The 71,356-nt window shown below is 53.8% G+C and overlaps 3 long non-coding RNA genes across 4 annotated transcripts; all 3 read left to right on the forward strand.

Annotated features, from left to right (window-relative positions):
* Positions 1-22,221: 22,221 nt before the first annotated feature.
* On the forward strand, positions 22,222-28,482 carry LOC122900554. 2 transcript variants are annotated; one of them, XR_006383257.1, is made up of 3 exons: positions 22,222-22,709; positions 23,096-23,172; positions 28,408-28,482. It is a non-coding gene; the product is annotated as an uncharacterized LOC122900554 (long non-coding RNA). The 2 variants fall into 2 exon arrangements; XR_006383258.1 differs by lacking the exon at positions 28,408-28,482 and adding an exon at positions 24,356-24,743.
* Positions 28,483-38,625: 10,143 nt separating this feature from the next.
* LOC122900555 lies at positions 38,626-41,768 on the forward strand. Its single transcript, XR_006383259.1, has 3 exons — positions 38,626-38,638; positions 39,012-39,036; positions 41,707-41,768. It is a non-coding gene; the product is annotated as an uncharacterized LOC122900555 (long non-coding RNA).
* A 1,785-nt stretch (positions 41,769-43,553) lies between these two features.
* On the forward strand, positions 43,554-45,329 carry LOC122900556. The gene is made up of 3 exons (XR_006383260.1): positions 43,554-43,605; positions 43,992-44,068; positions 45,254-45,329. It is a non-coding gene; the product is annotated as an uncharacterized LOC122900556 (long non-coding RNA).
* The last annotated feature ends 26,027 nt before the right edge of the window (positions 45,330-71,356 follow it).

Genomic DNA, 71,356 nt, shown 5'->3' on the forward strand with positions numbered 1-71,356 from the left:
TACCAGGAAGACAATAGCTATTGGACCCCCCCCCCGCACTAGAGTTCTGTGACCCCTTACCTCCTTCCAGCCACTGACCACTCAAATTGTTCTGCAGGAACAAATCTAGAAGGACTCTTAACTACAGACCATGGTTGCTGCCCTTGATTTCAAAAGCACTAGAAGACATGAGATGAAAGGTCCACTAGAGCACCTGAGATTTTGTAGTAATAAGAAAATGTATAATCTAAACTTGTTTCCCCTTTTTTTTAAACCAGAACAAAAAATTCCTAGGATTTTTTTTTAATAACATAATCCCACAATGTATGTGTTAGCAATAAAATCAAATGTGGTGCAGAGATGAGGAATCTTGAAAGAAAAAACTCCATTGGATTGGACAAGAGAAAAGCTTTAGCAGAATGGGGAAAGATCATATTTATATAAGGGACAAAAGGAAACGGGAGGATAGAAAATAGAGGTTTGGCAAAGAAAAGAGGAAGCGTGAAAAAGTAGCTGGAAAAGTCCAACAAAAATTCCAAGCTGCTGAAGAGGAAGAGGACTGATGTGGCTCAGAAGGGCCCTGCACCTGGTTGAATGCTCTGTTGTCCCTGGTTGAAATTCTTATCATCTTTTAAACCAGGACCCTGAATTTTCATTTTGCACAGGCCCCTCAAATAATGAAAGTGCTCAGAAAGGTGTAACACACTGTGTGTTGGCTGATCAATGTCCCCCAAACATGTGTATACCCTAATTCCCAAAGTGTGAGTTTGTTACCCTACATGGCAAAAAGGACTTTGCAGATGTGATTAAGAATTTTGGGGTCTGGTGCCCACCTACCTACCCAATAAACAAGCTCTGTCTCCTGAAAAATTAAAAAAAATAATTTTGAGGTGGGTAGATTATCCTGGTTTATCTGAGTGGGCCCTGTGTAATCACAGGGGTCTTTATGAGAGGGAGGCAGTAGAGTCAGGGTCAGCTAGAGAAAGAATGTAACAATGGAAGCTGAGGGAATGAAGATGTGACAGTGTGGTGTACAGTTAGGAGCTGTTAGGAACGCAGGTGGCTTCTAGAACCTGGGAAAAGCAAGGAAACATAGTGTCCCCTAAAGCCTTTAGAAGATGCAGCCCTGCTGATCTAATTCGGACTTCTGATTTTCAGAACTCTAAGATAATAAATGTCTTGTTTACACCACTAAATGTGTGGTCGTTACCTAAGCAACGGGAGTCTAATACACACCGCATACGTGTAAGCCGGTGTTTTGCTAGGTTTCTAGAAAACAAGGCTATTAATAAAACGAATAGCAGCTGTCCTTAAACTTCTTTTGTTCTGGAGCCATCCTAAGCCCTTTGCGTAGGGTCTAATGCAATCCTAAAACAGGGTTTGGGTCGGGTATTATTCACAGAGGAAGACTGAGGCTCGGGGAGGTTAAAGAACCTCCATCCGTCTGAAGCCCGGTGAGAAACTGGGATATTTCGGAGGCGTGGGCCGGAGCCAGGCCGCAACCCTCCCAGGTCCTCCGAGCGCTGGTCCCCACCCCACACGTTATGATCAATTCCGGGGCTCGTCCCCTTCTTCCGCGCGCGGTCTGCTCCGCCGCAGGGAGTGCGAGCGGACCGAGGAGGGGCGGCGTCCACGCCTGCGGGCCATGAAGTCGGAAAGGAGCCGGGGTGGCCTCCCCGAGTGGCCGATGCTTGGCGGGGCCCCGCCAGGCGCCGGAGGCCGGGGCCTCCGCAGGAGACGCAGAGCGCGCCCCAGCTCGCAGTCAAAGGCCCCCTGGGACGCGTCCCGGAGTCCCCCGGCTGTGTGGCGTCGGGGACCGGCCACCCAGGCCTAACCCCTGGCCGGGATTCCAGGAGCCAACGCGGTGGAGAGGAGGCGGCGCGGCGCCCCATCGAAGGAAGCGGAGCCCCGCCCGCAGCGCCTCTTGTTTTGGAGGCTATCGTGGTTCTACCCCATTGGCCGCCGCGGGGGAGGCGGGGCTGCCGCGGCCACGGCTCCCCGGATCCCCCCGCCGCCCGCCGCGCCTCCCCGCAGGAGGGGACCACAACTCCCACAAGGCCCTGCGCTGCGAGGGGGGGGCGTGGCCGGGGCGAAGGGGAGGCCGGGGGCGGGGTAGCCTGTGAGATGGAAGTGGGCGCGCCTGGCTCTCCGGCGTCACTCGCTGCTGCAGGGAGCCGAGGAGGGCGTCCCCCGGGTCCGCACGACACGGACCTCTGACCCTGGAGCCTCCCCCGGGGGCGGGGAGCCGTCCCCTTGGATGTCGCCCGGGCCGACCGCCATTCCCCGGCCCCGAGGTGCCCGGGCGGGTCGCACTGTGGGAAGAGGTCAGCATGAGCCGGGCCCCGGCGGGCCGGCGCCGGGCGGGGGGCGGCCGCAGTGCAGCTGCTGGTCACGCTGAGCTTCCTCCCGCGCGTCCTCGAGGCCCAGGTGGGCGGAGGGCTAGCGGAGTGGGGACAGGGGCCGGACGCAGGCGCTGGCTGCGAGCGGGCCGCGGCGGGGGTGCGGGCAGGGCCAGGCCTGACCCACAGGGGCTTTGGGGACCGCACGGGAGGGGGGGGGGCTGTGATCCGAATCACCGCCTCCCGTGTCCCTAGGATCAGGTCCTGAGCTGAAGGCAGAAGCGTCAATGACTGAGCCGCTCGGTCACCTCGATAAAGTTATTTTGTGCTTCTGAGGGACAGCCAGTGTTTGATTTCTCTTTCCATGAACATCTGAGCATGGAAATGCCAGAGGGGAGAGACAATGTCCTTGGTGCTGAGAGCCTGCCGTGAGTTTATACCATTAACGGACAGCGGATTGTGACGGGCACTGAGAAAACGTCACCACCGTTGCTTAGGCAATGGATGGTCGTGAGCATTTTCCACCAGCTCATTCTGTCTATGGGAAATGGCTTTGGAATGAGTTGCTGAAGAAAATGGACGGGGGAGTTTTGACATAACAAGCAAGAGCCTTTTCGGGAGGTCATTTCCTCCTCCTCTGGATCATAGACGCAATGACGGCATCCCATCTAGCTTCCTTACGACACACACCAAGGGCACATAGATGTCTGCACACGGTGTGCACAGGGTGCTGAGATCCTCACTGGGTTTCCCTTTCTCCAACTGCAGGAGGCGGCGACCGGATATGTCCCATATGGGTATTGCCCCATCATTCCCTTTAGGGGGACAGATCTAGCTGAACAAGGTAGGGCTTTCTCTCCTCCTCTGGTCTGGAGAGCTTCTCCCCTTCTGAGTTCCTCCCGGGCACGGAGGCTGGGTCGGACTGAACAAACGGGAGTGTCCTGCAGAAAACCAGGACCCTGTGCTACAGTCCCTGCAAACCAGTAGGTCATCTGGGCGTTGTGCTTGGTGCGTCGGAGGGTTGTGGCTCGTTTTCGCGTAGGTCGATGCGACGGGACCGGGCGTGTGGCTGTGTGGACTGTGTGCGTTTCACCAGAAGACATCTCCCGCTGAATGGACTTGAGGGCACAGGTCAGAGTTTCAAAACCAAACCTCCTTCATCCCCACTACACACACCGCGCTAGGACACCGCATTGCTCGCTGACCTCAGCTCCACCTGGAGGGTTGCTCAGGATTCCCTTTCCTCAGACAGGGATGGGGAGAAAGGAAGGGGCCCACATCTGTCCTACCTCGGGACGTTTCTCAGACAGGGTCAAAACACAAAGGAATCAGAAGCTACCTTAGTCAACCCAAACAGAACCACCAGCCTTACAAAAACGGTCCCGTCTTGAACGCAGAGGGAAGGCTCACTGGCAAATGGCAATGGCCAGGAAAGCTTCATCATTAGCTCGGGGCCCGATCCGACTTCCTGACAATCTGCTACATGGCCAGGTTAGAGAGTGCCCTTCTCTCGCCTGGACTCGGCTCGCTCGTGAACTTGCCGGGTCCTGACTGGGGGAGCTGGGTCCCGGGAAACGGGTCCCGCGGACTGCAAGGACACACCCGCATGCCACGGGAAAGGAAGACTGGGAAGAATCAGCACTTTGTGGATGGGGACTCTGTTGGAAGGGTCAGATGTCAGTACGTAGAAATCCTGGGTCTTTGGTTTTCCTGACCCTGCATGAATCAGGGACAAATAGAAACCTCTAGGGTACTTGTGCTTGCATTGTATGCAACCCTGACACCCAGTGTTCTTCTGCAGAAACACAATCTCCCAGAAGAGGTGAGACATAGGTGGGAGCGGCCAAGAAACGGTCTTGACAATGACCACGACACAGTCGCTGGTTGGAGGAGCTTGCCCGACAGTACAACGGACCGTGTTTCTTAGTGTTTACCCTCTTTCGGCTTGAAGAGCTCACCCTGATTCCATTCCCTGTAGCTCGAGTTCAGAGTCAGTATTTCTCCCTCCGTTCCTGCTCCTTGCCCCGACCTCTCTCGATGCAGCGGCAGCTTGCTCAGTCCATACCCACGCACCCCAACGTCGCCATACACACCCGGGCATGCCCACCCCAAGCGAAACTCCCTGAGCTCTTCCTGCCGAGCCCCACCGGTGGACTGACCATTCTGTGGATCTCTCCCTAGCTTTGCCGGATGGACAGGCGGGGGAACATTCAAAAGCAACGACAAAGGAAGATGCCCCGTTTTTCACCAGAGTGGTACGTTGGCCTTTCTTTGGGGGAGACACAAAAGTCTTCTGGCTTTTTAAATCAAGGTTACATAAAAAAAATCTCAGCATGCACAATTGACAGGGGAGGGAGAAGTTTGAGAGAGAATCTGTTACCAAAAGCTACCTAACCCCGAAGGCATTGCAGGGGGGCGGGGACAACCACAGCAGGATCACCTACCATCTGGAGGGCAGGGAGCTTGGGTACGGGTAGCAGCTATTCCTCCTTGCCACCTATTTTGTCCAGTGGGACCCGGAACGGGGGACCTCTAGGAAGACTGGGCGCACCTGTGGAGGACTCGTTTTGCTCGTCATACTTTGGGGCTCACGGGCCTCTAGCACACTGCCCCATCTGGCTTCCTCCCATCGCCCAGGGAACAAAAGAGCCATGCAAAAAGGACAAAGCCTGATATGACGTTCATACTGTTTTCCTTTCTGAAATCACAGGTGTCCCTGCTGGACGGGGATGGCGGTAAGTATTCTGTACTCTAGAGTCACTCACTTGTTTGCAGCAACCTGGAAAAGGGCCAAGGTCTGGGCTTCCTCGCAGGCTCCGCGATGAGAACCACCCTGATTCCAGATCCGGCAGGAGTGAGAAGAAGGGTCAGAGTAACAGAAAGGGATTTTCTGGGGAAAGACCCGTGGCCTCATGGCCCTGTCCCCGGAAACTACTGCGCTGCTCTTAGGTGGTGCAGGTTTGGGGGCAGGCAGTAGGTGTGCCTTGGAGATGAACTATTTCACAGTAACTCCAGGCCGTGGAGATCCAATGGGAGGCAGAGTTTCTATTCACGTTCCTGCTCCTCCATCCAGGAAGGGCCCACTGCAGCTCAGTCCATACTGATGAGCTCCCCACCTCCACACTCTTGTCCACATGTGCACGCCAAGCAAAGCTCCCCGAGCGATTCCCGAAGAGTTCCATCGGGGTCCCGACACTCTCTGTGTGTATCCACCTAGATTCCCTGGCTAGCGTGGATGATGACCTTGACGTGGACAGCAGAGAGGGAGAGGCCCCATTGTTCACCAAGGTGGTAAGTTAGCCTTTCTTCGGGTGAGGTACAACATCCCTTGTTTCTCTGATACTCGCAATCAGATCTGAACACCGCAGCACGTACAATGTCCTTGGTGGGGAGACTCTTGAGGGAGTGACTCTTAGCCAGGGACACCCCATTCCAAAGACCCTGCAGGAAACGGCAGGTTCGGTTCCAGTCCACAGGGTCGTGAGTTTGTTCACGGGTGCTACTGACACCGCCGGGCCACCTGATGGACCCAGGGCATGTGACCTCTAGGTGGATTCCGTATCACTGCCCATGACCCTGCCTATCACCAAGAGACCAAAAGAGCTGGGCACACAGGACGAGGCAGGACTTGGTGTTCATCATGTTTTCTTTTCTGAAATCGCAGGTGGCCCTGCTGGAAAGGGAGAGTGGTAAGTATGCTGTCCTCTAGAGTCACTCACTGCTTTAGAGCAAGGTGGGGCTTGCTTGCAGGTTCCATCTTGAGAGCCACCCAGAATCCAGATCCTGTTGCAACGAGACTAAGGGTCATGTTCCGGACCGAGACCCGTGGCCTCGTGACCCTGCCCCCGGAAGCTACCGTGCTGCTCTTAGGTGCCGTAGGATCGGGTGCTGGGCACGAGGTCTGTTTCCATGGGAATCCCTGTGCTGGGATTCTCAGGGTTGGTGTATGTGTGTCAGGTGGGTGAATGCTCTGCTCTCGAATGTGTCTGGTCCTCTCAAAATGGCGATTAATGGTGTCCACGTTCTCAGGGACGTTTCCCATCCCTGTCACGTCATGAACGTCCATTCATGGGAAAACTCTTCAACACCTACAATTGAAAGAGCTGTTCTTTCCTTGCAAATACACATCAGTTCCCCCAGAAAACAAATCCCGTCGCTAACTAGGAAGGGCTAGACTGTGCCCCGAAGACACAAGTGTGTCTTTTCCACTGTTACTGAGTCAGTGTCCATGGGGCTCTCCCGCCAAGGTAGGTCTCGGGCAAGCATGGTCACATCACCTCCCTCTTCACACTGCACTCACACACACATCTCTGCATCAGAGGCCCCACGATGCGTCTTCCCAACCTCATGGGAAGCACTGAGTGCTGGGACACACTTCCTCCCTTCTGCAGGCAGCTTCCAGGGCACCTGCGTGCAACAGCCCATTCGGGGATGACCCGCACAAAGGGCCAGTGGCCAGGGAACAGATGGGGCCAATTCACTCCGTGTTTCTCCATGGAGAAACCATTTCTACCATTTCCCTGCAGATACTGTGTCTAAGAATGCAACTGGCCTTCTCCCAGGGAAATCCCACACCCACCACTGGTCCTTGCTGGGGCTCTTGGAGGTGGGTCCAAAAGGTGTCCTATCCAAGGGGGAATGAGGTGGTCTTCAGGGACTGAGCGTCACTGGGGGCACCTGGGCCCCCTCCATGCAGGAACAAAGGGTGCTCTGTGCATCGCAGGGTGGCCAAAGAGAACCTCAGACCTCAACAGGGGTGACAGGACAATCACCACCCATTTCGCTCGCCATCTGTCCATGCAAGAGGGCCTTGTTAGATTCAGAAGGTTTGGGCCAATAGACAACTCAAGGGAGTTCAGTGCCTGGAAATGGAAACAGAGCCAAATCAGGGTTTCAGGGTTCTTTGGCAGCCGACAAGACTTTCTCTCATGAGAAACATGGATTGGAACAGAATCTGTTGTTCCAACATCTCTCTTTCTCACTCGCATGCACGGGATCCACGGGAGTACCTTTCGCTGCTCTCCGAGGACACTCAACGGGCTTTTCCAGGGTAGTTGCACCAGTCTGCGTTCCACGAATTGCATCCAGAGTCTCCAATTTTCTGCCTCCTTCCCACATGGGTCCTGGGCTTGAATTCCTGGTTTGGGTCCCTAACGGACAACGCCACAGTTCAACATCCGTTGCATTCGCATTGCCCTCACGATGCCTTACATTGAGCATCTTTTCGAACAATGTCTGTCTGAGGGCCGAGTCATTCTTTCCCTTCGCAGCACAGACTATTCCAGTCTTTTTCTCGATTCTTTCATTTGGTGAAATCCCGGTCTTCTTTTGTTTGGTTGGTTTTCTTTCTTGTTTTTCCTTTTTGTCAGTGAACACACCTTTTCTGAAATAAGGATTGCCAAGGGCGTCTCCAGTCTGTGGCTTGCCTTTTCACTCTGTTCGCTGTTTCAGAAAAGGTTGCTTTTTCTGGGCTCCTCTTGGGAAGCATCGTGATGCCAACATGAGCGCACTTCCTTGGGCATTTCTCTTCCGCTCCCAGGTGCCCCTGCCTCTTTGTATGCCAGCACCCTCCTGTTGGCTCAGGGGAGTCATCCAAGGTATTGGAAGGTCAGCTTCTAGAGACCCACCACCGACTTCTTCATATTCAGAAACGTCGTGGCTCGTTGTGTTCCTTTATGGTTCACTTATCTACTGTAGCAGCTTCTCTGTCCCGAGAGCATCACATTGTATGCTTTAGATCAGTGCTGCACGGAATCCGTTCCCCATTTATCTAGGAACTGGGGCTTCACCTTAATCTCCTCGGGTCCAAAGACCTCCAGCAGCGCCTGGTGCGTGTGTGAGAGTCCGGGAACGTCTTCCCTTGATCAACGTCCGTATCAGGCCAGCCACTGATGCCCGAGAAATACACAGGAGAGCAGGCCTTGTCTCTCGCTCCTGGTTGGTGTCTAGTGCTGAGTGATCCAGGAAAGAGTCTGTCTAGTATCCATCATACACAGTCATTTATATTCTCAGTGCAGTACACGGAAATCATCAAGGGAATGAAAACGTCCAGTTGCTCACTCCCACTAGCCACACGTCAAGAGTCCCATAACGACTGGAGATTCCGATGGTCGCGCTGGGAGGGGACAGCGGTCATGGGCATGCAGAACTGACACTGAGGTGACTGCTGCAGCGTCATTAGAAGGCAGGAAACTCCAATCCCCGTCTCCTCCAAGGGCTCCGGCTCCACCAGCCCCGTGAACCTCTGAAAGCACAGCAGAAGGGTCAGGCAGATGCCGCATGGCCCAGAGACATCGCAACGCACTTGGGATGAAGGGGTGAGGCGGTTTCTCTCCTAACGGCATTGCTCCTCTTTCAGTTCTTACAGACCTACTGGTAGAGAGCATCGAGGACTACTCCACCAGTGACGATGAAGTCTCTTCAGGTAGGGAACGGCACCGAGGAGGGGAACACTGGGACATGGCTCCTGGGAACATGGGGTTGCCCCTGCCGCTCCAGAGAATGAAGAAGGTGGGTCAAAAACCACCAAGGAAAGGGATGCTCTGGCACAGGCATGATTTGCTCATGTCACGGTTTCGGGATGAAAAGAACAGGCCAAGTGTCCACGGGCCTTTAGGGTAGGCTGGGTTTATCATCACCACTGGACTCCCTGCGCGGCTCCTTGAAGGATCTTTTCCATCAAAGCTGCTCGTGCCTCCCTTGGCCGCTGCCACATGTCAAAGCTTGGCCTCTTTGCTCATGGCCTCTCGGGAATGGTGCACAAGAGATTCTGCATCTTTCTTGGCACGGGCCCAGACCTGGTCATGCTCAGGACTTGCAACCCCAACCGCACTCTCCTGGGCAAGATAACCGCGACAGTACGCTCTGGTCTGAGCCAGGAGGTGGAAGACGGGTCTAAATTCTCTCCCTCATAACCTCCACTACCAAACCGTCCCGGTTCTCTCCAAGCTGCTGTACCTTCAAGGGGACTCCCAGAGCTGCAGAAGGGAAAGCGTACTTCCCCTGGGTTCACTCCACATGCTCCCGTAAATCGGAGCTTCTGCCAGTCTTCACACCCCAGCCGAGTCTAACCTGTGGACATGTTCCCAAGGGCGGGACGCCCCCATGCAGCTGCCCTGGTGAACCCCTTTCGTGGGCCACGGTCCCCCGGGCCTGTGTGAAGGGGCTGCGGGACCTGCTTCACACACTTGCTGCCCCGGGTCCTCTCTACCTCTCACCAGCTGGCGTCGAGGCATAGCACAGAGCCTCTTGGGAGCAGGGCCAGGGAGTCACGGTTCCTCTCACAAACCCACCTCGCCGGCTTACAGCCCTGGCCATGCTCCCCACTCCCTAGGCATGCCCCAACGGCAAACGTTCCTCAGGCCTGCCCAGGGCCCTACACACACCCCGGCCCCGTCCATTCCCGGCAAGCCTCAGCAGGAGAACTGGCAGGAATCCTGTGTTTCAGTGACCACACCGCTGGACGTTTTCCAGGGCTGCCCTGAACAGCTGAGGGCGCCTGCACAATCTCCCATGCTCCCGTCTCCATTCAACCTCTGTAACACTTAGGGAAACAGAGGGCACTGAGTTCCCTGAAACACGTCCCTGGGAAGGTTATCCCCGTCCCTGGGCAGACATGGGCTGTGGGGAGGTGGTGGGCCATCTCTCCCTGCACTTCCCCAGCAATCCCAGACCCAGGACAGCTGCTCCCAGCAGAGACGGATCGGGGGATTGATTCCGGGGGACCCAGGATATCTCCTCTCTTTCCTTGGTTGCCCCCTCCTGGACAACAATAGGACTGGTGGAGCTTGGCAGGGGGAAGGACATGGAGCATCTCTAGGGGAGGAGGAGGAGGAGGAAGAAGGAGAGCAGAGAAGGACAGGAACAAGGACAGAGGAAGACAAAGTCCCGCAGAGGCAGTCTTAGGGACAGTGACAGCCTCCTGGGGCGAAAGGATCACACAGCCAGGCTTCCGGGTCTGGGAGAGAATCGGAGGTGGGAGGAGCAGGTGGGCAAACAGAGATTCCCCTGTACCCTGCGGAGATCAAGCGACCAGGGCCAGGGAGGACTCGGAGCTAGCGACGCACCCCACTGAGGGCAGAGCCCAGCATCCCCAGAGCAGCAGGCCGTGGGTGGCCAGCTGCACTGACTCCCTTTGTCCTCTCTCACGGCCAACCCCAGCATCCTCGCTGCTCTCTGACCCGGAGAAGGATTCCACGGAAGACAACAATTCCGACGAAAGGAGCCACCCTGCGCCTGTAATTCACTTTCACCTCCATCTCTTGGGCTTCCTCTCTCCTCTGTCCATAAGCGCCTCCTCCCAGCTCTTCCCCTTTCCCTGCTGTGACAATGGCAACCCTGAAGGCCCTCGTCTCTGGCAGGCACTCGGGCTTTGCATCGGAACTGCTGCATGAAATCCCTGCGAAGCCCTCCTCACCCCTTTACTACCATCACCCTGACCCCTCACCGCTGACTCTGGGAAGCAGCCCCGGACAGCAGAGCAGAGAGGAGGGCTGGGAGTCGGCAGGGCACGGCTCACCTGGCTGGAGGGCTCTCGGGAAGGGAGGCTGGGCGTGGGTGTCCCCACTTGGTTCTCTGATGCCGGGGAGTCTTTGCTTATACCCAGTTCTGCTCTTGCTCTCAGCTCTCGAGAAGCTTCCCTTCGGTGGACATGGTGCAAACGACAAGGGAAGCAGAAGAAGAGGAGGACTCGGGAACGGGGTGAGGCAGGCAGGAAAAAAGGCCGGTGAACATGGACACATGTTCTCCCTCGTTGCCCCGTCCCTGTTGTGGGTACCTCGGCAAACCGCACAAAACCCGGGGTGATGCCCTAGCCTCTGACCACAAAGAGGAGAGGAGAGGAAGGTCCCAGTCCCTGCAGGCACCAGGAAGCCCTGAGAACATCCCACGGGGAACCTCCACCTGATCTGTGCAACTCCCTGTGATGGTTGGGGACTGTCGTCCTGGCCGCCTGGAGGGACTGGACCCTAGGCAGCCTAGGCACGGTGACCTTCTGGCAAAGGGCTCCACGCCCCCCATTGAGTCCCTCCCTCTGCACGACGCAAGCCTTGCCCTCTCACCCTGCAAAAGTCAGCAGACGGCTTGCTCCCGGACGACACTAGTCGCGAAGAGACAGTGGTGGGGTGGCCTCCTCTCCCACTTCAGGCACGTGAGAAATGAGCAAACGAGACAGGCCCCCGGGCTCACAGGAGCAGGACAGCTCACCCCTCCCAGCGCTGCATCCCTGTGGGCACGGAGTTGGGCCCGGTCTCCAGCTGAGTCATGTCCACCAGACACTCCCATATGATCTGACCAACACCTCCAGTCCCCCGAGCCGACAAGACGCCTCGTGGGAGGTAGTGGGTCCCCTCATGGCACCATTTTGCTTTGTGAGTTTCATACTCTAGAGACTCTCCTCGATCCCTCAGTCGGCAGGGGAGACCCACCAGGGAAAGGCCACCCTGCCTGCTCCCACCTCGCCCAACACCCGCCCACAGCCCGTGGACTGTGCGAACTCACTTCCCGTGGGAGTCGGGAGCATGTGGTCTCTGCCACGCCACCTGCAACACTCGTGTGGGCAAAGGCTCCCCCCACAGAGAAGGGCATGTCCAGGGTTCTCAGAGAGGCTGGGGAAGGGACAGCCCAGCAGGAGGAGGACCCCGCCGTCATGGAGGAGGACGCTCAGGGAAGGGGCCTGAGGGACCCTGGCAGTGTAGCCTTCATTCAGCCCCAGGGGGCCCAGGGGAAATTCCCCTTTCTTCAGGTCACGTGTGGGTCCTGCAGGGAAACCTCCACCTCAACACCTCAGAACACACGTCGCAAAACCCCACAGGCCTCTAGTAAGACCTGGCCCAGGCCACACGCCACTCGCTATCTCACACCACTCCCCCCGTTGTCTCCACAGCTGCGCCACAGGACAGTGTGCCCACCACCCCGAGGCACCAGAGGCTCCTGGGGTGCTCCGACAAAGGGAGCCAGGAGGGCCCTGGGGCCCCACTTGCGGCTCCGATTTGGGCCCGGAGGAGGATTCGGCATGAGCACACAAGGAAACACGCCTGCAGGGACGGCTCTCTTACGCCTGACCTCCGAAGGCCAAAGAGAAGACTTCAGGGCAGCCCACCCGAGGACGGCACTGGAGCCCCGAGGACGAGACGAGAGGACCCTCTGAGTCGGCCGCCAAACCCAGAGTTGGCTGCCCGGGCCCTGCCAATGACGGACACTTGAAGCACGAGGCAACCACCTGGGCCCACAACAGTCCGTTGTGTGGGGAGACTGGGCCCACCTGGGACTGGGCCCACCTGGGACTGGGCGGGACAGCAGCCTTCTCGTCGTCTCCCCTGTCTGCTGCAGGGGCTGCTCCTCCTCCCACTTCCCCTGCAGTCAACGGCAACCCTGCAGAGCATGACACATGCAGGACGATGCGGCACTGCCAGGGCCCCTTGACCACCCTGGGATCCACTCGAGGGGCAGCCGCCCTACCCCTGCTGGATTCCCCGAGGGTGTCGCACCGGAACAGCCCCTGTCGCTTCGACGCACAGGACCGTGACCAATGCTGGGCTCCACACTGGCAGCGGCCCCACAAAACGGGCCCCGCTCAGCCTGTGTGTTTGGCAGCAGCAAGAGGTTTAGGGAGGAGAGGCTCTCCCCTGCACTCAGCGGCCTCTTCCTTTTACAACTCTGACAGCAGAGGCCTCCCCCAGCTGGGCCTCCCGCACCTGACCAGGAACGACCCACGCGGAGGGACAGCTCTACGCCCCTACTCAGCAGGAAGAAGCTACAGAAGATGAGACCGTCCTCCTTCAACGACCTTAACCACGCAAGACTCCGCACTGGTCAGGGGCACACGAGGAGGGAGGACAAGGCTAGCTGAGCACCAAGCAGGGAGCTGGCACGCCACACCGCCCCCCAACCTGTGATACGGGGGACATCCCTCAGTCGCTCTGACTGCCCTCAGGCTGAGGAAAGGAAAAAACTGATTCTCCCCAGATGGACATCAAAACCCAGCAAGACCGGAGTCTCCCTCGGTTTGTAAAAGTCCTCGTGATTCTGTAGGAAGAGGCCCGCTTAACGAAAGCCTAGCGACCTGCCCGAGGCCCGGGTCTCCGTTTCCTGAAGCCCTGACATCTCCCTCCCCTCCACGACACTGAGGGAGGCTGAGGCCCAGGGAAATGTCTGTAGGACAGAGTTTCTTTTCAAACCTGCAGTCCCTTGAGAAGGACCTGTGAGGGGAGAAGCTCCCCACCATCTTTCAATTCATGCCTTCCTAGCAGGAAAAACCACCTTCCCTTCACAAGAGCAAAGCCAACGGTATCCTGGGTGTCCTCTGTCCACCTGCCACTTTCTTGCAAAACCTCCCTTTTGCCTGACCTCCTCCAATGCCATCCCAGAAAGCCAGCCTCCCGTCACAACCCCAGCAAGCAGCCCATTCTACCCAAGGGTTGTATCCCTCTGCTTTAATTAAAATCAACTCCTGCCAGCAAAGTCGTCTCAAGACTTTTTCTGGACCATCGGCCTTGAATGCTAACCTCTGTCCTACATCAGTCCTGTCTCTTGTAGGGCTCCTGTGGAAACAACCCCGCAACACGGGCCCATTTCTGTCGACTCTTGCAACTCCATCCACCTCACCCACTGCACATTGTGTATCCCCCGAGGACAGGACCCTTCTGGGATTCTTGCACTCAAACCCTCACATGGCCCCTCTTTCAGTCCTCGACGTGGTTGACGTTGCCCTTCTGAAACTCCCCAGCATCCCATCCTCCCTTTCTTTGTCTCACAGGTTTATCTGGTCCATAGGTTCTCATCACCAACACCCTATCACCGGTTTCTGCTCCTGAGTAGAGGACTCCATTTCTTTCCTTTGTCATCAAACTCAAATCTTAACTCTCAGATGTTTGTCTCACGACTTTCAAAATTCTTCTTTCCCCTAATGCCTCTCTACCAGCTCCTCTTCTCCCTTTTTCAAGCTGCCCTCCCTTCCTCCCTCCCTCCCTCCCTCCCTTCCTTCCCTGCATGATCTTTTTGTTCTTTGTATTCCTTCCTCCCTCCCCCTCTTTCCTTTTCTCCTTCTGTTCTGTTAGTCCCCACACAGCACTTCAGTACTTTTTCACCTAGTGTTCCGGGACTCATTTGTGTGTACAAGACCCAGGAGCTCACGGCAACACGTTCCCTATTATAAAGGATGAAGGGAGACCCACACGGGGGCATCTCAAAGGTCTGCTCTGCAAGTCAACGGGAAGCTTCAGGGTCATGAACCCTGGCCTTCCACACGAGAGCTGGACACGGGCTACGCTAAGCATTCCCCACAATCTCCTGTCATCCAAGACCCTGAGCATACAGCTGAAACCTGAAGAGTTTCGTTTCTCGGCTGAAATGGACCTCGAGTCAAGCCGCAGCCCATGTGTCTGGAAAAGTCACTGGCTTCAGCATGACTCACGGGTATATAGTCTTTGAAACGGAAACACTGAAAATTTAATCAGCAGTTGACATGGGTATGAGGCTACCTTGTAGAAAGATCTATCTGAATTCCGGAAAGGAGCAAGGCACGCGACTGCAAGTGGCTTGCAGGGGTAGACACGGCGACCATTCCTGAAGGGAGGGGCTGGAGCGCGTCTGTTGAGTCAGAAAGGGAGGAACGTGAGGGAGCGATCCCGTCACAGCCCCTCGTGTTCTGGCCATTAGCAGAGGGTTCACACTGCACAGGAACCCGGGCAATGCTGGGGCACAGCACGGAGAGGTCTCACGTGCCTCACCTCACTCCGGGTGTGCTGTGTCCTGGGAAGACAAGCCTTGTATTTGCTGACAGTGTGGAAGAGCCTTCAGCCATGTGTCCCTGGTGCCAGGGACATCAGAGCTCGTTCATCCTGGATCGCAGCACGCCCATCTCCCCAGTGTGGGAGAGACTTTAGTGGGGGCTCTAACCTCGGGAGACACGAGAGAACTCACCCTTCCGAGGAACGGAGACATGATACACGGGGGGGGGAGCAACTAAAGGGCAGTGCTCACCTCTGTACACAGTAAGACCACTGGAGACGCACCTCACGGATGGAACGAAGGTAGGAGACCCTTGCTTCAGAGAGCTCTGCTCTTCTTCATGTCCAGGACCTCACACGGGGTAGAAGCCATGTGCTGGGATGGCTGCACCAGAGCTCGCAGCAACATGCATCCCTTCGGGGCCATGGGAAACGTTCCCACAGACAGAAACTGGTTGAATGTCATCTTCAGGGGAAAGCGTTTAGGCCACACCCTTAGCCAGCTTCCAAGGATCCACACTGGCCGCAACCCCGACAAATGCGGTCAACGTGGAAGAGCCGCCCCATACAGCTCTCACATTTGGAGACACCAGACAACTCAGAGCCGAGAAACCGGAGTCTGTCATCACTGGGGCCCTGCCTGTACCCAGAGCGCCCACCTTGCTCACCGCCACAGAAATCACACAGTACAAACCGCTTGTCTCCCGTCACTGAAGCAGAGCCTTCAGCCAGAAGTGGGCCCTTTCCCAACACCAGAGAACTCACACGGGGAGAGCCACTAGCACCGTATCCTGGTGGGAGAAGCTTCAGGTGGGGCTCAGGCCTGAGGCTTCTGCTACCATCTCAGAGTGTGCTTCATCCCTCACACGGGAGCGAAGGTGCAGGCACCCCTGGGACCCCCTGCCTCATCGCTGTGGCCGAATGCCGAGGACATCCCATATGGGAATCCCATTCCTCACAAGCCAACACAAGGAGGACCTGGGAGGATTCGCACACAGGAAAATCCTCCCGGTCTGATGAGCCAAGGAATGGGCTCAGCTATCCCTTCTTCCCTAGCCAGCAATGACAGCCTCACACCGAGGAATCACTGATCCCAATACGACGGGGGGAAATTCTTCCCTGGACACTCCCATCAGAGAATCACTGGACATCTAGGGTACTTGTGCTTGCATTGAATGCAACCCTGACACCCAGTGTTCTTCTGCAGAAACACAATCTCCCAGAAGAGGTGAGACATAGGTGGGAGCGGCCAAGAAACGGTCTTGACAATGACCACGGCACAGTCGCTGGTTGGAGGAGCTTGCCCGACAGTACAACGGACCGTGTCTCTTAGTGTTTACCCTCTTTCGGCTTGAAGAGGTCACCCTGATTCCATTCCCTGTAGCTCGAGTTCAGAGTCAGTATTTCTCCCTCCGTTCCTGCTCCTTGCCCCGACCTCTCTCGATGCAGCGGCAGCTTGCTCGGTCCATACCCACGCACCCCAACGTCGCCATACACGTCCGGGCACGCCCACCCCAAGCGAAACTCCCTGAGCTCTTTCTGCCGATCCCCACCAGAGGACTGACCATTCTGTGGATCTCTGCCTAGCTTTGCTGGATGGACATGCGGGGAACATTCAAAAGCAACGACAAAGGAAGATGCCCCGTTTTTCACCAGAGTGGTACGTTGGCCTTTCTTTGGGGGAGACACAAGAGTCTTCTGGCTTTTTAAATCAAGGTTACATAAAAAAAAAATCTCAGCATGCACAATTGACAGGGGAGGGAGAAGTTTGAGAGAGAATCTGTTACCAAAAGCTACCTAACCCCGAAGGCATTGCAGGGGGGCGGGGACAACCACAGCAGGATCACCTACCATCTGGAGGGCAGGGAGCTTGGGTACAGGTAGCAGCTATTCCTCCTTGCCACCTATTTTGTCCAGTGGGACCCGGAACGGGGGACCTCTAGGAAGACTGGGCGCACCTGTGGAGGACTCGTTTTGCTCGTCATACTTTGGGGCTCACGGGCCTCTAGCACACTGCCCCATCTGGCTTCCTCCCATCCCCCAGGGAACAAAAGAGCCATGCAAACAGGACAAAGCCTGATATGACGTTCATACGGTTTTCCTTTCTGAAATCACAGGTGTCCCTGCTGGAAGGGGATGGCGGTAAGTATTCTGTACTCTAGAGTCACTCACTTGTTTGCAGCAACCTGGAAAAGGGCCAAGGTCTGGGCTTCCTCGCAGGCTCCGCGATGAGAACCACCCTGATTCCAGATCCGGCGGGACTGAGAAGAAGGGTCAGAGTAACAGAAAGGGATTTTCTGGGGAAAGACCCGTGGCCTCATGGCCCTGTCCCCGGAAACTACTGCGCTGCTCTTAGGTGGTGCAGGTTTGCGGGCAGGCAGTAGGTGTGCCTTGGAGATGAACTATTTCACAGTAACTCCATGCCCTGGAGCTCCAACGGGAGGCAGAGTTTCTATTCACGTCCCTGCTCCTCTCCAGGACCTTTCATCCTCCATCCAGGAAGGACCCACTGCAGCTCAGTCCATACTGATGAGCTCCCCACCTCCACACACTTGTCCACATGTGCACGCCAAGCAAAGCTCCCCGAGCGATTCCCGAAGAGTTCCATCGGGGTCCCAACACTCTCTGTGTGTATCCACCTAGATCCCCTGGCTAGCGTGCATGATGACCTTGACGTGGACAGCAGAGAGGAGAGGCCCCATTGTTCACCAAGGTGGTAAGTTAGCCTTTCTTCGGGTGAGGTACAACATCCCTTGTTTCTCTGATACTCGCAATCAGATCTGAACACCTCAGCACGTACAATGTCCTTGGTGGGGAGACTCTTGAGGGAGTGACTCTTAGCCAGGGACACCCCATTCCAAAGACCCTGCAGGAAACGGAAGGTTCGGTTCCAGTCCACAGGGTCGTGAGCTTTTTCACGGGTGCTACTGACACCGCCGGGCCACCTGATGGACCCAGGGCATGCGACCTCTAGGTGGATTCCGTATCACTGCCCATGACCCTGCCCATCACCAAGAGACCAAAAGAGCTGGGCACACAGGACGAGGCAGGACTTGGTGTTCATCATGTTTTCTTTTCTGAAATCGCAGGTGGCCCTGCTGGAAAGGGAGCGTGGTAAGTATGCTGTCCTCTAGAGTCACTCGTTGCTTTAGAGCAAGGTGGGGCTTCCTTGCAGGCTCCATCTTGAGAGACACCCAGAATCCAGATCCTGTTGCAACGAGACTAAGGGTCATGTTCCAGACCGAGACCCGTGGCCTCGTGACCCTGCCCCCGGAAGCTACCGTGCTGCTCTTAGGTGCCGTAGGATCGGGTGCTGGGCACGAGGTCTGTTTCCATGGGAATCCCTGTGCTGGGATTCTCAGGGTTGGTGTATGTGTGTCAGGTGGGGGAATGCTGTGCTCTCTAACGTGTCTGGTCCTCTCAAAATGGCGATTAATGGTGTCCACATTCTCAGGGACGTTTCCCATCACTGTCACGTCATGAACGTCCATTCATGGGAGAACTCTTCAACACCTACAATTGAAAGAGCTGTTCTTTCCTTGCAAATACACATCAGTTCCCCCAGAAAACAAATCCCGTCGCTAACTAGGAAGGGCTGGACTGTGCCCCGAAGACACAAGTGTGTCTTTTCCACTGTTACTGAGTCAGTGTCCATGGGGCTCTCCCGACAAGGTAGGTCTCGGGCAAGCATGGTCACAACACCTCCCTCTTCACACTGCACTCACACACACATCTCTGCATCAGAGGCCCCACGATGCATCTTCCCAACCTCATGGGAAGCACTGAGTGCTGGGACACACTTCCTCCCTTCTGCAGACGGCTTCCAGGGCAGCTGCGTGCAACAGCCCATTCGGGGATGACCCGCACAAAGGGGCAGTGGCCAGGGAACAGATGGGGCCAATTCACTCCGTGTTTCTCCATGGAGAAATCATTTCTACCATTTCCCTGCAGATACTGTGTCTAAGAATACAACTGGCCTTCTCCCAGGGAAATCCAACACCCACCACTGGTCCTTCCTGGGGCTCTTGGAGGTGGGTCCAAAAGGTGTCCTATACAAGGGGGAATGAGGTGGTCTTCAGGGACTGAGCGTCACTGGGGGCACCTGGGCCCCCTCCATGCAGGAACAAAGGGTGCTCTGTGCATCGCAAGGTGTCCAAAGAGAACCTCAGACCTCAACAGGGGTGACAGGACAATCACCACCCATTTCGCTGGCCATCTGTCCATGCAAGAGGGCCTTGTTAGATTCAGAAGGTTTGGGCCAATAGACAACTCAAGGGAGTTCAGTGCCTGGAAATGGAAACAGAGCCAAATCAGGGTTTCAGGGTTCTTTGGCAGCCGACAAGACTTTCTCTCATGAGAAACATGGGTTGGAACAGAATCTGTTTTTCCAACATCTCTTTTTCTCACCCGCATGCACGGGATCCACGGGAGTACCTTTCGCTGCTCTCCGAGGACACTCAACGGGCTTTTCCAGGGTAGTTGCACCAGTCTGCGTTCCACGAATTGCATCCAGAGTCTCCAATTTTCTGCCTCCTTCCCACATGGGTCCTGGGCTTGAATTCCTGGTTTGGGTCCCTAACGGACAACGCCACAGTTCAACATCCTTTGGATTCGCATTGCCCTCACGATGCCTTACATTGAGCATCTTTTCGAACAATTGTCTGTCTGAGGGCCGAGTCATTCTTTCCCTTCGCAGCACAGACTATTCCAGTCTTTTTCTCGATTCTTTCATTTGGTGAAATCCCGGTCTTCTTTTGTTTGGTTGGTTTTCTCTCTTGTTTTTCCTTTTTGTCAGTGAACACACCTTTTCTGAAATAAGGATTGCCAAGGGGGTCTCCAGTCTGTGGCTTGCCTTTTCACTCTGTTCGCTGTTTCAGGAAAGGTTGCTTTTTCTGGGCTCCTCTTGGGAAGCATCGTGATGCCAACATGAGCGCATTTCCTTGGGCATTTCTCTTCCGCTCCCAGGTGCCCCTGCCTCTTTGTATGCCAGCACCCTCCTGTTGGCTCAGGGAAGTCATCCAAGGTACTGGAAGGTCAGCTTCTAGAGACCCACCACCGACTTCTTCATATTCAGAAACGTCGTGGCTCGCTGTGTTCCTTTATGGTTCCCTTATCTATTCTAGCAGCTTCTCTGTCCCGAGAGCATCACATTGTATGCTTTAGATCAGTGCTGCACGGAATCCGTTCCCCATTTATCTAGGAACTGGGGCTTCACCTTAATCTCCTCGGGTCCAAAGACCTCCAGCAGCGCCTGGTGCGTGTGTGAGAGTCCGGGAACGTCTTCCCTTGATCAACGTCCGTATCAGGCCAGCCACTGATGCCCGAGAAATACGCGGGAGAGCAGGCCTTGTCTCTCGCTCCTGGTTGGTGTCTAGTGCTGAGTGATCCAGGAAAGAGTCTGTCTAGTATCCATCATACACAGTCATTTATATTCTCAGTGCAGTACACGGAAATCATCAAGGGAAGGAAAATGTCCAGTTGCTCACTCCCACTAGCCACACGTCAAGAGTCCCATAAAGACTGGAGATTCCGATGGTTGCGCTGGGAGGGGACAGCGGTCTTGGGCATGCAGAACTGACACTGAGGTGACTGCTGCAGCGTCATTAGAAGGCAGGAAACTCCAATCCCCGTCTCCTCCAAGGGCTCCGGCTCCACCAGCCCCGTGAACCTCTGAAAGCACAGCAGAAGGGTCAGGCAGATGCCGCATGGCCCAGAGACATCGCAACGCACTTGGGATGAAGGGGTGAGGCGGTTTCTCTCCTAACGGCATTGCTCCTCTTTCAGTTCTTACAGACCTACTGGTAGAGAGCATCGAGGACTACTCCACCAGTGACGATGAAGTCTCTTCAGGTAGGGAACGGCACCGAGGAGGGGAACACTGGGACATGGCTCCTGGGAACATGGGGTTGCCCCTGCCGCTCCAGAGAATGAAGAAGGTGGGTCAAAAACCACCAAGGAAAGGGATGCTCTGGCACAGGCATGATTTGCTCATGTCACGGTTTCGGGATGAAAAGAACAGGCCAAGTGTCCACGGGCCTTTAGGGTAGGCTGGGTTTATCATCACCACTGGACTCCCTGCGCGGCTCCTTGAAGGATCTTTTCCATCAAAGCTGCTCGTGCCTCCCTTGGCCGCTGCCACATGTCAAAGCTTGGCCTCTTTGCTCATGGCCTCTCGGGAATGGTGCACAAGAGATTCTGCATCTTTCTTGGCACGGGCCCAGACCTGGTCATGCTCAGGACTTGCAACCCCAACCGCACTCTCCTGGGCAAGATAACCGCGACAGTACGCTCTGGTCTGAGCCAGGAGGTGGAAGACGGGTCTAAATTCTCTCCCTCATAACCTCCACTACCAAACCGTCCCGGTTCTCTCCAAGCTGCTGTACCTTCAAGGGGACTCCCAGAGCTGCAGAAGGGAAAGCGTACTTCCCCTGGGTTCACTCCACATGCTCCCGTAAATCGGAGCTTCTGCCAGTCTTCACACCCCAGCCGAGTCTAACCTGTGGACATGTTCCCAAGGGCGGGACGCCCCCATGCAGCTGCCCTGGTGAACCCCTTTCGTGGGCCACGGTCCCCCGGGCCTGTGTGAAGGGGCTGCGGGACCTGCTTCACACACTTGCTGCCCCGGGTCCTCTCTACCTCTCACCAGCTGGCGTCGAGGCATAGCACAGAGCCTCTTGGGAGCAGGGCCAGGGAGTCACGGTTCCTCTCACAAACCCACCTCGCCGGCTTACAGCCCTGGCCATGCTCCCCACTCCCTAGGCATGCCCCAACGGCAAACGTTCCTCAGGCCTGCCCAGGGCCCTACACACACCCCGGCCCCGTCCATTCCCGGCAAGCCTCAGCAGGAGAACTGGCAGGAATCCTGTGTTTCAGTGACCACACCGCTGGACGTTTTCCAGGGCTGCCCTGAACAGCTGAGGGCGCCTGCACAATCTCCCATGCTCCCGTCTCCATTCAACCTCTGTAACACTTAGGGAAACAGAGGGCACTGAGTTCCCTGAAACACGTCCCTGGGAAGGTTATCCCCGTCCCTGGGCAGACATGGGCTGTGGGGAGGTGGTGGGCCATCTCTCCCTGCACTTCCCCAGCAATCCCAGACCCAGGACAGCTGCTCCCAGCAGAGACGGATCGGGGGATTGATTCCGGGGGACCCAGGATATCTCCTCTCTTTCCTTGGTTGCCCCCTCCTGGACAACAATAGGACTGGTGGAGCTTGGCAGGGGGAAGGACATGGAGCATCTCTAGGGGAGGAGGAGGAGGAGGAAGAAGGAGAGCAGAGAAGGACAGGAACAAGGACAGAGGAAGACAAAGTCCCGCAGAGGCAGTCTTAGGGACAGTGACAGCCTCCTGGGGCGAAAGGATCACACAGCCAGGCTTCCGGGTCTGGGAGAGAATCGGAGGTGGGAGGAGCAGGTGGGCAAACAGAGATTCCCCTGTACCCTGCGGAGATCAAGCGACCAGGGCCAGGGAGGACTCGGAGCTAGCGACGCACCCCACTGAGGGCAGAGCCCAGCATCCCCAGAGCAGCAGGCCGTGGGTGGCCAGCTGCACTGACTCCCTTTGTCCTCTCTCACGGCCAACCCCAGCATCCTCGCTGCTCTCTGACCCGGAGAAGGATTCCACGGAAGACAACAATTCCGACGAAAGGAGCCACCCTGCGCCTGTAATTCACTTTCACCTCCATCTCTTGGGCTTCCTCTCTCCTCTGTCCATAAGCGCCTCCTCCCAGCTCTTCCCCTTTCCCTGCTGTGACAATGGCAACCCTGAAGGCCCTCGTCTCTGGCAGGCACTCGGGCTTTGCATCGGAACTGCTGCATGAAATCCCTGCGAAGCCCTCCTCACCCCTTTACTACCATCACCCTGACCCCTCACCGCTGACTCTGGGAAGCAGCCCCGGACAGCAGAGCAGAGAGGAGGGCTGGGAGTCGGCAGGGCACGGCTCACCTGGCTGGAGGGCTCTCGGGAAGGGAGGCTGGGCGTGGGTGTCCCCACTTGGTTCTCTGATGCCGGGGAGTCTTTGCTTATACCCAGTTCTGCTCTTGCTCTCAGCTCTCGAGAAGCTTCCCTTCGGTGGACATGGTGCAAACGACAAGGGAAGCAGAAGAAGAGGAGGACTCGGGAACGGGGTGAGGCAGGCAGGAAAAAAGGCCGGTGAACATGGACACATGTTCTCCCTCGTTGCCCCGTCCCTGTTGTGGGTACCTCGGCAAACCGCACAAAACCCGGGGTGATGCCCTAGCCTCTGACCACAAAGAGGAGAGGAGAGGAAGGTCCCAGTCCCTGCAGGCACCAGGAAGCCCTGAGAACATCCCACGGGGAACCTCCACCTGATCTGTGCAACTCCCTGTGATGGTTGGGGACTGTCGTCCTGGCCGCCTGGAGGGACTGGACCCTAGGCAGCCTAGGCACGGTGACCTTCTGGCAAAGGGCTCCACGCCCCCCATTGAGTCCCTCCCTCTGCACGACGCAAGCCTTGCCCTCTCACCCTGCAAAAGTCAGCAGACGGCTTGCTCCCGGACGACACTAGTCGCGAAGAGACAGTGGTGGGGTGGCCTCCTCTCCCACTTCAGGCACGTGAGAAATGAGCAAACGAGACAGGCCCCCGGGCTCACAGGAGCAGGACAGCTCACCCCTCCCAGCGCTGCATCCCTGTGGGCACGGAGTTGGGCCCGGTCTCCAGCTGAGTCATGTCCACCAGACACTCCCATATGATCTGACCAACACCTCCAGTCCCCCGAGCCGACAAGACGCCTCGTGGGAGGTAGTGGGTCCCCTCATGGCACCATTTTGCTTTGTGAGTTTCATACTCTAGAGACTCTCCTCGATCCCTCAGTCGGCAGGGGAGACCCACCAGGGAAAGGCCACCCTGCCTGCTCCCACCTCGCCCAACACCCGCCCACAGCCCGTGGACTGTGCGAACTCACTTCCCGTGGGAGTCGGGAGCATGTGGTCTCTGCCACGCCACCTGCAACACTCGTGTGGGCAAAGGCTCCCCCCACAGAGAAGGGCATGTCCAGGGTTCTCAGAGAGGCTGGGGAAGGGACAGCCCAGCAGGAGGAGGACCCCGCCGTCATGGAGGAGGACGCTCAGGGAAGGGGCCTGAGGGACCCTGGCAGTGTAGCCTTCATTCAGCCCCAGGGGGCCCAGGGGAAATTCCCCTTTCTTCAGGTCACGTGTGGGTCCTGCAGGGAAACCTCCACCTCAACACCTCAGAACACACGTCGCAAAACCCCACAGGCCTCTAGTAAGACCTGGCCCAGGCCACACGCCACTCGCTATCTCACACCACTCCCCCCGTTGTCTCCACAGCTGCGCCACAGGACAGTGTGCCCACCACCCCGAGGCACCAGAGGCTCCTGGGGTGCTCCGACAAAGGGAGCCAGGAGGGCCCTGGGGCCCCACTTGCGGCTCCGATTTGGGCCCGGAGGAGGATTCGGCATGAGCACACAAGGAAACACGCCTGCAGGGACGGCTCTCTTACGCCTGACCTCCGAAGGCCAAAGAGAAGACTTCAGGGCAGCCCACCCGAGGACGGCACTGGAGCCCCGAGGACGAGACGAGAGGACCCTCTGAGTCGGCCGCCAAACCCAGAGTTGGCTGCCCGGGCCCTGCCAATGACGGACACTTGAAGCACGAGGCAACCACCTGGGCCCACAACAGTCCGTTGTGTGGGGAGACTGGGCCCACCTGGGACTGGGCCCACCTGGGACTGGGCGGGACAGCAGCCTTCTCGTCGTCTCCCCTGTCTGCTGCAGGGGCTGCTCCTCCTCCCACTTCCCCTGCAGTCAACGGCAACCCTGCAGAGCATGACACATGCAGGACGATGCGGCACTGCCAGGGCCCCTTGACCACCCTGGGATCCACTCGAGGGGCAGCCGCCCTACCCCTGCTGGATTCCCCGAGGGTGTCGCACCGGAACAGCCCCTGTCGCTTCGACGCACAGGACCGTGACCAATGCTGGGCTCCACACTGGCAGCGGCCCCACAAAACGGGCCCCGCTCAGCCTGTGTGTTTGGCAGCAGCAAGAGGTTTAGGGAGGAGAGGCTCTCCCCTGCACTCAGCGGCCTCTTCCTTTTACAACTCTGACAGCAGAGGCCTCCCCCAGCTGGGCCTCCCGCACCTGACCAGGAACGACCCACGCGGAGGGACAGCTCTACGCCCCTACTCAGCAGGAAGAAGCTACAGAAGATGAGACCGTCCTCCTTCAACGACCTTAACCACGCAAGACTCCGCACTGGTCAGGGGCACACGAGGAGGGAGGACAAGGCTAGCTGAGCACCAAGCAGGGAGCTGGCACGCCACACCGCCCCCCAACCTGTGATACGGGGGACATCCCTCAGTCGCTCTGACTGCCCTCAGGCTGAGGAAAGGAAAAAACTGATTCTCCCCAGATGGACATCAAAACCCAGCAAGACCGGAGTCTCCCTCGGTTTGTAAAAGTCCTCGTGATTCTGTAGGAAGAGGCCCGCTTAACGAAAGCCTAGCGACCTGCCCGAGGCCCGGGTCTCCGTTTCCTGAAGCCCTGACATCTCCCTCCCCTCCACGACACTGAGGGAGGCTGAGGCCCAGGGAAATGTCTGTAGGACAGAGTTTCTTTTCAAACCTGCAGTCCCTTGAGAAGGACCTGTGAGGGGAGAAGCTCCCCACCATCTTTCAATTCATGCCTTCCTAGCAGGAAAAACCACCTTCCCTTCACAAGAGCAAAGCCAACGGTATCCTGGGTGTCCTCTGTCCACCTGCCACTTTCTTGCAAAACCTCCCTTTTGCCTGACCTCCTCCAATGCCATCCCAGAAAGCCAGCCTCCCGTCACAACCCCAGCAAGCAGCCCATTCTACCCAAGGGTTGTATCCCTCTGCTTTAATTAAAATCAACTCCTGCCAGCAAAGTCGTCTCAAGACTTTTTCTGGACCATCGGCCTTGAATGCTAACCTCTGTCCTACATCAGTCCTGTCTCTTGTAGGGCTCCTGTGGAAACAACCCCGCAACACGGGCCCATTTCTGTCGACTCTTGCAACTCCATCCACCTCACCCACTGCACATTGTGTATCCCCCGAGGACAGGACCCTTCTGGGATTCTTGCACTCAAACCCTCACATGGCCCCTCTTTCAGTCCTCGACGTGGTTGACGTTGCCCTTCTGAAACTCCCCAGCATCCCATCCTCCCTTTCTTTGTCTCACAGGTTTATCTGGTCCATAGGTTCTCATCACCAACACCCTATCACCGGTTTCTGCTCCTGAGTAGAGGACTCCATTTCTTTCCTTTGTCATCAAACTCAAATCTTAACTCTCAGATGTTTGTCTCACGACTTTCAAAATTCTTCTTTCCCCTAATGCCTCTCTACCAGCTCCTCTTCTCCCTTTTTCAAGCTGCCCTCCCTTCCTCCCTCCCTCCCTCCCTCCCTTCCTTCCCTGCATGATCTTTTTGTTCTTTGTATTCCTTCCTCCCTCCCCCTCTTTCCTTTTCTCCTTCTGTTCTGTTAGTCCCCACACAGCACTTCAGTACTTTTTCACCTAGTGTTCCGGGACTCATTTGTGTGTACAAGACCCAGGAGCTCACGGCAACACGTTCCCTATTATAAAGGATGAAGGGAGACCCACACGGGGGCATCTCAAAGGTCTGCTCTGCAAGTCAACGGGAAGCTTCAGGGTCATGAACCCTGGCCTTCCACACGAGAGCTGGACACGGGCTACGCTAAGCATTCCCCACAATCTCCTGTCATCCAAGACCCTGAGCATACAGCTGAAACCTGAAGAGTTTCGTTTCTCGGCTGAAATGGACCTCGAGTCAAGCCGCAGCCCATGTGTCTGGAAAAGTCACTGGCTTCAGCATGACTCACGGGTATATAGTCTTTGAAACGGAAACACTGAAAATTTAATCAGCAGTTGACATGGGTATGAGGCTACCTTGTAGAAAGATCTATCTGAATTCCGGAAAGGAGCAAGGCACGCGACTGCAAGTGGCTTGCAGGGGTAGACACGGCGACCATTCCTGAAGGGAGGGGCTGGAGCGCGTCTGTTGAGTCAGAAAGGGAGGAACGTGAGGGAGCGATCCCGTCACAGCCCCTCGTGTTCTGGCCATTAGCAGAGGGTTCACACTGCACAGGAACCCGGGCAATGCTGGGGCACAGCACGGAGAGGTCTCACGTGCCTCACCTCACTCCGGGTGTGCTGTGTCCTGGGAAGACAAGCCTTGTATTTGCTGACAGTGTGGAAGAGCCTTCAGCCATGTGTCCCTGGTGCCAGGGACATCAGAGCTCGTTCATCCTGGATCGCAGCACGCCCATCTCCCCAGTGTGGGAGAGACTTTAGTGGGGGCTCTAACCTCGGGAGACACGAGAGAACTCACCCTTCCGAGGAACGGAGACATGATACACGGGGGGGGGAGCAACTAAAGGGCAGTGCTCACCTCTGTACACAGTAAGACCACTGGAGACGCACCTCACGGATGGAACGAAGGTAGGAGACCCTTGCTTCAGAGAGCTCTGCTCTTCTTCATGTCCAGGACCTCACACGGGGTAGAAGCCATGTGCTGGGATGGCTGCACCAGAGCTCGCAGCAACATGCATCCCTTCGGGGCCATGGGAAACGTTCCCACAGACAGAAACTGGTTGAATGTCATCTTCAGGGGAAAGCGTTTAGGCCACACCCTTAGCCAGCTTCCAAGGATCCACACTGGCCGCAACCCCGACAAATGCGGTCAACGTGGAAGAGCCGCCCCATACAGCTCTCACATTTGGAGACACCAGACAACTCAGAGCCGAGAAACCGGAGTCTGTCATCACTGGGGCCCTGCCTGTACCCAGAGCGCCCACCTTGCTCACCGCCACAGAAATCACACAGTACAAACCGCTTGTCTCCCGTCACTGAAGCAGAGCCTTCAGCCAGAAGTGGGCCCTTTCCCAACACCAGAGAACTCACACGGGGAGAGCCACTAGCACCGTATCCTGGTGGGAGAAGCTTCAGGTGGGGCTCAGGCCTGAGGCTTCTGCTACCATCTCAGAGTGTGCTTCATCCCTCACACGGGAGCGAAGGTGCAGGCACCCCTGGGACCCCCTGCCTCATCGCTGTGGCCGAATGCCGAGGACATCCCATATGGGAATCCCATTCCTCACAAGCCAACACAAGGAGGACCTGGGAGGATTCGCACACAGGAAAATCCTCCCGGTCTGATGAGCCAAGGAATGGGCTCAGCTATCCCTTCTTCCCTAGCCAGCAATGACAGCCTCACACCGAGGAATCACTGATCCCAATACGACGGGGGGAAATTCTTCCCTGGACACTCCCATCAGAGAATCACTGGACATCTAGGGTACTTGTGCTTGCATTGAATGCAACCCTGACACCCAGTGTTCTTCTGCAGAAACACAATCTCCCAGAAGAGGTGAGACATAGGTGGGAGCGGCCAAGAAACGGTCTTGACAATGACCACGGCACAGTCGCTGGTTGGAGGAGCTTGCCCGACAGTACAACGGACCGTGTCTCTTAGTGTTTACCCTCTTTCGGCTTGAAGAGGTCACCCTGATTCCATTCCCTGTAGCTCGAGTTCAGAGTCAGTATTTCTCCCTCCGTTCCTGCTCCTTGCCCCGACCTCTCTCGATGCAGCGGCAGCTTGCTCGGTCCATACCCACGCACCCCAACGTCGCCATACACGTCCGGGCACGCCCACCCCAAGCGAAACTCCCTGAGCTCTTTCTGCCGATCCCCACCAGAGGACTGACCATTCTGTGGATCTCTGCCTAGCTTTGCTGGATGGACATGCGGGGAACATTCAAAAGCAACGACAAAGGAAGATGCCCCGTTTTTCACCAGAGTGGTACGTTGGCCTTTCTTTGGGGGAGACACAAGAGTCTTCTGGCTTTTTAAATCAAGGTTACATAAAAAAAAAATCTCAGCATGCACAATTGACAGGGGAGGGAGAAGTTTGAGAGAGAATCTGTTACCAAAAGCTACCTAACCCCGAAGGCATTGCAGGGGGGCGGGGACAACCACAGCAGGATCACCTACCATCTGGAGGGCAGGGAGCTTGGGTACAGGTAGCAGCTATTCCTCCTTGCCACCTATTTTGTCCAGTGGGACCCGGAACGGGGGACCTCTAGGAAGACTGGGCGCACCTGTGGAGGACTCGTTTTGCTCGTCATACTTTGGGGCTCACGGGCCTCTAGCACACTGCCCCATCTGGCTTCCTCCCATCCCCCAGGGAACAAAAGAGCCATGCAAACAGGACAAAGCCTGATATGACGTTCATACGGTTTTCCTTTCTGAAATCACAGGTGTCCCTGCTGGAAGGGGATGGCGGTAAGTATTCTGTACTCTAGAGTCACTCACTTGTTTGCAGCAGCCTGGAAAAGGGCCAAGGTCTGGGCTTCCTCGCAGGCTCCGCGATGAGAACCACCCTGATTCCAGATCCGGCGGGACTGAGAAGAAGGGTCAGAGTAACAGAAAGGGATTTTCTGGGGAAAGACCCGTGGCCTCATGGCCCTGTCCCCGGAAACTACTGCGCTGCTCTTAGGTGGTGCAGGTTTGCGGGCAGGCAGTAGGTGTGCCTTGGAGATGAACTATTTCACAGTAACTCCATGCCCTGGAGCTCCAACGGGAGGCAGAGTTTCTATTCACGTCCCTGCTCCTCTCCAGGACCTTTCATCCTCCATCCAGGAAGGACCCACTGCAGCTCAGTCCATACTGATGAGCTCCCCACCTCCACACACTTGTCCACATGTGCACGCCAAGCAAAGCTCCCCGAGCGATTCCCGAAGAGTTCCATCGGGGTCCCAACACTCTCTGTGTGTATCCACCTAGATCCCCTGGCTAGCGTGCATGATGACCTTGACGTGGACAGCAGAGAGGAGAGGCCCCATTGTTCACCAAGGTGGTAAGTTAGCCTTTCTTCGGGTGAGGTACAACATCCCTTGTTTCTCTGATACTCGCAATCAGATCTGAACACCTCAGCACGTACAATGTCCTTGGTGGGGAGACTCTTGAGGGAGTGACTCTTAGCCAGGGACACCCCATTCCAAAGACCCTGCAGGAAACGGAAGGTTCGGTTCCAGTCCACAGGGTCGTGAGCTTTTTCACGGGTGCTACTGACACCGCCGGGCCACCTGATGGACCCAGGGCATGCGACCTCTAGGTGGATTCCGTATCACTGCCCATGACCCTGCCCATCACCAAGAGACCAAAAGAGCTGGGCACACAGGACGAGGCAGGACTTGGTGTTCATCATGTTTTCTTTTCTGAAATCGCAGGTGGCCCTGCTGGAAAGGGAGCGTGGTAAGTATGCTGTCCTCTAGAGTCACTCGTTGCTTTAGAGCAAGGTGGGGCTTCCTTGCAGGCTCCATCTTGAGAGACACCCAGAATCCAGATCCTGTTGCAACGAGACTAAGGGTCATGTTCCAGACCGAGACCCGTGGCCTCGTGACCCTGCCCCCGGAAGCTACCGTGCTGCTCTTAGGTGCCGTAGGATCGGGTGCTGGGCACGAGGTCTGTTTCCATGGGAATCCCTGTGCTGGGATTCTCAGGGTTGGTGTATGTGTGTCAGGTGGGGGAATGCTGTGCTCTCTAACGTGTCTGGTCCTCTCAAAATGGCGATTAATGGTGTCCACATTCTCAGGGACGTTTCCCATCACTGTCACGTCATGAACGTCCATTCATGGGAGAACTCTTCAACACCTACAATTGAAAGAGCTGTTCTTTCCTTGCAAATACACATCAGTTCCCCCAGAAAACAAATCCCGTCGCTAACTAGGAAGGGCTGGACTGTGCCCCGAAGACACAAGTGTGTCTTTTCCACTGTTACTGAGTCAGTGTCCATGGGGCTCTCCCGACAAGGTAGGTCTCGGGCAAGCATGGTCACAACACCTCCCTCTTCACACTGCACTCACACACACATCTCTGCATCAGAGGCCCCACGATGCATCTTCCCAACCTCATGGGAAGCACTGAGTGCTGGGACACACTTCCTCCCTTCTGCAGACGGCTTCCAGGGCAGCTGCGTGCAACAGCCCATTCGGGGATGACCCGCACAAAGGGGCAGTGGCCAGGGAACAGATGGGGCCAATTCACTCCGTGTTTCTCCATGGAGAAATCATTTCTACCATTTCCCTGCAGATACTGTGTCTAAGAATACAACTGGCCTTCTCCCAGGGAAATCCAACACCCACCACTGGTCCTTCCTGGGGCTCTTGGAGGTGGGTCCAAAAGGTGTCCTATACAAGGGGGAATGAGGTGGTCTTCAGGGACTGAGCGTCACTGGGGGCACCTGGGCCCCCTCCATGCAGGAACAAAGGGTGCTCTGTGCATCGCAAGGTGTCCAAAGAGAACCTCAGACCTCAACAGGGGTGACAGGACAATCACCACCCATTTCGCTGGCCATCTGTCCATGCAAGAGGGCCTTGTTAGATTCAGAAGGTTTGGGCCAATAGACAACTCAAGGGAGTTCAGTGCCTGGAAATGGAAACAGAGCCAAATCAGGGTTTCAGGGTTCTTTGGCAGCCGACAAGACTTTCTCTCATGAGAAACATGGATTGGAACAGAATCTGTTTTTCCAACATCTCTTTTTCTCACCCGCATGCACGGGATCCACGGGAGTACCTTTCGCTGCTCTCCGAGGACACTCAACGGGCTTTTCCAGGGTAGTTGCACCAGTCTGCGTTCCACGAATTGCATCCAGAGTCTCCAATTTTCTGCCTCCTTCCCACATGGGTCCTGGGCTTGAATTCCTGGTTTGGGTCCCTAACGGACAACGCCACAGTTCAACATCCTTTGGATTCGCATTGCCCTCACGATGCCTTACATTGAGCATCTTTTCGAACAATTGTCTGTCTGAGGGCCGAGTCATTCTTTCCCTTCGCAGCACAGACTATTCCAGTCTTTTTCTCGATTCTTTCATTTGGTGAAATCCCGGTCTTCTTTTGTTTGGTTGGTTTTCTCTCTTGTTTTTCCTTTTTGTCAGTGAACACACCTTTTCTGAAATAAGGATTGCCAAGGGGGTCTCCAGTCTGTGGCTTGCCTTTTCACTCTGTTCGCTGTTTCAGGAAAGGTTGCTTTTTCTGGGCTCCTCTTGGGAAGCATCGTGATGCCAACATGAGCGCATTTCCTTGGGCATTTCTCTTCCGCTCCCAGGTGCCCCTGCCTCTTTGTATGCCAGCACCCTCCTGTTGGCTCAGGGAAGTCATCCAAGGTACTGGAAGGTCAGCTTCTAGAGACCCACCACCGACTTCTTCATATTCAGAAACGTCGTGGCTCGCTGTGTTCCTTTATGGTTCCCTTATCTATTCTAGCAGCTTCTCTGTCCCGAGAGCATCACATTGTATGCTTTAGATCAGTGCTGCACGGAATCCGTTCCCCATTTATCTAGGAACTGGGGCTTCACCTTAATCTCCTCGGGTCCAAAGACCTCCAGCAGCGCCTGGTGCGTGTGTGAGAGTCCGGGAACGTCTTCCCTTGATCAACGTCCGTATCAGGCCAGCCACTGATGCCCGAGAAATACGCGGGAGAGCAGGCCTTGTCTCTCGCTCCTGGTTGGTGTCTAGTGCTGAGTGATCCAGGAAAGAGTCTGTCTAGTATCCATCATACACAGTCATTTATATTCTCAGTGCAGTACACGGAAATCATCAAGGGAAGGAAAATGTCCAGTTGCTCACTCCCACTAGCCACACGTCAAGAGTCCCATAAAGACTGGAGATTCCGATGGTTGCGCTGGGAGGGGACAGCGGTCTTGGGCATGCAGAACTGACACTGAGGTGACTGCTGCAGCGTCATTAGAAGGCAGGAAACTCCAATCCCCGTCTCCTCCAAGGGCTCCGGCTCCACCAGCCCCGTGAACCTCTGACAGCACAGCAGAAGGGTCAGGCAGATGCCGCACGGCCCAGAGACATCGCAACGCACTTGGGATGAAGGGGTGAGGCGGTTTCTCTCCTAACGGCATTGCTCCTCTTTCAGTTCTTACAGACCTACTGGTAGAGAGCATCGAGGACTACTCCACCAGTGAGGATGAAGTCTCTTCAGGTAGGGAACGGCACCGAGGAGGGGAACACTGGGACACGGTTCCTGGGAACATGGGGTTGCCCCGGCCGCTCCAGAGAATGAAGAAGGTGGGTCAAAAACCACCAAGGAAAGGGATGCTCTGGCACAGGCATGATTTGCTCATGTCACGGTTTTGGGATGAAAAGAACTGGCCAAGTGTCCACGGGCCTTTAGGGTAGGCTGGGTTTATCATCACCACTGGACTCCTCGCGCGGCTCCTTGAAGGATCTTTTCCGTCAAAGCTGCTCGTGCCTCCCTTGGACGCTGCCACATGTCAAAGCTTGGCCTCTTTGCTCATGGCCTCTCGGGAATGGTGCCCAAGAGATTCTGCATCTTTCTTGGCACGGGCCCAGACCTGGTCATGCTCAGGACTTGAAGCCCCAACCGCACTCTCCTGGGCAAGAGAACTGCGACACTACGCTCTGGTCTGAGCCAGGAGGTGGAAGACAGGTCTAAATTCTCTCCCTCATAACCTCCACTACCAACCATCCCGGTTCTCTCCAAGCTGCTGTACCTTCAAGGGGACTGCCAGAGCTGCAGAAGGCAAAGCGTACTTCCCCTGGGTTCGCTACACAGGCTCCCGTAAATCGGAGCTTCTGCCAGCCTTCACACCCCAGCTGAGTCGGACCTGTGGACATGTTCCCAAGGGCGGGACGCCCCCATGCAGCTGCCCTGGAGAACCCCTTTCGTGGGCCACGGTCCCCCGGGCCTGTGTGAAGGGGCTGCTGGACCTGCTTCACACACTTGCTGCCCCGGGTCCTCTCTACCTCTCACCAACTGGCGTCGAGGCATAGCACAGAGCCTCTTGGGAGCAGGGCCAGGGAGTCATGGTTCCTCTCACAAACCCACCTCGCCGACACACAGCCCTGGCCATGCTCCCCACTCCCTAGGCATGCCCCAACGGCAAACGTTCCTCAGGCCTGCCCAGGGCCCTACACACACCCCGGCCCCGTCCATTCCCGGCAAGCCTCAGCAGGAGAACTGGCAGGAATCCTGTGTTTCAGTGACCACACCGCTGGACGTTTTCCAGGGCTGCCCTGAACAGCTGAGGGCGCCTGCACAATCTCCCATGCTCCCGTCTCCATTCAACCTCTGTAACACTTAGGGAAACAGAGGGCACTGAGTTCCCTGAAACACGTCCCTGGGAAGGTTATCCCCGTCCCTGGGCAGACATGGGCTGTGGGGAGGTGGTGGGCCATCTCTCCCTGCACTTCCCCAGCCATCCCAGACCCAGGACAGCTGCTCCCGGCACAGACGGATCGGGGGATTGATTCCGGGGGACCCAGGATATCTCCTCTCTTTCCTTGGTTGCCCCCTCCTGGACAACAATTGGACTGGTGGAGCTTGGCAGGGGGAAGGACATGGAGCATCTCTAGGGGAGGAGGAGGAGGAGGAGGAGGAGGAGGAAGAAGGAGAGCAGGGAAGGACAGGAACAAGGACAGAGGAAGACAAAGTCCCGCAGAGGCAGTCTTAGGGACAGTGACAGCCTCCTGGGGGGAAAGGATCACACAGCCAGGCTTCCGGGTCTTGGAGAGAATCGGAGGTGGGAGGAGCAGGTGGGCAAACAGAGATTCCCCTGTACCCTGCGGAGATCAAGGGACCAAGGCCAGGGAGGACTCGGAGCTAGCGACGCACCCCACTGAGGGCAGAGCCCAGCATCCCCAGAGCGGCAGGCCGTGGGTGGTCAGCTGCACTAACTCCCTTTGTCCTCTCTCACGGCCAACCCCAGCATCCTCGCTGCTCTCTGACCCGGAGAAGGATTCCATGGAAGACGACAATTCCGACGAAAGGAGCCACCCTGCGCCTGTAATTCACTTTCACCTCCATCTCTTGGGCTTCCTCTCTCCTCTGTCCATAAGCGCCTCCTCCCAGCTCTTCCGCTTTCCCTGCTGTGACAATGGCAGCCCTGAAGGCCCTCGTCTCTGGCAGGCACTTGGGCTTTGCATCGGAACTGCTGCATGAAATCCCTGCGAAGCCCTCCTCACCCCTTTACTACCATCACCCTGACCCCTCACCGCTGACTCTGGGAAGCAGCCCCGGACAGCAGAGCAGAGAGGAGGGCTGGGAGTCGGCAGGGCACGGCTCACCTGGCTGGAGGGCTCTCGGGAAGGGAGGCTGGGCGTGGGTGTCCCCACTTGGTTCTCTGATGCCGGGGAGTCTTTGCTTATACCCAGTTCTGCTCTTGCTCTCAGCTCTCAAGGAGCTTCCCTTCGGTGGACATGGCGCAAACGACAAGGGAAGCAGAAGAAGAGGAGGACTCGGGAACGGGGTGAGGCAGGCAGGAAAAAAGGCCGGTGAACATGGACACATGTTCTCCCTCGTTGCCCCGTCCCTGTTGTGGGTACCTCGGCAAACCGCACAAAACCCGGGGTGGTGCCCTAGCCTCTAACCACAAAGAGGAGAGGAGAGGAAGGTCCCAGTCCCTGCAGGCACCAGGAAGCCCTGAGAACATCCCACGGGGAACCTCCACCTGATCTGTGCAACTCCCTGTGATGGTTGGGGACTGTCGTCCTGGCCTCCTGGAGGGACTGGACCCTAGGCAGCCTAGGCACGGTGACCTTCTGGCAAAGGGCTCCATGCCCCCCATTGAGTCCCTCCCTCTGCACGACCCAAGCCTTGCCCTCTCACCCTGCAAAAGTCAGCAGACGGCTTGCTCCCGGACGACACTAGTCGCGAAGAGACAGTGGTGGGGTGGCCTCATCTCCCACTTCAGGCACGTGAGAAATGAGCAAACGAGACAGGTCCCCGGGCTCACAGGAGCAGGACAGCTCACCCCTCCCAGCGCTGCATCCCTGTGGGCACGGAGTTGGGCCCGGTCTCCTGCTGAGTCATGTCCACCAGACACTCCCATATGATCTGACCAACACCTCCAGTCCCCCGAACCGCCAAGACGCCTCGTGGGAGGTAGTGGGTCCCCTCATGGCACCATTTTGCTTTGTGAGTTTCATACTCTAGAGACTCTCCTCGATCCCTCAGTCGGCAGGGGAGACCCACCAGGGAAAGGCCACCCTGCCTGCTCCCACCTCGCCCAACACCCGCCCACAGCCCGTGGACTGTGCGAACTCACTTCCCGTGGGAGTCGGGAGCATGTGGTCTCTGCCACGCCACCTGCAACACTCGTGTGGGCAAAGGCTCCCCCCACAGAGAAGGGCATGTCCAGGGTTCTCAGAGAGGCTGGGGAAGGGACAGCCCAGCAGGAGGAGGACCCCGCCGTCATGGAGGAGGACGCTCAGGGAAGGGGCCTGGGGGACCATGGCAGTGTAGCCTTCATTCAGCCCCAGGGGGCCCAGGGGAAATTCCCCTTTCTTCAGGTCACGTGTGGGTCCTGCAGGGAAACCTCCACCTCAACACCTCAGAACACACGTCCCGCAAAACCCCACAGGCCTCTGATAAGACCTGGCCCAGGCCACACGCCACTCGCTATCTCACACCACTCCCCCCGTTGTCTCCACAGCTGCGCCACAGGACAGTGTGCCCACCACCCCGAGGCACCAGAGGCTCCTGGGGTGCTCCGACAAAGGGAGCCACAGAAATCACACAGTACAAACCGCTTGTCTCCCGTCACTGAAGCAGAGCCTTCAGCCAGAAGTGGGCCCTTTCCCAACACCAGAGAACTCACACGGGGAGAGCCACTAGCACCGTATCCTGGTGGGAGAAGCTTCAGGTGGGGCTCAGGCCTGAGGCTTCTGCTACCATCTCAGAGTGTGCTTCATCCCTCACACGGGAGCGAAGGTGCAGGCACCCCTGGGACCCCCTGCCTCATCGCTGTGGCCGAATGCCGAGGACATCCCATATGGGAATCCCATTCCTCACAAGCCAACACAAGGAGGACCTGGGAGGATTCGCACACAGGAAAATCCTCCCGGTCTGATGAGCCAAGGAATGGGCTCAGCTATCCCTTCTTCCCTAGCCAGCAATGACAGCCTCACACCGAGGAATCACTGATCCCAATACGACGGGGGGAAATTCTTCCCTGGACACTCCCATCAGAGAATCACTGGACATCTAGGGTACTTGTGCTTGCATTGAATGCAACCCTGACACCCAGTGTTCTTCTGCAGAAACACAATCTCCCAGAAGAGGTGAGACATAGGTGGGAGCGGCCAAGAAACGGTCTTGACAATGACCACGGCACAGTCGCTGGTTGGAGGAGCTTGCCCGACAGTACAACGGACCGTGTCTCTTAGTGTTTACCCTCTTTCGGCTTGAAGAGGTCACCCTGATTCCATTCCCTGTAGCTCGAGTTCAGAGTCAGTATTTCTCCCTCCGTTCCTGCTCCTTGCCCCGACCTCTCTCGATGCAGCGGCAGCTTGCTCGGTCCATACCCACGCACCCCAACGTCGCCATACACGTCCGGGCACGCCCACCCCAAGCGAAACTCCCTGAGCTCTTTCTGCCGATCCCCACCAGAGGACTGACCATTCTGTGGATCTCTGCCTAGCTTTGCTGGATGGACATGCGGGGAACATTCAAAAGCAACGACAAAGGAAGATGCCCCGTTTTTCACCAGAGTGGTACGTTGGCCTTTCTTTGGGGGAGACACAAGAGTCTTCTGGCTTTTTAAATCAAGGTTACATAAAAAAAAAATCTCAGCATGCACAATTGACAGGGGAGGGAGAAGTTTGAGAGAGAATCTGTTACCAAAAGCTACCTAACCCCGAAGGCATTGCAGGGGGGCGGGGACAACCACAGCAGGATCACCTACCATCTGGAGGGCAGGGAGCTTGGGTACAGGTAGCAGCTATTCCTCCTTGCCACCTATTTTGTCCAGTGGGACCCGGAACGGGGGACCTCTAGGAAGACTGGGCGCACCTGTGGAGGACTCGTTTTGCTCGTCATACTTTGGGGCTCACGGGCCTCTAGCACACTGCCCCATCTGGCTTCCTCCCATCCCCCAGGGAACAAAAGAGCCATGCAAACAGGACAAAGCCTGATATGACGTTCATACGGTTTTCCTTTCTGAAATCACAGGTGTCCCTGCTGGAAGGGGATGGCGGTAAGTATTCTGTACTCTAGAGTCACTCACTTGTTTGCAGCAGCCTGGAAAAGGGCCAAGGTCTGGGCTTCCTCGCAGGCTCCGCGATGAGAACCACCCTGATTCCAGATCCGGCGGGACTGAGAAGAAGGGTCAGAGTAACAGAAAGGGATTTTCTGGGGAAAGACCCGTGGCCTCATGGCCCTGTCCCCGGAAACTACTGCGCTGCTCTTAGGTGGTGCAGGTTTGCGGGCAGGCAGTAGGTGTGCCTTGGAGATGAACTATTTCACAGTAACTCCATGCCCTGGAGCTCCAACGGGAGGCAGAGTTTCTATTCACGTCCCTGCTCCTCTCCAGGACCTTTCATCCTCCATCCAGGAAGGACCCACTGCAGCTCAGTCCATACTGATGAGCTCCCCACCTCCACACACTTGTCCACATGTGCACGCCAAGCAAAGCTCCCCGAGCGATTCCCGAAGAGTTCCATCGGGGTCCCAACACTCTCTGTGTGTATCCACCTAGATCCCCTGGCTAGCGTGCATGATGACCTTGACGTGGACAGCAGAGAGGAGAGGCCCCATTGTTCACCAAGGTGGTAAGTTAGCCTTTCTTCGGGTGAGGTACAACATCCCTTGTTTCTCTGATACTCGCAATCAGATCTGAACACCTCAGCACGTACAATGTCCTTGGTGGGGAGACTCTTGAGGGAGTGACTCTTAGCCAGGGACACCCCATTCCAAAGACCCTGCAGGAAACGGAAGGTTCGGTTCCAGTCCACAGGGTCGTGAGCTTTTTCACGGGTGCTACTGACACCGCCGGGCCACCTGATGGACCCAGGGCATGCGACCTCTAGGTGGATTCCGTATCACTGCCCATGACCCTGCCCATCACCAAGAGACCAAAAGAGCTGGGCACACAGGACGAGGCAGGACTTGGTGTTCATCATGTTTTCTTTTCTGAAATCGCAGGTGGCCCTGCTGGAAAGGGAGCGTGGTAAGTATGCTGTCCTCTAGAGTCACTCGTTGCTTTAGAGCAAGGTGGGGCTTCCTTGCAGGCTCCATCTTGAGAGACACCCAGAATCCAGATCCTGTTGCAACGAGACTAAGGGTCATGTTCCAGACCGAGACCCGTGGCCTCGTGACCCTGCCCCCGGAAGCTACCGTGCTGCTCTTAGGTGCCGTAGGATCGGGTGCTGGGCACGAGGTCTGTTTCCATGGGAATCCCTGTGCTGGGATTCTCAGGGTTGGTGTATGTGTGTCAGGTGGGGGAATGCTGTGCTCTCTAACGTGTCTGGTCCTCTCAAAATGGCGATTAATGGTGTCCACATTCTCAGGGACGTTTCCCATCACTGTCACGTCATGAACGTCCATTCATGGGAGAACTCTTCAACACCTACAATTGAAAGAGCTGTTCTTTCCTTGCAAATACACATCGGTTCCCCCAGAAAACAAATCCCGTCGCTAACTAGGAAGGGCTGGACTGTGCCCCGAAGACACAAGTGTGTCTTTTCCACTGTTACTGAGTCAGTGTCCATGGGGCTCTCCCGACAAGGTAGGTCTCGGGCAAGCATGGTCACAACACCTCCCTCTTCACACTGCACTCACACACACATCTCTGCATCAGAGGCCCCACGATGCATCTTCCCAACCTCATGGGAAGCACTGAGTGCTGGGACACACTTCCTCCCTTCTGCAGACGGCTTCCAGGGCAGCTGCGTGCAACAGCCCATTCGGGGATGACCCGCACAAAGGGGCAGTGGCCAGGGAACAGATGGGGCCAATTCACTCCGTGTTTCTCCATGGAGAAATCATTTCTACCATTTCCCTGCAGATACTGTGTCTAAGAATACAACTGGCCTTCTCCCAGGGAAATCCAACACCCACCACTGGTCCTTCCTGGGGCTCTTGGAGGTGGGTCCAAAAGGTGTCCTATACAAGGGGGAATGAGGTGGTCTTCAGGGACTGAGCGTCACTGGGGGCACCTGGGCCCCCTCCATGCAGGAACAAAGGGTGCTCTGTGCATCGCAAGGTGTCCAAAGAGAACCTCAGACCTCAACAGGGGTGACAGGACAATCACCACCCATTTCGCTGGCCATCTGTCCATGCAAGAGGGCCTTGTTAGATTCAGAAGGTTTGGGCCAATAGACAACTCAAGGGAGTTCAGTGCCTGGAAATGGAAACAGAGCCAAATCAGGGTTTCAGGGTTCTTTGGCAGCCGACAAGACTTTCTCTCATGAGAAACATGGATTGGAACAGAATCTGTTTTTCCAACATCTCTTTTTCTCACCCGCATGCACGGGATCCACGGGAGTACCTTTCGCTGCTCTCCGAGGACACTCAACGGGCTTTTCCAGGGTAGTTGCACCAGTCTGCGTTCCACGAATTGCATCCAGAGTCTCCAATTTTCTGCCTCCTTCCCACATGGGTCCTGGGCTTGAATTCCTGGTTTGGGTCCCTAACGGACAACGCCACAGTTCAACATCCGTTGCATTCGCATTGCCCTCACGATGCCTTACATTGAGCATCTTTTCGAACAATTGTCTGTCTGAGGGCCGAGTCATTCTTTCCCTTCGCAGCACAGACTATTCCAGTCTTTTTCTCGATTCTTTCATTTGGTGAAATCCCGGTCTTCTTTTGTTTGGTTGGTTTTCTCTCTTGTTTTTCCTTTTTGTCAGTGAACACACCTTTTCTGAAATAAGGATTGCCAAGGGGGTCTCCAGTCTGTGGCTTGCCTTTTCACTCTGTTCGCTGTTTCAGAAAAGGTTGCTTTTTCTGGGCTCCTCTTGGGAAGCATCGTGATGCCAACATGAGCGCATTTCCTTGGGCATTTCTCTTCCGCTCCCAGGTGCCCCTGCCTCTTTGTATGCCAGCACCCTCCTGTTGGCTCAGGGAAGTCATCCAAGGTACTGGAAGGTCAGCTTCTAGAGACCCACCACCGACTTCTTCATATTCAGAAACGTCGTGGCTCGCTGTGTTCCTTTATGGTTCCCTTATCTATTCTAGCAGCTTCTCTGTCCCGAGAGCATCACATTGTATGCTTTAGATCAGTGCTGCACGGAATCCGTTCCCCATTTATCTAGGAACTGGGGCTTCACCTTAATCTCCTCGGGTCCAAAGACCTCCAGCAGCGCCTGGTGCGTGTGTGAGAGTCCGGGAACGTCTTCCCTTGATCAACGTCCGTATCAGGCCAGCCACTGATGCCCGAGAAATACGCGGGAGAGCAGGCCTTGTCTCTCGCTCCTGGTTGGTGTCTAGTGCTGAGTGATCCAGGAAAGAGTCTGTCTAGTATCCATCATACACAGTCATTTATATTCTCAGTGCAGTACACGGAAATCATCAAGGGAAGGAAAATGTCCAGTTGCTCACTCCCACTAGCCACACGTCAAGAGTCCCATAAAGACTGGAGATTCCGATGGTTGCGCTGGGAGGGGACAGCGGTCTTGGGCATGCAGAACTGACACTGAGGTGACTGCTGCAGCGTCATTAGAAGGCAGGAAACTCCAATCCCCGTCTCCTCCAAGGGCTCCGGCTCCACCAGCCCCGTGAACCTCTGACAGCACAGCAGAAGGGTCAGGCAGATGCCGCACGGCCCAGAGACATCGCAACGCACTTGGGATGAAGGGGTGAGGCGGTTTCTCTCCTAACGGCATTGCTCCTCTTTCAGTTCTTACAGACCTACTGGTAGAGAGCATCGAGGACTACTCCACCAGTGAGGATGAAGTCTCTTCAGGTAGGGAACGGCACCGAGGAGGGGAACACTGGGACACGGTTCCTGGGAACATGGGGTTGCCCCGGCCGCTCCAGAGAATGAAGAAGGTGGGTCAAAAACCACCAAGGAAAGGGATGCTCTGGCACAGGCATGATTTGCTCATGTCACGGTTTTGGGATGAAAAGAACTGGCCAAGTGTCCACGGGCCTTTAGGGTAGGCTGGGTTTATCATCACCACTGGACTCCTCGCGCGGCTCCTTGAAGGATCTTTTCCGTCAAAGCTGCTCGTGCCTCCCTTGGACGCTGCCACATGTCAAAGCTTGGCCTCTTTGCTCATGGCCTCTCGGGAATGGTGCCCAAGAGATTCTGCATCTTTCTTGGCACGGGCCCAGACCTGGTCATGCTCAGGACTTGAAGCCCCAACCGCACTCTCCTGGGCAAGAGAACTGCGACACTACGCTCTGGTCTGAGCCAGGAGGTGGAAGACAGGTCTAAATTCTCTCCCTCATAACCTCCACTACCAACCATCCCGGTTCTCTCCAAGCTGCTGTACCTTCAAGGGGACTGCCAGAGCTGCAGAAGGCAAAGCGTACTTCCCCTGGGTTCGCTACACAGGCTCCCGTAAATCGGAGCTTCTGCCAGCCTTCACACCCCAGCTGAGTCGGACCTGTGGACATGTTCCCAAGGGCGGGACGCCCCCATGCAGCTGCCCTGGAGAACCCCTTTCGTGGGCCACGGTCCCCCGGGCCTGTGTGAAGGGGCTGCTGGACCTGCTTCACACACTTGCTGCCCCGGGTCCTCTCTACCTCTCACCAACTGGCGTCGAGGCATAGCACAGAGCCTCTTGGGAGCAGGGCCAGGGAGTCATGGTTCCTCTCACAAACCCACCTCGCCGACACACAGCCCTGGCCATGCTCCCCACTCCCTAGGCATGCCCCAACGGCAAACGTTCCTCAGGCCTGCCCAGGGCCCTACACACACCCCGGCCCCGTCCATTCCCGGCAAGCCTCAGCAGGAGAACTGGCAGGAATCCTGTGTTTCAGTGACCACACCGCTGGACGTTTTCCAGGGCTGCCCTGAACAGCTGAGGGCGCCTGCACAATCTCCCATGCTCCCGTCTCCATTCAACCTCTGTAACACTTAGGGAAACAGAGGGCACTGAGTTCCCTGAAACACGTCCCTGGGAAGGTTATCCCCGTCCCTGGGCAGACATGGGCTGTGGGGAGGTGGTGGGCCATCTCTCCCTGCACTTCCCCAGCCATCCCAGACCCAGGACAGCTGCTCCCGGCACAGACGGATCGGGGGATTGATTCCGGGGGACCCAGGATATCTCCTCTCTTTCCTTGGTTGCCCCCTCCTGGACAACAATTGGACTGGTGGAGCTTGGCAGGGGGAAGGACATGGAGCATCTCTAGGGGAGGAGGAGGAGGAGGAGGAGGAGGAGGAGGAGGAGGAAGAAGGAGAGCAGGGAAGGACAGGAACAAGGACAGAGGAAGACAAAGTCCCGCAGAGGCAGTCTTAGGGACAGTGACAGCCTCCTGGGGGGAAAGGATCACACAGCCAGGCTTCCGGGTCTTGGAGAGAATCGGAGGTGGGAGGAGCAGGTGGGCAAACAGAGATTCCCCTGTACCCTGCGGAGATCAAGGGACCAAGGCCAGGGAGGACTCGGAGCTAGCGACGCACCCCACTGAGGGCAGAGCCCAGCATCCCCAGAGCGGCAGGCCGTGGGTGGTCAGCTGCACTAACTCCCTTTGTCCTCTCTCACGGCCAACCCCAGCATCCTCGCTGCTCTCTGACCTGGAGAAGGATTCCATGGAAGACGACAATTCCGACGAAAGGAGCCACCCTGCGCCTGTAATTCACTTTCACCTCCATCTCTTGGGCTTCCTCTCTCCTCTGTCCATAAGCGCCTCCTCCCAGCTCTTCCGCTTTCCCTGCTGTGACAATGGCAGCCCTGAAGGCCCTCGTCTCTGGCAGGCACTTGGGCTTTGCATCGGAACTGCTGCATGAAATCCCTGCGAAGCCCTCCTCACCCCTTTACTACCATCACCCTGACCCCTCACCGCTGACTCTGGGAAGCAGCCCCGGACAGCAGAGCAGAGAGGAGGGCTGGGAGTCGGCAGGGCACGGCTCACCTGGCTGGAGGGCTCTCGGGAAGGGAGGCTGGGCGTGGGTGTCCCCACTTGGTTCTCTGATGCCGGGGAGTCTTTGCTTATACCCAGTTCTGCTCTTGCTCTCAGCTCTCAAGGAGCTTCCCTTCGGTGGACATGGCGCAAACGACAAGGGAAGCAGAAGAAGAGGAGGACTCGGGAACGGGGTGAGGCAGGCAGGAAAAAAGGCCGGTGAACATGGACACATGTTCTCCCTCGTTGCCCCGTCCCTGTTGTGGGTACCTCGGCAAACCGCACAAAACCCGGGGTGGTGCACTAGCCTCTAACCACAAAGAGGAGAGGAGAGGAAGGTCCCAGTCCCTGCGGGCACCAGGAAGCCCTGAGAACATCCCACGGGGAACCTCCACCTGATCTGTGCAACTCCCTGTGATGGTTGGGGACTGTCGTCCTGGCCTCCTGGAGGGACTGGACCCTAGGCAGCCTAGGCATGGTGACCTTCTGGCAAAGGGCTCCATGCCCCCCATTGAGTCCCTCCCTCTGCACGACCCAAGCCTTGCCCTCTCACCCTGCAAAAGTCAGCAGACGGCTTGCTCCCGGACGACACTAGTCGCGAAGAGACAGTGGTGGGGTGGCCTCATCTCCCACTTCAGGCACGTGAGAAATGAGCAAACGAGACAGGTCCCCGGGCTCACAGGAGCAGGACAGCTCACCCCTCCCAGCGCTGCATCCCTGTGGGCACGGAGTTGGGCCCGGTCTCCTGCTGAGTCATGTCCACCAGACACTCCCATATGATCTGACCAACACCTCCAGTCCCCCGAACCGCCAAGACGCCTCGTGGGAGGTAGTGGGTCCCCTCATGGCACCATTTTGCTTTGTGAGTTTCATACTCTAGAGACTCTCCTCGATCCCTCAGTCGGCAGGGGAGACCCACCAGGGAAAGGCCACCCTGCCTGCTCCCACCTCGCCCAACACCCGCCCACAGCCCGTGGACTGTGCGAACTCACTTCCCGTGGGAGTCGGGAGCATGTGGTCTCTGCCACGCCACCTGCAACACTCGTGTGGGCAAAGGCTCCCCCCACAGAGAAGGGCATGTCCAGGGTTCTCAGAGAGGCTGGGGAAGGGACAGCCCAGCAGGAGGAGGACCCCGCCGTCATGGAGGAGGACGCTCAGGGAAGGGGCCTGGGGGACCATGGCAGTGTAGCCTTCATTCAGCCCCAGGGGGCCCAGGGGAAATTCCCCTTTCTTCAGGTCACGTGTGGGTCCTGCAGGGAAACCTCCACCTCAACACCTCAGAACACACGTCCCGCAAAACCCCACAGGCCTCTGATAAGACCTGGCCCAGGCCACACGCCACTCGCTATCTCACACCACTCCCCCCGTTGTCTCCACAGCTGCGCCACAGGACAGTGTGCCCACCACCCCGAGGCACCAGAGGCTCCTGGGGTGCTCCGACAAAGGGAGCCACAGAAATCACACAGTACAAACCGCTTGTCTCCCGTCACTGAAGCAGAGCCTTCAGCCAGAAGTGGGCCCTTTCCCAACACCAGAGAACTCACACGGGGAGAGCCACTAGCACCGTATCCTGGTGGGAGAAGCTTCAGGTGGGGCTCAGGCCTGAGGCTTCTGCTACCATCTCAGAGTGTGCTTCATCCCTCACACGGGAGCGAAGGTGCAGGCACCCCTGGGACCCCCTGCCTCATCGCTGTGGCCGAATGCCGAGGACATCCCATATGGGAATCCCATTCCTCACAAGCCAACACAAGGAGGACCTGGGAGGATTCGCACACAGGAAAATCCTCCCGGTCTGATGAGCCAAGGAATGGGCTCAGCTATCCCTTCTTCCCTAGCCAGCAATGACAGCCTCACACCGAGGAATCACTGATCCCAATACGACGGGGGGAAATTCTTCCCTGGACACTCCCATCAGAGAATCACTGGACATCTAGGGTACTTGTGCTTGCATTGAATGCAACCCTGACACCCAGTGTTCTTCTGCAGAAACACAATCTCCCAGAAGAGGTGAGACATAGGTGGGAGCGGCCAAGAAACGGTCTTGACAATGACCACGGCACAGTCGCTGGTTGGAGGAGCTTGCCCGACAGTACAACGGACCGTGTCTCTTAGTGTTTACCCTCTTTCGGCTTGAAGAGGTCACCCTGATTCCATTCCCTGTAGCTCGAGTTCAGAGTCAGTATTTCTCCCTCCGTTCCTGCTCCTTGCCCCGACCTCTCTCGATGCAGCGGCAGCTTGCTCGGTCCATACCCACGCACCCCAACGTCGCCATACACGTCCGGGCACGCCCACCCCAAGCGAAACTCCCTGAGCTCTTTCTGCCGATCCCCACCAGAGGACTGACCATTCTGTGGATCTCTGCCTAGCTTTGCTGGATGGACATGCGGGGAACATTCAAAAGCAACGACAAAGGAAGATGCCCCGTTTTTCACCAGAGTGGTACGTTGGCCTTTCTTTGGGGGAGACACAAGAGTCTTCTGGCTTTTTAAATCAAGGTTACATAAAAAAAAAATCTCAGCATGCACAATTGACAGGGGAGGGAGAAGTTTGAGAGAGAATCTGTTACCAAAAGCTACCTAACCCCGAAGGCATTGCAGGGGGGCGGGGACAACCACAGCAGGATCACCTACCATCTGGAGGGCAGGGAGCTTGGGTACAGGTAGCAGCTATTCCTCCTTGCCACCTATTTTGTCCAGTGGGACCCGGAACGGGGGACCTCTAGGAAGACTGGGCGCACCTGTGGAGGACTCGTTTTGCTCGTCATACTTTGGGGCTCACGGGCCTCTAGCACACTGCCCCATCTGGCTTCCTCCCATCCCCCAGGGAACAAAAGAGCCATGCAAACAGGACAAAGCCTGATATGACGTTCATACGGTTTTCCTTTCTGAAATCACAGGTGTCCCTGCTGGAAGGGGATGGCGGTAAGTATTCTGTACTCTAGAGTCACTCACTTGTTTGCAGCAGCCTGGAAAAGGGCCAAGGTCTGGGCTTCCTCGCAGGCTCCGCGATGAGAACCACCCTGATTCCAGATCCGGCGGGACTGAGAAGAAGGGTCAGAGTAACAGAAAGGGATTTTCTGGGGAAAGACCCGTGGCCTCATGGCCCTGTCCCCGGAAACTACTGCGCTGCTCTTAGGTGGTGCAGGTTTGCGGGCAGGCAGTAGGTGTGCCTTGGAGATGAACTATTTCACAGTAACTCCATGCCCTGGAGCTCCAACGGGAGGCAGAGTTTCTATTCACGTCCCTGCTCCTCTCCAGGACCTTTCATCCTCCATCCAGGAAGGACCCACTGCAGCTCAGTCCATACTGATGAGCTCCCCACCTCCACACACTTGTCCACATGTGCACGCCAAGCAAAGCTCCCCGAGCGATTCCCGAAGAGTTCCATCGGGGTCCCAACACTCTCTGTGTGTATCCACCTAGATCCCCTGGCTAGCGTGCATGATGACCTTGACGTGGACAGCAGAGAGGAGAGGCCCCATTGTTCACCAAGGTGGTAAGTTAGCCTTTCTTCGGGTGAGGTACAACATCCCTTGTTTCTCTGATACTCGCAATCAGATCTGAACACCTCAGCACGTACAATGTCCTTGGTGGGGAGACTCTTGAGGGAGTGACTCTTAGCCAGGGACACCCCATTCCAAAGACCCTGCAGGAAACGGAAGGTTCGGTTCCAGTCCACAGGGTCGTGAGCTTTTTCACGGGTGCTACTGACACCGCCGGGCCACCTGATGGACCCAGGGCATGCGACCTCTAGGTGGATTCCGTATCACTGCCCATGACCCTGCCCATCACCAAGAGACCAAAAGAGCTGGGCACACAGGACGAGGCAGGACTTGGTGTTCATCATGTTTTCTTTTCTGAAATCGCAGGTGGCCCTGCTGGAAAGGGAGCGTGGTAAGTATGCTGTCCTCTAGAGTCACTCGTTGCTTTAGAGCAAGGTGGGGCTTCCTTGCAGGCTCCATCTTGAGAGACACCCAGAATCCAGATCCTGTTGCAACGAGACTAAGGGTCATGTTCCAGACCGAGACCCGTGGCCTCGTGACCCTGCCCCCGGAAGCTACCGTGCTGCTCTTAGGTGCCGTAGGATCGGGTGCTGGGCACGAGGTCTGTTTCCATGGGAATCCCTGTGCTGGGATTCTCAGGGTTGGTGTATGTGTGTCAGGTGGGGGAATGCTGTGCTCTCTAACGTGTCTGGTCCTCTCAAAATGGCGATTAATGGTGTCCACATTCTCAGGGACGTTTCCCATCACTGTCACGTCATGAACGTCCATTCATGGGAGAACTCTTCAACACCTACAATTGAAAGAGCTGTTCTTTCCTTGCAAATACACATCGGTTCCCCCAGAAAACAAATCCCGTCGCTAACTAGGAAGGGCTGGACTGTGCCCCGAAGACACAAGTGTGTCTTTTCCACTGTTACTGAGTCAGTGTCCATGGGGCTCTCCCGACAAGGTAGGTCTCGGGCAAGCATGGTCACAACACCTCCCTCTTCACACTGCACTCACACACACATCTCTGCATCAGAGGCCCCACGATGCATCTTCCCAACCTCATGGGAAGCACTGAGTGCTGGGACACACTTCCTCCCTTCTGCAGACGGCTTCCAGGGCAGCTGCGTGCAACAGCCCATTCGGGGATGACCCGCACAAAGGGGCAGTGGCCAGGGAACAGATGGGGCCAATTCACTCCGTGTTTCTCCATGGAGAAATCATTTCTACCATTTCCCTGCAGATACTGTGTCTAAGAATACAACTGGCCTTCTCCCAGGGAAATCCAACACCCACCACTGGTCCTTCCTGGGGCTCTTGGAGGTGGGTCCAAAAGGTGTCCTATACAAGGGGGAATGAGGTGGTCTTCAGGGACTGAGCGTCACTGGGGGCACCTGGGCCCCCTCCATGCAGGAACAAAGGGTGCTCTGTGCATCGCAAGGTGTCCAAAGAGAACCTCAGACCTCAACAGGGGTGACAGGACAATCACCACCCATTTCGCTGGCCATCTGTCCATGCAAGAGGGCCTTGTTAGATTCAGAAGGTTTGGGCCAATAGACAACTCAAGGGAGTTCAGTGCCTGGAAATGGAAACAGAGCCAAATCAGGGTTTCAGGGTTCTTTGGCAGCCGACAAGACTTTCTCTCATGAGAAACATGGATTGGAACAGAATCTGTTTTTCCAACATCTCTTTTTCTCACCCGCATGCACGGGATCCACGGGAGTACCTTTCGCTGCTCTCCGAGGACACTCAACGGGCTTTTCCAGGGTAGTTGCACCAGTCTGCGTTCCACGAATTGCATCCAGAGTCTCCAATTTTCTGCCTCCTTCCCACATGGGTCCTGGGCTTGAATTCCTGGTTTGGGTCCCTAACGGACAACGCCACAGTTCAACATCCTTTGGATTCGCATTGCCCTCACGATGCCTTACATTGAGCATCTTTTCGAACAATTGTCTGTCTGAGGGCCGAGTCATTCTTTCCCTTCGCAGCACAGACTATTCCAGTCTTTTTCTCGATTCTTTCATTTGGTGAAATCCCGGTCTTCTTTTGTTTGGTTGGTTTTCTCTCTTGTTTTTCCTTTTTGTCAGTGAACACACCTTTTCTGAAATAAGGATTGCCAAGGGGGTCTCCAGTCTGTGGCTTGCCTTTTCACTCTGTTCGCTGTTTCAGAAAAGGTTGCTTTTTCTGGGCTCCTCTTGGGAAGCATCGTGATGCCAACATGAGCGCATTTCCTTGGGCATTTCTCTTCCGCTCCCAGGTGCCCCTGCCTCTTTGTATGCCAGCACCCTCCTGTTGGCTCAGGGAAGTCATCCAAGGTACTGGAAGGTCAGCTTCTAGAGACCCACCACCGACTTCTTCATATTCAGAAACGTCGTGGCTCGCTGTGTTCCTTTATGGTTCCCTTATCTATTCTAGCAGCTTCTCTGTCCCGAGAGCATCACATTGTATGCTTTAGATCAGTGCTGCACGGAATCCGTTCCCCATTTATCTAGGAACTGGGGCTTCACCTTAATCTCCTCGGGTCCAAAGACCTCCAGCAGCGCCTGGTGCGTGTGTGAGAGTCCGGGAACGTCTTCCCTTGATCAACGTCCGTATCAGGCCAGCCACTGATGCCCGAGAAATACGCGGGAGAGCAGGCCTTGTCTCTCGCTCCTGGTTGGTGTCTAGTGCTGAGTGATCCAGGAAAGAGTCTGTCTAGTATCCATCATACACAGTCATTTATATTCTCAGTGCAGTACACGGAAATCATCAAGGGAAGGAAAATGTCCAGTTGCTCACTCCCACTAGCCACACGTCAAGAGTCCCATAAAGACTGGAGATTCCGATGGTTGCGCTGGGAGGGGACAGCGGTCTTGGGCATGCAGAACTGACACTGAGGTGACTGCTGCAGCGTCATTAGAAGGCAGGAAACTCCAATCCCCGTCTCCTCCAAGGGCTCCGGCTCCACCAGCCCCGTGAACCTCTGACAGCACAGCAGAAGGGTCAGGCAGATGCCGCACGGCCCAGAGACATCGCAACGCACTTGGGATGAAGGGGTGAGGCGGTTTCTCTCCTAACGGCATTGCTCCTCTTTCAGTTCTTACAGACCTACTGGTAGAGAGCATCGAGGACTACTCCACCAGTGAGGATGAAGTCTCTTCAGGTAGGGAACGGCACCGAGGAGGGGAACACTGGGACACGGTTCCTGGGAACATGGGGTTGCCCCGGCCGCTCCAGAGAATGAAGAAGGTGGGTCAAAAACCACCAAGGAAAGGGATGCTCTGGCACAGGCATGATTTGCTCATGTCACGGTTTTGGGATGAAAAGAACTGGCCAAGTGTCCACGGGCCTTTAGGGTAGGCTGGGTTTATCATCACCACTGGACTCCTCGCGCGGCTCCTTGAAGGATCTTTTCCGTCAAAGCTGCTCGTGCCTCCCTTGGACGCTGCCACATGTCAAAGCTTGGCCTCTTTGCTCATGGCCTCTCGGGAATGGTGCCCAAGAGATTCTGCATCTTTCTTGGCACGGGCCCAGACCTGGTCATGCTCAGGACTTGAAGCCCCAACCGCACTCTCCTGGGCAAGAGAACTGCGACACTACGCTCTGGTCTGAGCCAGGAGGTGGAAGACAGGTCTAAATTCTCTCCCTCATAACCTCCACTACCAACCATCCCGGTTCTCTCCAAGCTGCTGTACCTTCAAGGGGACTGCCAGAGCTGCAGAAGGCAAAGCGTACTTCCCCTGGGTTCGCTACACAGGCTCCCGTAAATCGGAGCTTCTGCCAGCCTTCACACCCCAGCTGAGTCGGACCTGTGGACATGTTCCCAAGGGCGGGACGCCCCCATGCAGCTGCCCTGGAGAACCCCTTTCGTGGGCCACGGTCCCCCGGGCCTGTGTGAAGGGGCTGCTGGACCTGCTTCACACACTTGCTGCCCCGGGTCCTCTCTACCTCTCACCAACTGGCGTCGAGGCATAGCACAGAGCCTCTTGGGAGCAGGGCCAGGGAGTCATGGTTCCTCTCACAAACCCACCTCGCCGACACACAGCCCTGGCCATGCTCCCCACTCCCTAGGCATGCCCCAACGGCAAACGTTCCTCAGGCCTGCCCAGGGCCCTACACACACCCCGGCCCCGTCCATTCCCGGCAAGCCTCAGCAGGAGAACTGGCAGGAATCCTGTGTTTCAGTGACCACACCGCTGGACGTTTTCCAGGGCTGCCCTGAACAGCTGAGGGCGCCTGCACAATCTCCCATGCTCCCGTCTCCATTCAACCTCTGTAACACTTAGGGAAACAGAGGGCACTGAGTTCCCTGAAACACGTCCCTGGGAAGGTTATCCCCGTCCCTGGGCAGACATGGGCTGTGGGGAGGTGGTGGGCCATCTCTCCCTGCACTTCCCCAGCCATCCCAGACCCAGGACAGCTGCTCCCGGCACAGACGGATCGGGGGATTGATTCCGGGGGACCCAGGATATCTCCTCTCTTTCCTTGGTTGCCCCCTCCTGGACAACAATTGGACTGGTGGAGCTTGGCAGGGGGAAGGACATGGAGCATCTCTAGGGGAGGAGGAGGAGGAGGAGGAGGAGGAGGAGGAGGAGGAAGAAGGAGAGCAGGGAAGGACAGGAACAAGGACAGAGGAAGACAAAGTCCCGCAGAGGCAGTCTTAGGGACAGTGACAGCCTCCTGGGGGGAAAGGATCACACAGCCAGGCTTCCGGGTCTTGGAGAGAATCGGAGGTGGGAGGAGCAGGTGGGCAAACAGAGATTCCCCTGTACCCTGCGGAGATCAAGGGACCAAGGCCAGGGAGGACTCGGAGCTAGCGACGCACCCCACTGAGGGCAGAGCCCAGCATCCCCAGAGCGGCAGGCCGTGGGTGGTCAGCTGCACTAACTCCCTTTGTCCTCTCTCACGGCCAACCCCAGCATCCTCGCTGCTCTCTGACCCGGAGAAGGATTCCATGGAAGACGACAATTCCGACGAAAGGAGCCACCCTGCGCCTGTAATTCACTTTCACCTCCATCTCTTGGGCTTCCTCTCTCCTCTGTCCATAAGCGCCTCCTCCCAGCTCTTCCGCTTTCCCTGCTGTGACAATGGCAGCCCTGAAGGCCCTCGTCTCTGGCAGGCACTTGGGCTTTGCATCGGAACTGCTGCATGAAATCCCTGCGAAGCCCTCCTCACCCCTTTACTACCATCACCCTGACCCCTCACCGCTGACTCTGGGAAGCAGCCCCGGACAGCAGAGCAGAGAGGAGGGCTGGGAGTCGGCAGGGCACGGCTCACCTGGCTGGAGGGCTCTCGGGAAGGGAGGCTGGGCGTGGGTGTCCCCACTTGGTTCTCTGATGCCGGGGAGTCTTTGCTTATACCCAGTTCTGCTCTTGCTCTCAGCTCTCAAGGAGCTTCCCTTCGGTGGACATGGCGCAAACGACAAGGGAAGCAGAAGAAGAGGAGGACTCGGGAACGGGGTGAGGCAGGCAGGAAAAAAGGCCGGTGAACATGGACACATGTTCTCCCTCGTTGCCCCGTCCCTGTTGTGGGTACCTCGGCAAACCGCACAAAACCCGGGGTGGTGCCCTAGCCTCTAACCACAAAGAGGAGAGGAGAGGAAGGTCCCAGTCCCTGCAGGCACCAGGAAGCCCTGAGAACATCCCACGGGGAACCTCCACCTGATCTGTGCAACTCCCTGTGATGGTTGGGGACTGTCGTCCTGGCCTCCTGGAGGGACTGGACCCTAGGCAGCCTAGGCACGGTGACCTTCTGGCAAAGGGCTCCATGCCCCCCATTGAGTCCCTCCCTCTGCACGACCCAAGCCTTGCCCTCTCACCCTGCAAAAGTCAGCAGACGGCTTGCTCCCGGACGACACTAGTCGCGAAGAGACAGTGGTGGGGTGGCCTCATCTCCCACTTCAGGCACGTGAGAAATGAGCAAACGAGACAGGTCCCCGGGCTCACAGGAGCAGGACAGCTCACCCCTCCCAGCGCTGCATCCCTGTGGGCACGGAGTTGGGCCCGGTCTCCTGCTGAGTCATGTCCACCAGACACTCCCATATGATCTGACCAACACCTCCAGTCCCCCGAACCGCCAAGACGCCTCGTGGGAGGTAGTGGGTCCCCTCATGGCACCATTTTGCTTTGTGAGTTTCATACTCTAGAGACTCTCCTCGATCCCTCAGTCGGCAGGGGAGACCCACCAGGGAAAGGCCACCCTGCCTGCTCCCACCTCGCCCAACACCCGCCCACAGCCCGTGGACTGTGCGAACTCACTTCCCGTGGGAGTCGGGAGCATGTGGTCTCTGCCACGCCACCTGCAACACTCGTGTGGGCAAAGGCTCCCCCCACAGAGAAGGGCATGTCCAGGGTTCTCAGAGAGGCTGTGGAAGGGACAGCCCAGCAGGAGGAGGACCCCGCCGTCATGGAGGAGGACGCTCAGGGAAGGGGCCTGGGGGACCATGGCAGTGTAGCCTTCATTCAGCCCCAGGGGGCCCAGGGGAAATTCCCCTTTCTTCAGGTCACGTGTGGGTCCTGCAGGGAAACCTCCACCTCAACACCTCAGAACACACGTCCCGCAAAACCCCACAGGCCTCTGATAAGACCTGGCCCAGGCCACACGCCACTCGCTATCTCACACCACTCCCCCCGTTGTCTCCACAGCTGCGCCACAGGACAGTGTGCCCACCACCCCGAGGCACCAGAGGCTCCTGGGGTGCTCCGACAAAGGGAGCCACAGAAATCACACAGTACAAACCGCTTTTCTCCCGTCACTGAAGCAGAGCCTTCAGCCAGAAGTGGGCCCTTTCCCAACACCAGAGAACTCACACGGGGAGAGCCACTAGCACCGTATCCTGGTGGGAGAAGCTGCAGGTGGGGCTCAGGCCTGAGGCTTCTGCTACCATCTCAGAGTGTGCTTCATCCCTCACACGGGAGCGAAGGTGCAGGCACCCCTGGGACCCCCTGCCTCATCGCTGTGGCCGAATGCCGAGGACATCCCATATGGGAATCCCATTCCTCACAAGCCAACACAAGGAGGACCTGGGAGGATTCGCACACAGGAAAATCCTCCCGGTCTGATGAGCCAAGGAATGGGCTCAGCTATCCCTTCTTCCCTAGCCAGCAATGACAGCCTCACACCGAGGAATCACTGATCCCAATACAACGGGGGGAAATTCTTCCCTGGACACTCCCATCAGAGAATCACTGGGCAACTACCTCCCAAGGAATACCTCGGGGTGACTCTGAGATATAAACTCGGACACTGCAAACACATACAACAGGGCCCCGTTCTGAGGGATGCGGAATGCGCTATTCCAGTAACCAATAGCCAGAAATCAAGCACATCTGCTCTGATCCAGCAGTACTTGCATAAAGGCCAGTCTCACGGAACAGGCGGGGTCTCACAACCGTGCACGCTGTGCCAAGTAAGAACGGGGGACTTCTCCCTCATGAGCTCTCACAACAGACACAGGTACTGTCTCTTGGTAGGAAGTGGGATCACGGGAAGTAACACTGCCTGGGATCCATGAGAACGTCAAGTCGAGGGTGAACTCAGAGTCTCAGAACACAAGGTGATCAAAGTATGTTCACAAAAACATGAACCTATCGATGTACATAGATCGCAAGGATGAATGGCCACAAGATTCAAAAACCACATGGTCTGTGATCTACCTCTCATGGGTCCCTCATTCTACTAATATTGTCCTCACAAAGTGCAAAGGATTTACAAATTAATTGCATGCTTAGAAATAGATCTATTTACTTCACTTATTGGAGAGCGACAGAGCTAGCGAGGGAGCAAGAACAGCCGGGGTCCGGGAGCGGAGAAGAGGGAGAAGGGTGCCCAATACAGGGAGGGCTTAGATCACCCAGGATCCAGGGATCCTGACCTCAGCCAAGGGCAGATGCTTACCCAACTGCGCCACCCTGGGGCTGGCAAATTAATTTCATCTTTTACAAAGATGCTCTTCTGGAAGACAGGGCACGAAAACCTCCACAGTTCAGCATCAGGCAGTGAGGGCTTCCTCACTGTCTATGAGAACGTGGGAGCCAAAGGTTTTTCTCCACCACCAAGAAGACCTACATATCTCTGGGCCCGAGAGGGTGTACAACCACTGCAGATGTGGAAATACTCCCCGATTCGGTAGATTTTAGAACAGGAGGGGGTTCTTACGGTCCCTTCCGTAAAGACAAAGCCTGTCCAGGAATGCCTGCAAGGTTCTTTCAGTTAAGGGACCAGCTTTTGGCTTTGGCTCAGGTTATGATGTCAGGCTTACGGGACTGAGCCCCGCGTCAGGCTATGGAAGGCATGTGGAGCCTGCTGAAGGGTCGCTCTAATCCCCTGCAACACCCACTCCCCCGCAAAAAAAAAAAAAAAAAAAAAAAAAGAAAGAAGGGAGTGCCGGTTCAAAGAGGCCAAAACCAAAGGGCCCCGGCATCTGTCAAAGTCTGAGCATTGCTGCTGGAAGGCCTTCCCCTAAAGCATGCTTGGCGAATTGGCTGCTAGGAGTTCCATGAGGCTGAAAAGGGCCTCTGGTCTTTCCTTGCTACGACATGCCTCTCATGGGCCCTGGTACTCAACAAGAAAACAAAAACAAAAACAAAACCAAAAAAACCAACAACGACTACCTTCCCCTTCCACAACACTCTTCCACTTCAGGGTCCTGGCTATGGCAGAGTTCACACTGTGCACATTTTGCCCTGAAAAACGCCAACCTTCCAATAAAGCACAGACCAGAGAGTCAGGCTTGAGCACCCCGGTGACCTGGCTGGCTGCCGTGGCTGCCTGGGCCTGCCTGCCTCCCTCCTTCCCTGGCTCCAGTCCTTTCCTATAAGCATCTGCCAGGGCCCTGGGACTCTGGCTGTGCCCAGGTGCCCCGGGTCCTGGGTACAGGCTGTCAAAAGGCAGTTGAGGGGCTGCAGACTCCAGCCAGCCAGCCCTGTGCTCCCCTCAACCCAACCACCGTGGGGACCAACGTGGGCCCAGGTGCCAGATCCAACTGCAGCCCCCGCCTTCCTGCTCAAACACAGGGTCTCCTCGGAAGCAAGGCACATCTGCCCCAAATAACCTGCCCCTTAGCCCCCACCCCACTGGCCTGAATATCTCCTGGGGACAGAAGCCCCAGAAGCCAACACAACCTCCATTCCAGGCGGCGCATTTCACTCGTCCTCACGTATTGCACAGGTTGTCTGATGGGTCCAGTAAAACCCGCCTACGTTATGGCCCGCGTGCTGCTGTGATGTGAGGAACCCTTCACCTCCCCAGACTCTGAAAGGTCACCTCACCCATTTTGGAGGGCTGTCCCAGCGACCACGACCACTTCTCCTGCCAGCCTGGGACTCTGCCTGCAGAAAAAGAACAAGAAAGAACAAGAGTTGCTGATCATGTGGAGAAAAAGGAACCTTGTGTACTGATGGTGGGGATGAAAACTGGTGCAGCCATTATGGGAAACAATGTGGGGGTTCCTCAAAAAGTAAAAATAGAACTGTCATATGTTCCAGTAATTCCATTACTGGGTATTTGCTCAAAGAAAATGAAAACATTTGAAAAGATACGTTTATATTGCAGCACTATTTACAGTAGGCAAGATATGGAAGAGCCCGTCAATAGATGAGTGGATAAAAAAACGTGGTGTATAGATAGAGATAGAGATAGATAGATAGATAGATAGATATAGATATCTAATAAAATAGTACTTGGCCAGAGAAAAGAATGAAATCTTAACATGTGCAACAACATGGATAAATCTAGAGGGTATAATACTATATGAAATAGTCAAAAAAAGACAAATATCCTATGAGTCAATCATATGTGAAATTTAAGAAACGAAACAAAGCATAAAAGAGGCAAAAACAAGAGACGCACAAATATAGAGAACAAACTGGTGATTACTAGAGGGAAGGTGGATGGAAAGAGGGCATGAGACAATGAGGGTGTTTCATTGAAAAGGAACAAAACTCTATCTGAAGTCAATATTATTGTCTATGTAGAAAATCTCAAATATCTTATAAAAAGAAAAAAAATCTACTGGAAGTAATGAGGAAATACCAAAACATCATAGGATACAAGATAAATATAAAAAAGTCAACTATTTTCCTATATCTGAATAAAGAGTTGAATTCCAAATTTTCAAATGAAAAAAATACCATTTACAGTACACCCCTAATAAGGGTACTCGGGTATAAAATCTCACACAATATATATATATGCACAGTAAAACAAATCTGATTGAAGAAATCAAAGATCTAAATAAATGGAGAGAGAGTTCGTAGTCATCAGTAGCAAGACTCAATACGGCTAAGACGTCAATTCTTTCCAACTTAATCGATAAATGCAATGAAATCCAAATAAAACCTCCCAGTTCTCTTGCAGATATTGACAAGAAGATTCTGAAGTTTACACAGAGGCAAAAGATCCAGAAGAGCCAACACACTGGACAGCTGGGTGGCTCAGGTGGTTGAGCATTTGCCTTCAGCTCAGGTCATGACCCCAGAGTCCTGGGATGAAGTCCTGAGTCAGGCTCCTTGCTCAGAGGGGAGCCTGCTTCTCCCTCTGCCCTCTCTGCCTGTGACATCCCCTGTTTGTGCTCTCTCTCTGACAAACAAATAACATCTTTTAAAAAGCTTTGAGAAAAATAGAACAGCCAACACAATGTGGAAGAAAAATGAGAATTCACCTCACCTGGTCCTCAGACTTACTATGAAGCTACTAGCAACCACGACAGGGTGTTAGTGCTGAGAGAGACACACAGAACAACAGAACACATTAGAAGGACCAGGAATAGATCTACCAAAGTAAAGTCAAACCTTTTTTGACAAAGGCACAAAGAGAATAGAAGGAGAAAAGATAGTCTATCAACAAATGGTGCTCGAACAACCGAACACTCATGCAAAAGAAATGAAACTAGACACAGACCTTACACAAGTATTAACAAAAAACGAATCAGACATCTAAATGTAAAAATACAAGAATAAAGAATACAGGAGAAAAAGCTCTAGGACACTGGACTTGGTGATGAGTTTTTAGATACAACACAGCAAAAGCATATTCTATGGGGAAAAGCATGCGTTGGACATTATTAAAATAAAGTCTTCTGCTCTGTGAAAGACATTTTTAAGAAAATGAAAGGATAAGGCACAGACAGGGAGAAAATAATTGGAACACAGATATCTAATAAAGGCTTTGTGTCCAACATCACAAAACAGCTCTTAAAGCTTCAATAATAAGAAAACAAATGACCAAAGGAAAAATAGGCAAAAGATTTGAACCAACTCTTCACCAGAGATATCAGGATAGCAAATAAATACACGAACAGATAGATGTTCCACATCACCTCAGTGGGAATATGCAGATGACATGACACAGGTATTGGAATGGTTACCTCAAAAATAATGACAGTAAGGAGGAGTCAAGATGGCGGAGAAGTAGCAGGCTGAGACTACCTCAGCTAGCAGGAGATCAGCTAGGGAGCTTATCTAAAGATTGCAAACACCTGCAAATCCATCAGCAGATCCAAGAGAAGAACAGCAATTCTAGAAACAGAAAAACAACCACTTTCTGAAAGGTAGGACTGGCGGAGAAGTGAATCCAAAGCGACGGGAAGATAGACCCCGGGGGGAGGGGCCGGCTCCCGGCAAGCGGCGGAGCAACGGAGCACAAAATCAGGACTTTTAAAAGTCTATTCCGCTGAGGGACATCGCTCCGGAGGCTAAACCGGGGCAAAGCCCACACGGGGTCGGCGTGACCTCAGGTCCCGCGGGGTCACAGAAGGATCGGGGGTGTCTGAGTGTCGCAGAGCTTGTGGATATTGAAACGGGAAAGCCGGCTGCAGAGACAGAGCTGACAGTAAGCTCGCAGCTCGGAGTTGCCTTGAACCGGTCGCAAGCTCGGTGAGCTCGGAGCGAGGCCGGAGGTTAGGCAGACGCGAGTTACCAGGAGCAGTTCGCTGATGGCGCACAGGGGAGCGGGGCCCTGGGCTCTCGGCTCCTCCGGGCCGGAGACCAGGAGGCCGCCATTTGTATTCCCGTCCTCCGGAACTCTACGGAAAGCGCTCAGGGAACAAAAGCTCCTGAAAGCAAAGCCGAGCAGATCACTCAGCCCAGCCCCTGGTAAGGGCTGTGTAATTCTGCCTGGGGCAAAGACACTTGAGAATCACTACACCAGGCCCCTCCCCCAGAAGATCAACAAGAAATCCAGGCAAGACCAAGTTCACCTACCAAGGAGTGCAGTTTCAATACCAAGGAGAGAGCAGAAGAATTCCAGAGGAGGAGAAAACAAACCACGGAACTCATGGCTTTCTGCCTGTGATATTTTAGTCTTGCAGTTAATTTATTTTTTTTTATTTTTCATTTTTTTTCTCTTCTTCTGCTAAAATTTTTTATAATTTTACCCTTTTCTTTTTTAACGTTTTTTTAACTAGATTATCTAATATATATATATTTTGCTTTTTTATACTTTTCTTTATTCATTTTATTTTTTTAATTCTTTTTTTTCTTTTTTTTTTCTTTCTTTCTTTTTGAACCTCTTTTTATCCCCAAATCAGAAGAGATCCTAATCTCTTCAATCTTTTTTTTTCTTAATTCTTTCTTAAATTCTTGATTGAATTTTTAATTCAATCTCTTTTTTTTAATTCTTTTTTTCTTTCTTTCTTTTTGAACCTCTTTTTATCCCCAAATCAGAAGAGATCCCAATCAGAAGAGATTGGGAGATCCCAATCAAAGGAGATGCCAATCAGAGGAGATCCCTCACCCAATCATGAGGGGGGAGAAATCCCCCCTCACGATTTGGGATCTCTTCTGATTTGGTTAAAGCATATTTTCCTTGGATTGTTGCCACCCTTTTAGTATTTTACTTGCTCCTTCATATACTCTTAGCTGGACAAAATGACAAGGCTGAAAAATTCACAACAAAAAAAAGAACAAGAGGCAGTACCGAAGGCTAGGGACCTAATCAATACAGACATTGGTAATATGTCAGATCTAGAGTTCAAAATGACAATTCTCAAGGTTATAGCCGGGCTTGAAAAAGGCATGGAAGATATTAGAGAAACCCTCTCCAGAGATATAAAAGCCCTTTCTGGAGAAATAAAAGAACTAAAATCTAGCCAAGTTGAAATCAAAAAAGCTATTAATGAAGTTCAATCAAAAATGGAGGCCCTCACTGCTAGGATAAATGAGGCAGAAGAAAGAATTAGCGATATAGAAGACCAAAGGACAGAGAATAAAGAAGCTGAGCAAAAGAGGGACAAACAGCTACTGGACCATGAGGGGAGAATTCGAGAGATAAGTGACACCATAAGACAAAACAACATTAGAATAATTGGGATTCCAGAAGAAGAAGAAAGAGAGAGGGGAGCAGAAGGTATACTGGAGAGAATTATTGGGGAGAATTTCCCCAATATGGCAAAGGGAACGAGCATCAAAATACAGGAGGTTCAGAGAACGCCCCTCAAAATCAATAAGAATAGGCCCACACCCCGTCACCTAATAGTAAAATTTACAAGCCTTAGTGACAAAGAGAAAATCCTGAAAGCAGCCCGGGAAAAGAAGTCTGTAACATACAATGGTAAAAGTATTAGATTGGCAGCTGACTTATCCACAGAGACCTGGCAGGCCAGAAAGAGCTGGCATGACATTTTCAGAGCACTAAACGAGAAAAACATGCAGCCAAGAATACTATATCCAGCTAGGCTATCATTGAAAATAGAAGGAGAGATTAAAAGCTTCCAGGACAAACAAAAACTGAAAGAATTTGCAAACACCAAACCAGCTCTACAGGAAATACTGAAAGGGGTCCTCTAAACAAAGAGAGAGCCTACAAGTGGTAGATCAGAAAGGAACAGAGACAATATACAGTAACAGTCACCTTACAGGCAATACAATGGCACTAAAATCATATCTCTCAATAGTTACCCTGAATGTTAATGGGCTAAATGCCCCAATCAAAAGACACAGGGTATCAGAATGGATAAAAAAACAAAACCCATCTATATGTTGCCTCCAAGAAACTCATTTTAAACCCGAAGACACCTCCGGACTTAAAGTGAGGGGGTGGAAAAGAATTTACCATGCTAATGGACATCAGAAAAAAGCAGGAGTGGCAATCCTTATATCAGATCAATTAGATTTTAAGCCAAAGACTATAATAAGAGATGAGGAAGGACACTATATCATACTCAAAGGGTCTGTCCAACAAGAAGATCTAACAATTTTAAATATCTATGCCCCCAACGTGGGCACAGCCAACTATATAAACCAATTAATAACAAAATCAAAGAAACACATCAACAATAATACAATAATAGTAGGGGACTTTAACACTCCCCTCACTGAAATGGACAGATCATCCAAGCAAAAGATCAACAGGGAAATAAAGGCCTTAAATGATACACTGGATGAGATGGACATCACAGATATATTCAGAACAGTTCATCCCAAAGCAACAGAATACACATTCTTCTCTAGTGCACATGGAACATTCTCCAGAATAGATCACATCCTCGGGCCTAAATCAGGACTCAACCGGTATCAAAAGATTGGGATCATTCCCTGCATATTTTCAGACCACAATGCTCTGAAGCTAGAACTGAACCACAAGAGGAAGTTTGGAAAGAACACAAATACATGGAGACTAAACAGCATCCTTCTAAAGAATGAATGGGTCAACCGGGAAATTAAAGAAGAATTGAAAAAAATCATGGTAACAAATAATAATGAAAATACAACGGTTCAAAATCTGTGGGGCACAACAAAGGCAGTCCTGAGAGGAAAATATATAGCAGTAAAGCTTTTCTCAAGAAACAAGAAAGGTCTCAGGTACACAACCTAACCCTACACCTAAAGGATCTGGAGAAAGAACAAGAAAGAAACCCTAAGCCCAGCAGGAGAAGAGAAATCATAAAGATCAGAGCAGAAATCAATGAAATAGAAACCAAAAAAAAACAATAGAACAAATCAACCAAACTAGGAGCTGGTTCTTTGAAAGAATTAATAAAATTGATAAACCCCTGGCCAGACTTATCAAAAAGAAAAGAGAAAGGACACAAATAAATAAAATCATGAATGAAAGAGGAGAGATCACAACTAACACCAAAGAAATACAAACTATTATAAGAAAATACTATGAGCAACTCTACGCCAACAAATTTGACAATCTGGAAAAAATGGATGCATTCCTAGAAACATATAAACTACCAGAATTGAACCAGGAAGAAATAGAAAGCCTGAACAGACCCATAACCAGTAAGGAGATTGAAACAGTCATTAAAAATCTCCAAACAAACAAAAGCCCAGGGCCAGATGGCTTCCCGGGGGAATTCTACCAAACATTTAAAGAGGAACTAATTCCTATTCTCCTGAAACTGTTCCAAAAAATAGAAATGGAAGGAAAACTCCCAAACTCATTTTATGAGGCCAGCATCACCTTGATCCCAAAACCAGACAAGGATCCCATCCAAAAAGAGAGCTATAGACCAATATCCTTGATGAACACAGATGCAAAAATTCTCACCAAAATACTAGCCAATAGGATTCAACAGTACATTAAAAGGATTATTCACCACGACCAAGTGGGATTTATTCCAGGGCTGCAAGGTTGGTTCAACATCCGCAAATCAGTCAATGTGATACAACACATCAATAAAAGAAAGAACAAGAACCATATGATACTCTCAATAGATGCTGAAAAAGCATTTGACAAAGTACAGCATCCCTTCCTGATCAAAACCCTTCAAAGTGTAGGGATAGAGGGCACATACCTCAATATCATCAAAGCCATCTATGAAAAACCCACTGCAAATATCATTCTCAATGGAGAAAAACTAAAAGCTTTTCCACTAAGGTCAGGAACACGGCAGGGATGTCCATTATCACTAATGCTATTCAACATAGTACTAGAAGTCATAGCATCAGCAATCAGACAACAAAAGGAAATTAAAGGCATTCAAATCGGCAAAGAAGAAGTCAAATTATCACTCTTCGCAGATGATATGATACTCTATGTAGAAAACACCACGGTCAACTATCAAAAGACAAATCGCATCCCATAAAATAACAGTTTACAACCCATAAAATGGACAAGCACTAGTATCCCTAATCTATAAAGATCTAGACACCAAAGTAGAAGAAAGACCAAGAAAGCCACAAACCTAAGAGCAAAATAGGCAAAAGATATGAACAGAGGGTTCACAGAAACGTAAATACACCTTTCAGATCCATGAAAAAATACTTAACCTCACTCACAGTTAAGAAGCTTGCAGATATTAACCTCATAAAATACCATGTTTCTCTTTCCACGGCCCAAATTCCAGAAGTTGAACCACATGTTCTATGGGAGAAGCTGTGGACAAACAAGCACGGATGCGGTGTCGATGGGAGTGACACAAAATGGTACCACAATCCCGAATGATCGAGTTACCAATTCTATGCACCCGTTGACCTGGCAGCGCACTTCTAGGAATTTATCGGAGAGAAAAAACCGATATGTACAAGGTCATGCACTAGAACATGGTTTGTAATAGCAAAAGGTTTGAAATAGTTCGTAACGAATAATAGCCAGTTAACTAACTATGGAACGTCCATGCTTGAATTACTGTGCAGCTATAACAAAGAAACAATCCATGTTCTGTTTAGATACAGATGTCTGGGACAGGCTTTTAAGAAGTGAGAAAAAAGCAAAGAAAGAACAGAAAATCATGTATAGACTCCTTACTCAAAGTGGGGCTCCCTGAGCAGCAGAGTCCGCTTCACCTGGGAGCTTTTGAGAAATGCAAAACCCAGGGCCCCCACCAGACCCACGAAATCAACATCTGCATTTTAACAGGATGCCAACGGTGTACAGCTGCATCTAAGTTCGGAAAACCCTAAAGATGATGGATTCCCTTCTAAATAAAAGTAGGGGGCATACAAGAGTATCTTTTTTTTTTTAAAGATTTTATTTATTTATTTGACAGAGAGAGATCACAGTAGATAGAGAGGCAGGCAGAAAGAGGGGAAGGGAAGCAGGCCCCCAGCTGAGCAGAGAGCCCGATGCAGGACTCGATCCCAGGACCCTGAGATCATGAAGGATCCCTGAGCCGAAGGCAGCGGCTTAACCCACTGAGACACCCAGGCGCCCCACAAGAGTATCTTTTAACTGAAAAAAGAAACACTGGTAGGACAAACAAGACAGACAGGTATCTACAGCAGGAGGACCATAACTCCAGTTTGTCTGGGACTGTCCCGATACAGCCAGTTGTCCCATCATAACTTTATGGAACCTCTTTCATTCTCAGTGGAAGTGACTCAGTTGAGATGAAAAATGTCACCCTTCCTAGAGGGAACATCACTTAACCTTTTAACCATGTTATTACTAATTCAAAAGTATTTTATTAAAAAGACAGAGAGAGAGAGAGAGAGAGAGAGAGAGAGAGAGAGAGAGAGAAGACCAGTCAGGAAAAAACACGGACTGAAGAAAAACAGTAATCCAAGGATGGTTGGGCAACAAACCCAAGGAGAGGCAATGTCTGGGGCAAAAGGGACAGACAACTTTGTGAGGAACAGTAACGGGATGTATCAGAGTTAAGAAAGGAAAGCTAGCAGGCAGGTGTCAGAAACAACAAAGACTGAGGGTTATGCTGCAGGATGGTCAAGTAATACAAAGCCAAGAACTGGATTTGACTACAATTTGGTAGCCTTTTCCAGAGCTGACTCAGGTGAATGTCAAAGAAGCAAGAATGCATTCATGAAGTTGAAATATGAATGAGAAATGCAGAAACCAGAGCCAGAACAGTCAGCTATTCAAGCTAGAGATGTGAACAAGCGGACACAAACACTTAGGGAGAGTTATCTAGAGGACGCGTGGTCCCTCCATTCCACCAGATCTTCAAAGTCCTATTCCTGGATCAAGCAGGACCATGAGAGAGCTGTCTACTCTAACCTCATTGTTCGGTCCCCTGAAAAGCATCCATACACTTCTAGCACAATGCTGGGTCTATCAGATATGATTTTAGGAAATTTCAGTGTTGTTATTAGAAAAATCAAAGGAAGTTTTACAACTTGGACAACTCTGTGAAATTAAGAGTCCTGCTTCTCATTCTACCAACTGGTCTTTGAATTTGCTTGATATACTTCCCTCCAAGTAATTCTTGCCTATTTCTATCTTTTCTGGTTTTTTCTAAGATTTTACTTATTCATTTGACGGACAGAGATCACAAGTAGGCAGAGAGGCAGGCACAGAGAGAGAGGGAAGCAGGCTCCCTGCTGAGAAGAGAGCCCGATGTGGGGCTTGATCCCAGGACCCTGGGATCATCACCTGAGCCAAAGGCAGGGGCTTTAACCCACTGAGCCACCCAGGAACCCCTCTATTTTTTTGTTTAAAAAATATGAATCCTTTCAAATTTTAGGAATACTAATTTTAAAACAAAGTGGAAATAAACAAACAAAAAGCTCACCTGGGATGTGTTCATTTTCTGCTCTTAGTGGAGGAGGGAGAGCTCAGGAAGAAGGAAGGAAGAACGAAGTTAGAAGAGACTTGGCCTGCCTTGCAGTTCCTGGATTCACCTGCCTACACAGCTCCACATACAAGATACTTACGTGTCCATGAGTGGCTCCGATAGATGTTGAGCTTAGACATGATACTCTTCACTGAGTGAATGTAAACATTTGTTTCTTCTTGATTTATTACCAATTTAGGTTCTGTGACAGAGAAAAATTAAAAATGTGAGAAGATGAGTTTAACATTTAACAGTAACCTAAAGGAGGAAACACTATGGCTTTTTCAGAACTGATGTGGGAAAAATTAAAAATTAAAAATCTCAAACCACACTGTTCATCTGTTTTCCTGTGAACACTATTAATCCCCTGAGGTCAGAAAATCCAAGCAACCTCGGGAAAAAAGAGATGCGGGTGTTTAAGGCAAGTAAGAAAAATAAATGTTTAATATTTCTTTCTTACAACTTTCAAAAGGTCTTTTAATAAGAAACTATCTTTGATTTAATTAATAGTGACAAAATGAGCCGAAGGAATGTTGGGTCCCATTTCGATACGTCCTAGATATCTAGCATTGCCATACCTGAGGCCCAAGTTTTCCCCGAGGTGCAGCATGGTGCTTGGGGCCCCAGTTCCTCTGGCATGGTGTCTGGGTGCTCCCGAGTCGGAGCTCAGATGAGGGACAGCCTCTCCTCCCTACACCTCTCGCTGCTGCCAAACACATAGGCTGAGCGGGGCCCGTTTTGTGGGGCCGCTGCCATTGTTGAGCCCAGCATATCTCACGATCCTGTGTGTGGAAGCGACAGGGGTGGTTCCAGGGCAGCACACTTGGGGAATCCAGCAGGGGTAGGGTTGCTGTCCCTCGAGTCGACCCCAAGGTGCTTTCCAAGGACATGAGCCCTGAGTTGGCTATCTCTGGAAAGGAGTGTTCTTTTGAAGAGGAAAAGTTGGTTTCAAAAACCCATCTTTGTGCACGTTCACGTCTAACTCTGGTGGCCTTTCCAAATGTGTCGCTTAACTCAGCTAGACAATTTGAGGTCACCCTCAGAAACATGGCCACATTAGCTCGTGGGCGGGCAGTCCCCTTGTTTCTTATTCTGTGGGCATAATACCGGGACGCCATGGGCTCAGGGTTCATTCACCAGCTGGAACATGTAACTGATTTCCCCATGACTATGGAGCTCAACGAGCACCTTGACCAGCTGGATGGGGCTGGGATGAGGAACTCTTTCCCTCAAAGCCAGAGGGAAACACACACCACTCCACAGGGTTCTCTGGGGACTTATTGGGACAATGAAGGACCCCGCTCTCTACCTGGGGTGGAGGGTGCACTTGGGGTGCCCTTATCTCCCGGACAAGTTTTCTCCCACTCACCAGTGACTCCTACTAAAGAAGATCTTCCGGTGGGACCTCCAATCAAAAGGGCTTCTTGGAATGGTTTCTTCCCTCCCAGTACTACTGATCCAAGAAGCCATCCTTATTCAGGTACATTGGCAAAAAAAGGCTTTAGCTAAACATCCAACTGTCCTTCTGAGAAAAGGAACCTCCCAATTCCTACGGAAATGGCCCCCAACTCTAAGGACTTGGCATCAGCTCCAGAGCATCACAGAGAACAAAGGCCACCAAACCATGACACCCAGCCAATGCTATTATCAAGTACCACCTTACGCTTCCAGACACGCCTGAACTAACATCCGAAACCAACCCAACTGGACACCCAGCGACCTTTGGGCCTGCACCCGACCGCTCTACGCCCATGGCTCCTAACTCTGGAAAGGTTCTGAAGTCCACCAGACTGAAGATGCCCCTATGAAAATTCAGAGGACAGGTGCTTTAACAATGGCAACAGTTTCAGGGAAAGGGAGTAAGAAGAACCATGTATGCTGTCATCAGTCAAACTCGGACTGCTGAGGCCAAAGCCTGTCAGCAAACATGTCTGCCCCCAAAGCAGAGATCCTAGTGCCCACCTGTTGGTTCTCATTGACAATAAATCATACAAGCATTTATCTGGACTCCAACAGGCCTTCCTCGTCCTCTTCGCCCATGAAGCAATTGACAGAAATGGCTCTTCTTCCCAAGCCAGGACGCGCCAACCCAATATGGGTCTGGAATGGTTGCATGTTCCAAGAATGGCCCTCCCAACCGGAGGAGCCCTTAAAAGCCTGACTGCGGTTCAAGGAGACTCGGGATTCGATAAGGGCCCCTAGCTGGGATGCAATGGCCATGAAGCTCGAACCTGGGCCCATGGCTTCCCCATGCTCCAGAGGCCACCGGACATGTGGGCTGGGCCAAGTGCGTGGGTGCATCACGAAAACCATCACCGACCCAGCCGACCTTCCCCATTTCAAGCAACAGTGCATGGGTCCTCTGTTCCACTGACGTGGCCACCTAGCATCCATCGTTGTCCCTCTTTGGGAATGGAGGATGTCGTGGGGCATGGGGAAGTCCTTACTGAGTACACAGTCAAGGCCCACCGTGTCACCCCAAACAGGATTTCTCAGTGAAATACGGGAATGATCCCAAAGCATAAAGCAGTTCTACAGAACACAAAGGCTTCAGAGGTGGTAACTGCTACACAAGGTGGAGCCTGTGCCCATCGAAAGACACAATGCTGTGCATACATTCCCCATGATCTCAGAGAACTCTGGGTTCCTACCAGATACCACTGCTCAAATCTCCACTTCCAAGGATCCCTCTCCTTAAGGACTGGCTCAACTCTAGACCTGGGGGAGGGTTCTCACCCACTATCAGAGGACTCTTCATGGGGATTCTCTTGCTCTTTCTTCTTCTAACCCTGTTGTGTTTTTTCCCACCCCATGCCCCATCTCTGCAGGAACCCTTCACACTGCAGTAACTTCCAGAGGACAGATGGTCCTTTCTACTCAGGAAGACCCAGTCACAAGTTCTCCCCTGCACTCAGTGGCCTCTTCCTTTTACAACTCTGACAACAGAGGCTTCCCCCAGCTGGGCTTCCCCCACCTGACCAGGAATGACCCACAGGGTAGGACAGCTCTATGCCCCTATTCAGCAGGAAGAAGTTACAGAAGATGAGACCGCCCTCCTTCAACTACCTTAACCACGCAAGGCTCCGCACTGGTCAGGGGCACATGAGGAGGGAGGAGAAGGTTAGCTGAGCACCAAGCAGGAGCTGGCACGCCACACCGCCCCCCCAACCTGTGATACGGGGGACATCCCTCAGGCGCTCTGACTGCCCTCAAGCTGAGGAAAGGAAAAAACTGATTCTCCCCAGATGGAGATCAAAACCCGGCAAGACCGGAGTCTCCCTCGGTTTATAAAAGTCCTCGTGATTCTGCAGGAAGAGACTCGCTTAACGAGAGGCTAGCGACCTGCCAGAGGCCTGAATCTCTGTATCCTGAATCCCTGACGTCTTCCTCCCCTCCACGACACAGAGGGAGGCTGAGGCCGAAGGAAATATCCGTAAGACAGAGTTTCTTCTCAAACCTGCCATCCCTTGAGAAGGACCTTTGAGAGGAGGAAGGTAACGTTCCTCCTGGAAGCTCCCCACCATCTTTCAATTAATGCCTTCCTAGAAGAAAAAACCACCTTCCCTTCACAAGAGCAACACCTCCCATATCCTGGGTGCCCTCTGTCCTCCTGCAACGTTCTTGCAAAACCTCCCTTTTGCCTGACCTCCCTCAATGCCCTCCCAGAGAGTCAGCCTCCCGTCACGACCCCAGCAAGCAACCCTTTCTACCCAAGGATCGTATCCCTGTGCTTTAATAAAATCACCTCCTGCCAGCAAAGCCATCTCAACTGCACCCTCGATGTATGTTCAAGAAAACCTTAACCTATTGATGTATGTATACCGTGCAAGGATGAATGGCCACAAGATTCAACAAACACATGGTTTGTGATCTACCTCTCATGTGTCCTTAATTCTACTAATATTGTGCTTACAAAGTGCAAAGGATTTACAAATTAATTACATGCTTAGAAATATCTCTATTTACTTCACTTATTGGAAAGCGACAGAGCTAGAGAGGGTGCAAGAACAGTCGGGGTCGGGCAGCGAGGAAGATGGAGAAGGGTACCCAATACAGGGCTTGATATCCAGCATCCAGGGATCCTACCTCAGCCAAGGGCAGATGCTTACCCAACTGTGCCACCTGGAGGCTGTCCAATTAATTTCATCTTTTACAAAGAAGCTCTTCTGGAAGACCTGTTGGGATCAGGGCAGGAAAACCTCGACAGTTCAGCATCAGGCAGTGAAGGCTTCCTCCCCATCTATGAGAACGTGGGAGCCAAGGGCTTTTCTCCACCAACAAGAACAGCTACGTATCTCTGGGCCTATAAGGTGTACGACCACTGCAGATGTGGAAATACTCCCTGATTCAGTAGATTTTAGAACAGAAGGGGGTTCTTACGGTCCCTTCCATAAACACAAAGCCTGTCCAGGAATGCCTCCATGGTTCTTTCAGTTAAGGGACCAACTTTTGGCTTTGGCCCAGGTAATGACGTCAGGGTTATGGGTTTGAGCCCCGTGTCTGGCTATGCAAGGCATGCGGAGCCTGCTGAAGTTTCGCTCTCATCCTCTGCAACTCCCACTCCGCCCACAAAAAGAAACACAGAGATAGAGAGAGAGAGAAAGAGAGAATGTGTGCGTAAGTCCACTCAGACATCCATTTGTAAAGATGCCTGGGATTCTTTGCTCTAGATGAATGGCCCAATAAAGCAAGTGTGGGCAGAAAACTGATCATCGAGAGAATGTCTATACAAGGTCAGGCTGCAATAACTCAGGATTCTGCTACCAGAGGCAACCTGGAGTTCAGAAGTTTTTTGTGGGGCAGGGACTTGTAGAACCTTCTCTACATGTGCCACTAAGTCATCTTCCCCAAGCAGCAAACTCTAAAAATTCTGGTTAAGGGTACGTCTCCAAGTTAATCGACAAGAAGAGGGTATTTTTCCCTCCAGAAGAAAGACAGAAGCCGGCAAAAAAAGATACCCAAGTCAAGGCCTGAACTTCAACCCTGGCGGTAGGTTCAGAACCATGACAACTTACGACTGTGATATACATCCACCAGGGAGATGACAGAGGTCACATTCCTGTATATTTTGCACTTGAATCTGCACTGAAGAGACAGAGGCCAGATGTGTTGGATGCTGCCAACGAGGTCAAGTCACCTGAGGTTCGAAGCACCACCTGTAAAAATAGGGAGAGCATTTAGTTGAGGTCTCAGAACCCGCACTCGGGAAGACACAATGTCACACAAAACTGAAAGCATGCCCCTCCCTTCCAGCAGAGAGCACAAGCTGAAAGAGGCCAAAACCACAGAATCCCGAAATTTAAAGATTTAACATTGCTGCTGGCAGACCTTCAAATGATACATGCACGGTCAACTGGCTACCAGGAGTTCCATGATATCTTTGCCAGACCCAAGCTGGAGGATGTGGGCCAGGAAATGGCCCAGAGGTCAATCACCATGTGCAAGTAGTGACAGGAGTCTAAATAAAGTTTCTGCTGCTCCCATAAATCGAACAGAAGATCTGCATAAACCCTATTTCAACTGCATTTTGCATGACCATCCTAGGGTTGCTTACTTCTCCTT

Source organism: Neovison vison, chromosome 2 (genome assembly GCF_020171115.1).
Source record: "Neovison vison isolate M4711 chromosome 2, ASM_NN_V1, whole genome shotgun sequence".
Taxonomy (NCBI): domain Eukaryota; kingdom Metazoa; phylum Chordata; class Mammalia; order Carnivora; family Mustelidae; genus Neogale; species Neogale vison.